Consider the following 72,089-nt stretch of genomic DNA (forward strand, 5'->3'; position numbering starts at 1 on the left):
TGAACAGTGTTTTCGTTCAGATTTATCTTTCCATGAATAGTAGCTAAATTTCGATTAGTTTTGAAATTGTAGCTATTTTTCAATTATCACTTGTAAATCTGGCTATTTTGAATTTTTGCCCTAGAATATCACTTAAAATGGATTGGAGGGAGTAGTGATTAATCATAGAGTTCTCGGAAAACTCCAAAAAATCAGCGCGCGTGAGCAATGTAACTTGAGTTGACATTTAAAAGGGCTGACTTCTACATATGTTTTAATTTCTTTTTAAATCAGAGCCCATGGTTTCAATTGCTAGGGCAGTAGCATATATTCATGAGATAATCGCAGCTAGTCAACTCTTTTAAAATGGAGGAACAATATAGACCAGATATGAGCAAAATCCAGGATATCATATTTAAATGGTTTAAAATTCATAATCTGACGTAACTATTGAAAAGAATCTGAAACATTTTTAAAGCTTCATGTTTACATGTAGATTTAATATTAGTGACAGATTATCATATTGAGTATTAGCACTAGCGAAATTCATATAGGGGATTAAAAAAAATATTCTAGAATATAACAGTTGAAATTTGAACATATGACCTAAAGCAATTTAAAACCCTCTCTACTCTTATACTTGATTTTTTTTCTATGTCGAGGATTTAACAATTCATATATAACCAAAAAAGATTATTTTTATTTTATTTGTATAGTATAATTTTCCGACGAGGAGAACATTATTTAGTTCAGCCACTGAGTTTTAGTTGAGACAGGCTCGAGGCCAGAGAATGAAGAACTTTTCTTAACAAGGAGAGTTTTATCCTCTTCATTATGAATTCGGATTAGTGAACTTTGTATAACCGGTTAGTTAAGCAAATTAAAAGTAGTATTAGGTCAATATTAGAGCTTTAAGAGAGATAAAAGAATAGTTTAAACAAGGAAAAATGGTCAAATATACTCCTTTTACTTTCAGATATTGTTACACATTTAACCTTCGTTATACTATTCGATCAAATTTATCCCTACCGTTATACTATCGGGCCAAATTTACCCCTACAATCAGCAAATTTTTTAAAATTACCCTTCAATCTGTCAGGTGACCCAAAATCTCCCAAATCATTTTAATTAAGTTATTGATTCTTCTTCTTGGTTCATTATTTTCGAAATAATTGGCATTTACTTGGTTTCTGAATTGAAAAAAAAAAAATAAGAGAAAAAAATATTAAACAATACAACAGTTAATAAACGAAGTACAATTATTTGAAAAATCTAAATTAGGTAGCTTGTCTAAATTCTAAAAGTATTTACAAGATCTCAATTTTAATGAATTCGTTGCACCAAATGTACGGGGACTTTGCAAGTATTAGTGATTGAAATTGAAGTTCCTCGGAAACTCTACATTGTCGAATTCAACTTTGCTTTAATTAAATGCATACACATAGTGCACTCTTAAGTTAGTCGATCGAACTCTATACTAATCAGAAAATGACAAAATATATTTGAATATGCATGTACATACATAATGATCAATTGCATATAATTCACAATAAATAGACCCACTGAATTCTAAGTGTGTATATGGTTGAAAAAAAATAAATAAATAAACCAATTCCAAATCTATTATTACAAGAAGAGAAGTGGATGCATTGGTAATTAAAAATATTCATGAATAATTTGTATAGTCTAGTAACTTTATCATTCACATCAATAGTAATTTCTGAAAATAGTGGAGTAAGAAGAACAACAAGTAATTTAAATAAAAGGAATTTGGGAGATTTTGGATTACTTAACACATCAAAGGGTAATTTTTAAATGTTTGCTGATGATAAGGGTAAATTTGGCCAAATAGTATAGCGATATGAGTAAATTTGACCGGACAGTATAACGAAAGTTAAATGTAAACAATATTCGAAAGTATGATGGGTATATTTGGCCTTAAAAAGCCTTAAAAACAAATAGTAATAAACGGCATGCAATATTATTTTCTAGATCAACAAGGACAGATCTGATGAGCTAGGAGTTTTCTTTTTCTCAAAAAAAATAAAAAAATAAAATTGAAGAGCTGATGCGAATTTAGGTCATGTACGTAAATGCAATGAATGAAGAATAGAAGACAAAACATTGCTTGCTTACTTGGACCAGCTTGGCTAGAGGCTATATTGACTTCAATAATATAATCTTGCATAGGAATTGACTTGAAGAGGAAAAATGAAAGAGGAGTTGCTGGATTTTCAGTTTTAATATATAGTTTGTCTATTTTATTAATATTCATATTTTATTAAATTGTGATGCCCAAATCTAGTAGTATTATATAATGATTTTATGCCTATGGTTGCCGATGAGTATAGGATAGAGTCATGGTTGCACTTTAGATCCCTCTGCTATGGATAAATTCTAGTTTTGATCCTTGTAATGCTTCACTAAATATATTACCGTCGTATAAATAAAAATGTTAACTTTTGGTCCCTTTCCCTTACATAGGATGATAGGAAACAGAACATATTAAATTAAGATAACTTTTAGAATAATAGTAATCCAATACTTCACATGAGCAATTAAATAGTTTTATAATTCGGAAAAAGGGTCAAATATATTCGTGTACTATCAAAAAGGTTTAAATATATCTCTCGTTATACTTTGAATTCAAATACACCTATTGTTATACTATTTGTTTAAATATACTTCTTTATGTTAAGTTTGTCTAAAGTGGACATCCAATCTTACGTGACAAGATGCTACATGGTTTGCCACTTCAGCGCCCCTAACACATTTTACCCCCTCCCCCCTCTATTTTTTTTCCACTAAAATTTTCTCCCCCTCCACCACTATTGCCACCATTGTCACTACCATGAAAAATATTGTATTTCAAATTTTAGTCATTTATATATCGATTAGGGGTGCTGAGGTGACATCCACCCCCATCAAATAACAGTGTCGCGTAGAATTGGATGTCCACCTTGGACAAACTTAACAGAAGATGAGTATATTTCAACCAATAATATTATGGTAGGAATATATTTGGACCCAAAGTATAACGAATGATATATTTAAATATTTTCGTATAGTACATGAATATATTTGGCCCTTAGTATTTTTTAGTCGACTAAAGTTGGCTCCAGCTAGTAAGTCGTGACGTTCTGATGCAAAACAAGGGCAGACGTGTTTTGAGAGAATTCATGCTTCAACCCTCGAATTTCTTCCCTAATTCTATTTTAACCACGTGGAGTTGAGAATTTTCTTTTACCTATAATTCAACAGTTATGACATATAATGGATTCAAATTTAAAATAACCACTATCAAAAGTTGTGGCAAGGTGCTAATTAGTATTTATTTCTTTAATCAGAATTTTCAGGTGTTAATAATGCTAGAACTAAAATTATTTTTGGTAAGGAGCATACTACCCTCAAACTCAATGTAAGATTTTTTGACGCGATTACGCATTAGTCGAGTCTCAAAGCGATACCGGACACTGAATGGTAAAAAGATTAAAATAAGTGGTATATATCCTTATTACACTGTCCTAGTCACGATTAACGATATCACTAAGACCCGTTTGTCCATAAAAATGTGTTTGTCCATAATTTTAAATTCTAAATAATATTTTTCGACTTAACTCTAAAGATTACTTTTTTTTCAAGAATTATAATTTTTATGTCGAAACGTATACTAATTAATTTCTTGTCAAAACCCTCTTACAATAAGGACATGGAGGGCACACGATTTGACAATCATTACGGCTAAATCGGTTGGGAAACAAGAACGCAATTGTTTATTCAATTATACACCATTTAATGACCTAAGAGCTTATTATTTGAAAATAAAAGTTAAAAACATATCATAGGTTGATCAATATATGGATGACATTTTAGATTCAATGTATACAAGTACTAATGAGCTGCTGTTATCTCTTTAAATAGTCTTATGAACAGTTAAATAAAGTCCATTGACAACCAACTCATTTTTCATGCTTAGCTGTGGTTAATTATGTCATGTATCAATCTGTATTAATGCCTTAAATATGTATTTATTGACTTACGAAAAATGATCACAATGAGGACCAGGTAAAAATAATCTTTCTATCGGTGACGAAGAAGTCAAAATGACAATATATTCTAATTTCTAGACTATAAGTTTTGATGGTTGATATAGTAATTTAATTGTGTGATGCTCTTGCTGCTAGACCTAGAGGCGGATGTAGAATTGTAATATTGGGTTCAACTAAACCCTGTACTTTTAACGTGGAGTAAAAATGTAAGCCTAAAAGTTTACTAAAATTATACTAACAAATAGTAGGTTTGAACTTATAATTTTAAAAATACAACGAATTCATGACAAATAACTTTTATGATTGAACTCATAGAACTTAAATCATGCCTCGGCCTCTTAACGAATTAGTATTTTTTATTAGATGACATATCTTAATTGATTAAGTAATGCGTTTGATGTAATCTAAGTACGTTATTCTGCCGTCGTACTATAAACTTGCAGGCAAGGCACTAGCACAGTTTAATGAATTTTGGATCATTTTTCAAGGAGAGTTTAATTACTTCTTTCTGACTTTTTCCAAACAACAAAAAAACAGCCTACTTAAAATTATTAGTTTTAAGAAATTTGGCCAAACACCTTAATTAACCAAATTTACAACATATAAGTACTTGTTTACCCTTAAAGTTAGATAACAATTAAACTTATAATGTGGTTCTAAGGACACGTGATTTCACTTAACACCAATTGATAAATATGAAGATTAATAGCAGAAATAAACTATAAAGTAAAGCAAACCAGTGTTAGAATGGAACTCAGCCCTCAAGTTTGGATACCCTCGAACTGGTTGATGTAAGAACAATCAAAATATAACAAACTGATGAATAATAGTATAAACGAAAAAGAGAATCATATAACTTTGATGTCTGTGAACAATGTCCCCTTACAAATGGTTAATACTCCCCTTTATATAGTAGAGGAAATCTACTTATGGTATAACTCTAGTTACATAAGGAAATTTCATGATTAGCTAATTAACCGTTCCTAATTTGATCCGTTCCGAGATTTTCGCCATGATCTTTGACCAGTCGCGGATATTTCGCCTTTCTATTATTATGTTATCTTCGATCTTACTCGATGCATGTCTTATTCGGTCTTATTAATCAGCATAGTTAATCATGGTTTAATTATAATGTAATGACAAACCATAGTTAGTGAGTTAGTCAAGCAGATTGTTTAGTTTGTTATAAATAGTGGCCACTTGTACAATTGTCTTTTTTTTTTCATTAAAAAGAAATGTATCGAGCATTTCTCTGATTCCCTCTCTTCTTCTAGATTCTTCCTCTTCTTCTTCTTAGCTTAGACCTTATTTCCATGGCAGCTAACATGGTATCAGAGCCACCGGTTGAAATTTAAGCAAATTGCGAGCAAATCGAGTCTTCTCTTTTACTTCAATTCTGCAATTGAGAGCTGAATTGAGCTAGAGTAACATGTGATTGAAGCTAGGATTTGTAAATCCCTTACTTTGAAACTGTTTTTCGGTCAACAATGGTGATTGAAGATGAACACGTTGGCGCGACCTCAATTACTAGCAATTTCACTACTAAAAATGCTATTTTTCCTACCATCGATCACAATCATCCTTTGTACCTGCAACCAACCGACACAGCAGGTAGCTCTCTGATTTCTCTTCAGCTTACTGGAACAGACAATTATGACTTGTGGAGTCGGGCAATGAGAATTGGCTTGCTAGGTAAAAACAAACTAGGTTTTGTCGATGGGAGATTTCCTAAGTCTAAATTTGAGCCCGAGCTTCATTATCTGTAGGAGAAAGTTAATGCTATAGTTCTCTCATGGATAATGAATGCTATGAGACTAGGATTGTTGAATAGTGTATTGTATGCGTCTAGTGCTCATAGAGTTTGGGAGGATTTGAAAGAGAGATTTGATAAAGTAAATGGCTCGAGCATACTCTATTTGCATAGAGAAGTTCATACACTGATCCAAGGAACTATGACTGTAACTGACTACTTCTTAAAGCATAGAGAGTTGTGGGATGAGTTTGATGCCCTCATGCCTTGTCCTGGTTGTCCTTATCCTGAATCCAAACAGTATGCTCAACACTTTGAGTATCAAAGACTTCTTCAATTTCTCACTGGGTTGAATGAGTCCTATTCTCAATCAAGGAGTCAGATTATGATGATGTATCCCCTGCCAAGTATAAACAAAGCCTACTCTTTATTAGTAGATCAGGAGAGTCAAAGGAATCTTACAAGCACAACACAAGTTGCTCAGGTCACTGAAGCCTTGGAAAGTACTGCCCTGTATAGCAGTAAGAGTGTGAACAATACTGGAAACTATAGGTCCAAAAGGAGTCAAGTTTAGTGTGAATATTGTCACTATAAGGGACATACAAAAGAAAATTGCTACAAATTGATTAGATATCCTACTGATTTCAAAGCCAAAAAAGGGGGATTAGTACACGACAGTATGCCAATTATGTAGGCAATGCATAAGTTTTAGGTGCAGAGAGATGAAATATGACTACCAACATGACTCCTACTGTCAATGGATCATCTAGTTCAGGTGGTACACAATAAATGAGTCAACCTACTCATTTCCAGCATATGCCACATCCAGCATCCATCTTTACTCCTGAGCAATATCAGCAAATTATTCAGCGACTTTCTAGAGGAAGTTCAGAAGGATCGGATTGTTACACCCCGTACTTCAGATGTCACTGTCATTATAGGATTATCTAATATAAGCTCAAAAAGGGCGAAATCCTTTTACACGGATAAGAAAGGTTTTCCGAAGTCTTAAGTAAGTTAAGATGAATATGAGACTTGTTAATCATGATTTAAATGATTTTAAAGTCATAATATGGCTATATATGATGTTTGGATAGAAAATATGAAATTTGGAAAAAAATGGATTTAAGTAGCGGAAAAACCGACTAAGGATTTGCCGTGTAATAAAGCTTTTTTGAGAAATAAATTTTGTATGCTATATGAGGTATTTTTGGGACATATTATATACCAAATTGAAGATCTTGAAATGTAGTTTCCAACTCTCTTAACTGTTCATTCATATGGCATTCGGATAAAAAGATATAAGTATCGAAAAATGGGCGAATGAGAGGGTGCCAAGGTAGCACCTCTTTGACTTTTCAAAAGTTGATATATATGTCTTAAGTCGTCTCTCTCTTCATTTTCACATATAACCTGACCATAGAACACTGTAGAACCTGTATTTAAGCTATCTAATAGTGTTTCAAAGAATATTATCATCCTGGGCACGGAATCAAGAAATGGTAACATTAAAACGATCCATACGACGTAAGTATCGCTATATCGCCTCTCTTTTTCTTTGCAATTTGAGTTTTGTAAGGTACCTCATAGTTAAGAAAATATGTACTTTCTGTATTTAAGTGTTTAAATATCAAGGAATGTTAATAAATTGGTTTCCTAATAGTTAGAACTCACGGGACGGTGATCGGAAGCCGTGAATTCGAGTTATTTGACTTGTAGTGGACTGTTTTGTGGGTTGTTTCGTGTTGCCTTTGGGCTGTATATTTTTCTACTGTTTAATGGAGTTTTGGAGGACAAATTGTGTGGAGAAACACCACATAATGACGGAATTGTGGGTTGGTCGTTCGTCGTTATATTTTTTAAAGTTGTTTGACACTACTTTGGTTGTCGTTTTATGTATGAAGTGATTATGGTGTGTGGGCTGTTTTGTGGTATATTGTGATGGAGATAAGGTTGAAAAATGATACTTACATGTTTTTATTGTTGTGTTCTTATTGTTATTGGTATATGGTATTGGAGGAGGTCCTAGTTATAAGGGAGATGTTGCCCAAATTTACGTAAACGGGCTACTAGTTTAAGTTGCGGACTTAGCCTTTACTCAGCATTGATTTTGAATCTCCTTATGATGTGGTAGATTGAATTGAGTTATTTGAAGAATTTCTTGGAATGTATTAAGGACTCAACAGAGTTAAGGTATGTTAAGGCTATCCCTTCTTTCTTTTTGGCATGATCTAAATGATACAAACGGAAAGAGCAAAATACGTAACTTTCATAAATGACTCTATTCATAGAAATACTAGGGGTGTCTATATTATTGATTCCCCATGTGTCTTATTATTCTATCATTTGTTCATGGATCTCATAAAAATACGTATTTGATAAAGTTTGTCCGAAAGGCATATTGATTTTATGATATTCGAGAAATCTTATTAACGTATTTCTTATGCATTTCATGCATTTATACATGTACATTGACCCATGGCCATAAGGCGTTATATACGCATATATTATATGTATATGGGATATGGGAAAATGTTATGGCATTATATACGCACCACCACCTGATCAGCTGGTATACGTTGATGATTTGCCTACAGTGGCCGAGATGATATGATGGGATGCCCTCAAAGGCTTGATGATGTTATGAACGCATATACCTAAGAATGGTATGATATTTATAAGCATATGAACGACATTGTAAATATTAATGATTCACATAGTTATTCAGACTTACATATTGAGTCGTTTACTCCATGTTTCTCTTATGTCTATTATTTACTAATTTTTATTCCTTACATACTCGGTACATTATTTGTACTGACGTCCCTTTGGCTGGGGACACTGCGTTTCATGCCCGCAGGTCCCGATAGACCGGTTAAGAGTTCTCCTAGTAGGTTATCAGCTCAGTAGAAGGTGTTTGTGCACTCCACTTGCTCCGGAGTTGCCAATTTGGGATAATGTGATTTGAATATGTATTGATTGGTATGGCGGGGCTCTATCCCAATCTTTATGATATTTATGTACTCTTAGAGGCTTGCAGATATATGTCATGTATACGGATACTGGTATGGACTTATAGGTTAGTACGTCATATGTATAAGTCGGTATATCAAGTTGGGTCACCCTATATTGAGTATTTCCTTATGTTTTATTCTACTTATCTCACGACATCCTCTCCGGCTCAATTACCTAAGATAGTATGATACGAAAGATATGTTACATTAGTACTCGGTTGAGTAAGGTACCGGGTGCCCGTCAGGGCCCATCGGTTTGGGTCGTGACACATATCTATCCAACAAAGTTGCTGCAACAGGTATTCTAAACCATGTGAATGTGTTTATGTCTCAATGTGTCAATAGTAAATGGATAGTTGACATTTGGGCTTCAAATCACATGACTTCAAGTTTAGAGCTGTTACACACTCATAGACCACTTCCATATATAGAAGCAAACAAAGTACATTTGCCTACTCGAAATGTTGAGTCAATGTCTCACACAGGTTGCACCTCTATACTAAGTAATCAGGAGATCTCTAATGTTCTGTATATTCCTGACTTTAAGTTCAACTTACTGTTAGTCTCAAAACTGACTAAGGAGCTAAAGTGTATGGTGGGATTCTTCTCTCACTTTTGCATTTTTCAGGACCTCTTCAGTGGTTAGGTGAAGGGGATTAGTAGAGAAGAACATGGACTATACATTCTGCAAGGAGGTATTCCAAAACAAGATCTATATCAGACAACAAATAAGTGTGCTAACACAATAAACTCTATGTCAGTTTCTTCATGTACTTCTGTTTCTAGTACTTTGTGGCATAGAAGGTTAGGACATGCACCTTTAGATATAATAAAGAGAGTAGAAGAGCTAAGGAAACTCACAACAGCTGATTCTCATCACTGCACTGTGTGTCCAGTAGCAAAGCAGATCAAGTTGCCCTTTCAGCTAAGCAGTACAACTACAAAATCAATGTTTGAATTAATTCACTATGATATATGGGGACCCTACAGAGTGCCCACACATGATGGTAAGAGATATTTTGTTACCCTAGCTGATGATCACACAAGGTATACTTGGATTTTTCTGTTACAGTCTAAGTCAGATGCTATTGTAAATCTAAGAGACTTTCTTAATCAAGTAAAAAATATATTCTCTGCTACTGTAAAGTTTCTAAGAACTGATAATGGAAGTGAATTTTTTAGCACTGAATTTAAGAGTCTGCTGTCTAATCTTGGTATTTTCCATTAAAGTATATGTGTCTATACACCCCAACAGAATAGGGTGGCAGAAAGAATACACAGAACCATCTTGGAAATAGCTAGATCACTCGGATTTCAAGTTGGTGTACCTTTGAGATTTTGGGGAGAATGTGTTGCTACTGCAGTATATCTACTCAATCGACAGCCATCTAAAGTTGTTGGATACAAATCACCATTTGAGATGTTATATTTGCACCCTCCTTCATTATCTCATCTCAAAGTATTTGGCCTATGCAACTTGTCCTCAAGTGCTGGATAAGTTCTCACCCAGAGCAGTACCTGCTGTATTTCTAGGATATTCTTCCACCAGAAGGGTTAGTTGTTGTATACTCTGCACTCAATAACATTTATTGTCAACAGGAATATTGTGTTTCAAGAGGACATTTTTCCCTTTACGTATACCTCATATACTGGAAGTCCTGTATTTCATATCCTAGATTTGCTCTCTTCTACTCTAAGCAGTATTACTCCCTCTTCTCCTGCACCACCAGCAAGATAGGTGACTATTGACACCAGTTCAAATCAGTTGCCTGCAGACTCCTCTCAGAGAGTTCCTCATTCTGCAACAAGCTCAAAAGAAGTTGTCTCTATGATCCCTTATGTTGTTGATCACTTGCCTGATGTTATTCAAAATCCACATGTGCTTTCCCAACAAGATGATGAGCCTCTTGCTGAAAACAGAAGGTCTTCTAGACCAAGCAAGCCACATATGTGGCTGCAAGACTATGTCATTAACTCCAAAGGCTCTAAGTGTACTTATCCTATATCTTCCTATGTGGACTATTCTTCTATTGGTCCATCATATAAGCAGATCCTTGCAGCTTATTCAGCTCTCTCAGAACCAACTTCCTTCAAAGAAGCTGCAGTTGATCCCAAGTGGATAGCAGCAATAAAGTTGGAGATTCCAGCACTTGAAGATAACTATACTTGGAGTATTGTTGACTTGCCACCTGGGAAGACTTCCATTGGTTGCAGGTGGGTTTACAAAATTAAGTACAAAGACTCTGATGAAGTAGAAAAGTTTAAAGCTAGGCTAGTGGCTAAAGGCTACAGCCAGAAAGAAAGATTGGATTATGGAGAAACTTTCTCTCCTATGGCCAAAATTATGACTGTTAGATCTGTTATTGCCTTAGCTGCTTCAACACAGTGGTTGATCTTTCAAATAGATGTCCACAATGCCTTTTTTAATAGAGATTTCACTGAGGAAGTCTATATGCAATTGCCTAAGGGGTTTGCCAGACAGGAGGAGAGACTAAGAGGAAAGTCTGCAAACTACACATAAGTCTCTTTATGGACTTAAGCATGCTCCAAGACAGTGGAATATGAAGTTGATAGTAGCCCTGCTCAACATGGGCTTTCAACAAAGTCACTATGATTACTCTTTGTTCACAAAGAAGGTTGGAGATGATATAACTATCATATTGGTCTATGTTGATGATCTTCTGATCACTGGGAACAATCAATAACTGTTATGCAGTACTAGATCATAACTTATGAAGAAGTTCAAAATGAAGGATCTATGAGAGTTCAAATTATTCCTAGTGATTGAGTTTGCAATGTCCAAAAGAGGAATTCTTATGTGCCAAAGAAAATATGCCTTAGAGTTAATTTCCGAGTCTGGTTTGAGTGGTGCAAAGCCAGTTAAAACACCACTAGAATTGAATCAGAAGCTAACTTCAGTAGAGTATGATAATTACTTCAAGAATGATAACATCCAGACAGATGAGAGTCTTGACAATCCTGGTATTTACCAAAGACTCATTGGAATGTTGTCGTATCTCACTATGACAAGACCTGATATTTGCAATTGTGGTTCAGGTTCTTAGTCAGTATATACATTGTCTTAAAAGGTCTTACATGGAAGCAACACTGAGAGTTGTAAAATACATAAAAGAGGCTCCTGGCTTGGGGTTGTTCTTGCCTGCAGGGCCTTCAAATCAACTAAGTGCCTTTTGTGATTTAGACTTGGGGATGTATACAAACTAGAAGGTCAGTCATAGGATACTTGGTAAAGTTTGGAAGTGCATTGATATCCTGGAAGTCGTGAATTTGGTGTTAAAATTGAGCTTCCTATAACTCTGGTGTGTGATAGGAGAGCTGCAATTCAAATTGTAGCAAATCCAATCTTCCATGAAAGGACAAAACACATCGATATAAATTGCCACTTTGTGAGGGAAAAGTTGAGTCAAGGTCTGCTGAAGACTGAGTATGTTAACACTGAAGATCAACTAACAGATATACTGACTAAAGGTTTGGGAAGAGCTCAACATGTGCATCTGCTGAACAAGCTGGGGTTGAAGAATCCGTATCAACCATCAGCTTGAGGGGGAGTGTTAATTAGCATAGTTAACCATGGTTTAATTATAATATAATGACAAATCATAGTTAGTGAGTTAGTCAAGCATATTATTTAATTTGTTTTAAATAGTGGCCATTTGTACAATTTTCTTTCTTTTTCATTAAGAAGAAATATATCGAGCCTTTATCTGATTTTCTCTCTTCTTCTAGATTCTTCCTCCTCCTCCTCTTCTTCTTCTTAGCTTAGACCTCATTTCCATGGCAGCTAATATGTCTCGATCGCTTCTGGCCTCAATCTCGACAGGTACCTCGAATTACGAACTTGGTACTTTGTCCTCGTACCTTGGTCTGATCCACTACGGGGCCAATCTTCGATGCAACTCCTTGATCCCGGTCAGATAGAAAAATTAGATGGGCTCGATTTTAACCGTGTACAGTACTTTTTCTCCAAGTTAAGCTTTACTTTTCATAATAAACTATGCACTTTTAATTGTGAAAATGATCGCATGTAGCTGCTTTCAGGGCTGCTAATTGGAATATAGTCATCTTTTGCAAAATTGTTGAAACTTAAAAATGCATTAAATTAGCTGAAAAATAGCCACACAAGTCGAAGATAAAACTGGAGATTTTAGCTTATGTCTGCGTATGTTTGCCTCTAGCGAGCAACCAATTATGGCAAAAACACACTTATAGCCGATTTGGCTAAGCTTTTAAAATCAACTTATTTTGAAAAGTATTTTTCTTTAAAAAAAAAATCTTTGTGATAAGCGGTTTGTGTTTGGTTAATTAATTTGAAAAGTACTTTTGAATAGTAATTAGTATTTGGTCAAATTTTTAAAAACTGTTTCTAAGTGTATTTTTCTTAAAAGTGCTTTGGGAGAAAAATACTTTTTTTTGTTTTTCAAAAACTGTTTCTGCTTCTAGTCAAAAGTACTTTTTTCCTTCTAAAAGCTTGTACAAACACCTCAATTTTTTTTAAAATAAAATACTTTTGACCAAAAAAAATATTTTTGGCCCAAAAGAAAGCTTGGCCAAACAAACTGAAGTATTAATCATGATCAATCACCAACAGATTATAAGCTTGACTTAGGGCATAGAGGAGAACATAGAAAGAAAAAAGATCAAATGCAAAAGAAGCGTAGAAGAAGAAGAAGTCGATAGCTGCTGTAGCTAAAATTGTAGTTACCTTTCAATTACTATTACTTAGCACATGTTCGTTATATTCCAATTACCCGCTCTAAAAGCGGATATTTGTAAAAATGGAAAAGGATCAAATATATCCGTGTATTATCAGAAAATGTTTAAATTTACCTCTTGTTATGTTTTGAGTCCAAATATACTTCTATGGCTATACTATTGGTTCAAATATAATCATTTTATGTTAAGTTTGTCTCAAGTGGACATTCAATCCAACGTGACACTAACATTTGATGAGGTGGATGCTATATGATTTGCCACCTTAGTGCCCCTAACCCATTTTACCGCTCCCTTCTATTTTTTTTACTGGCACTAAAATTTTCTTCCCCTCCACCACTATTGCCACCATTACCGCTACCATGAAAAATATTGTATTTTAAATTTATATATGGATTAGGGGTATTGAGGTGGCATGTCATCTGGCATCCACCTCATCAAATATCAGTGTCACGTAGGACTGGATATCCACCTTGGACAAATTTTACGGAAGAGGAGTATATTTGAACCAATAGTATTACGGCAGATGTATATTTTGACCCAAAATATAAAAAATATATATTTAAACCTTTTCTTATAATACAGGAGTATATTTGGCCTTTATGTTATAAAAATTATAGTTTTTGGTTTGGTAGGAGCTCTTTAATTTAATTCTGCCCCCGGCTAGCAATTAACTGCAAAGGATTAGTCCAACTGACTTCTGATATTTTAAGAAAATTTAAGCTTCTCTAGACAAGTCAAGGGGAAAAAGAGAAATAATTCTCAAAGTATAACCTCTTTATTTGAACGTCCCTTGTGCGTAGACAAAATGGGGCAGATCTTGAGACTGAAATATATATATAGATTGGTCCACAAGGGTTGAAAATTGAAATTGTACAAGGGTTGAAAATTGAAATTGTCTTAGTTGAGGGAACCACAAAGAAGGGAAAGAAAAAGACTACTCCCACCGTACATAATAAGTGATATTTTGGTATTTTTATTTTGGTTCAAAATAAATATCCTTTTACATGTTTAAGAAGGAATTAATTTTATTTTATTTTTCAAAATTTACCTTATTTATATATTCCAATGTGTAAAGATAATAATTAATTCAGAGTAATTTAGTAAATACATCTTTTTTTTTCGAAAAATTCTTATTTTCTTAAGGGGTGCCAAAAATTAAAAATTCAACGGGAGTAGTTCTTTTTTTACCAAAAATTAGCATCGTTGTTTGACCCATACCAAGTCAACACTTGTGTTTTTGCATGGAAATTATAGGAACTAACACTGTTTTTCCCACGTTGTTTTTCACCTATAAATATTTACATTGTTTCTCACTTAAAACTCACCAAATTAAAACCCTTCTCTCTAATTCCTTCTCCAACCATTTTAGTACACAAAATATAATGTGTCCAGCAATGAATATGACTGTTGAAGAAACTGAGAGTAGATATCAAAAAGGAGTTAGGCATTTATGTGAAAATGGGATTACCAGAATTCCAAGAAAATACATATTGCCAGTTTCAGATAGGCCAGTAATTGTGAAAAAAGAAGAAGAAATTGATGAAAATCTCAATTTGCCCATTATTGATTTTGCTCAGTTACAAGGCCGCAACAGATCCCAAGTTCTCAAATCACTTTCTAAAGCTTGTGAAGAGTATGGCTTTTTTCAGGTATAGGTTTTTGTAATTTTGAAATTTGTCCACTCCTCCTTTAATTTAACCATTTTCTTCCATTTCTTTTTAAATTTTTCTCATACCAATTACTAATAGGGGTTATTTTTTTTTGGCTTTTGCACTGTCTCATAACCATTATAATTTTTTAAGCAAACGTAGTTTGAGCTGAAAGTAAGGAGAGTTCACTTGCACTCACAAACCCTATCGTAGATCCGTCTCTCCGAAATAAATTCTAGCATAGATTGTTGCACTGAGCCGAGCTATCGAAAAACCTCTCTATCTTTACAAAATAAGGATAAAATCTGCGTGCACATAACTCTTTCCAAACCCCACTTGTGAGATTACGCTGAGTTTTTTTGTTTTGTTATTGTATTGTTGCACTCTTGTGTTGCCATCTATTGAGTCACCACGGAAGGGTATTTGGTATGGTAAAGATTCTTTACCCTTAGTGAGAGGCCTCAAGTTCAAACTCTAGGAATGAATTCCTAAGTCCTTTTTGACAGAAAATGCTAAATATAACTCCTAGAATTCGGAATAGTCAAACCAGTCCGATGCTTGAAAATAAAAAAAAATATCAATTGTCGAATTTTATCTCCTAATTAACAAAAAAATAAAGAGATCAAAAGAAAATGAGATAATTACTAACCCTTTCTTTTTGCTCATTTTGTTTTCTTGATGCGCAGTTGGTAAATCATGGTATACCTAGCAAAATAATTCAGCACATAATTGAAGTTGGTAAAAAGTTTTTTGAGCTCCCATTTGAAGAAAGAGCAAAATACATGTCTACCGATATGCAAGCACCAGTACGTCTTGGCACAAGCTTTAACCAAAACAAAGATGGAGTTTTCTGTTGGAGGGATTTTCTCAAACTCAGTTGCCATTCTTTGTCAAGTGATCTCCTCTCACTTTGGCCCTCTTCTCCTGTCGATCTCAGGTAACTAACTATTTAATATTTAAAAAAAACAAAGTCAACTTGTATAATAAGAGTAAGATCCCTCACTTGAATTATAATATGTCATAATTAACAAAATTCAATAGATAGCTTACGTAATCATCTTCAAAGTCAACTCAAATATTGTCTAATTATTGTTGTTTTAGAATTTTAAGTTCTATGCATCAAAAGTATAAAATATTTATCGTAGTATCAGACCACTTTAAAAGTAATTATGAGTAAATATACATAATAAGTATTAATTTATAGGATTTAACTTATATACGTTGAGAGCAGAGGCGGAGCCAGGATCTAAAGTTTAGTCAATTTAAGTTACTCAGTTCTAAATTAGTATATTCAATGATTTCTTAAAACAAATATAAAGTTTGGAGCAAAGCCATTGCGTTTGGGTGGACTCGTAACTCGTGTTCTAACTCTGCCCTGGCTAGTGTAAAGAATGTTTACACTAGTATTGCTATATATTTTTACCTATTGTAGCCGGTTACTAATGTTGTTTTTCATGGATGGTCACCTATAATTAAGTAGTACTATCTTTTAAATAACCTAATAGTATAATTTTTTAACATTAATTACCAGTATAAAGAAGTTAAAACTCTAATTTGTAATATGATAAAACTAGTAACTTACTTGCTATCACATGTTAATTTAAAGTGGGAAAAAAGTTTTATGCTATATAGCTTGAATCCTTTTTTTCCCCCTTCTTGGCTGACAAAAATAGTTAATACTATATGTTTTTAATTGATTAATAGGGAAGCAGCTGCAAATTATGCCAAACAAACAAAGTTCTTGTACCAGTTGCTAATAGGTGCAATTCTTGAAAGCTTGGGAATAGTGAAGGAAAATGAAGTAAATGATAGTTTGAAAGAGTTTGAGAATGGGAGCCAACTCTTAGTATTGAATTGCTACCCTTCTTGCCCAGAGCCAGATTTAACACTCGGAATGCCACCACATTCTGATTATGGCTTACTCACACTTCTCCTCCAAGATGAAGTGAAAGGTTTACAAATACAACATCAAGGAAAATGGTTAATAGTTGAGCCCATTCCCAACTCCTTTGTTGTCAATGTCGGGGATCATCTTGAGGTCAGTTTTCGTTCCATTTTATATGATACTAATACTATATTAGGATGTTGAACAACTTTTTTGTCAAAGTCGGGACTATCTTGAGGCCAGTTTTCGTTCCATTTTATACGACACAATTACTATTTTAGAGAATCGAACAACTTTTTGTTTAACCATAATTTTTTTCATTTAATTTTAAGTATTTTTATTATGTATATATAGTAGTTTTAAACTTGTTTTAGTCACGTAACTTTTAAAAAAAAGATGAAGAAGTTGATGCACGAATTGAAATACAAAATTAATAAGTTTGACTCTCGCATTTCGAACTCCCTCATTCTTTTTGAAACCTTGGAAGTATTCAACGTCAACATAGAAAAGTAAAAAAGAAAATTTATATTGAAAGAAAAGGGAATAAGAATAATGGGAAGGATAAATACTAGAGATTTTTTTTAAAAAGAATTATAAAATTTCCATGTTTCAAAGTATATTACTACATAAATACTTATTTGTAAAGAATTTCAAAACTATTAATGGTGAAATTCTATTCTACAAAATTTTAGCTTCATGATCTTTATTTATCCTAGAGTAAAAGAATATGATATGTTCGCAATTGAATATATTCAATGTTAAATTAATAATTGTAAACACACACACACACACACCCCCCAAAAAAAAAAAAAAAAAAGACACAAGCTACAAGCTTTATGCTCTGAATATATGTATAGTTCGTTTAAGTGAATTAAATAGAGATACTATATTATTTCTTTTTGGTTACAACTTACAAATTATGTGTTTTTCAAGAAATTATCACTATCTCATTTTTCCCCAATTAATTTGATGAACAGATATTCAGCAACGGGAGGTACAAAAGTGTGCTACATAGGGTACTTGTAAATTCTTCAAAATCAAGAATCTCAGTTGCTTCACTACACAGCCTGCCTTATAGCTGCAAGATTCAACCTTGTCCAAAGCTCATCAATGAATCCAACCCAAAACTTTACAAGGATACAGACTTTGCTACTTTTCTTGAATACCTTTCGTCTTGTGAACACAAGAGCAAAAGTTTCTTGGAATCCAGAAAATTGATTAATTAAATGGGAATCCATGTAGTAATTAATAAGTAAGACCACCAAAAGGTTGTGGTGGGAGGTTTAATTTCACGTTGAGTATCGAGAATGGAATCGTCTTTGGAAGGGAACACTTTACCCCTAAAATGAGACTGATGCGAATCAAGATTAGTTGGATCTCAAAATGGATATCGTCTAACGAATAAAAAATAATTATAAAAAAAAAATGTAATCTAGTAGGGGTACTCGTAGCTAGTTAATTATTATTACTTTTTTCCTTTGATTATTGAATGTTGATAATTTAAAGTAAAAAGTTTGTGTACTACAGGTAATTAAAATCGGAAGAAAAAATATTGAATCTCAAAGTAGAACTAAAAAATTGTTTTTCAACTTCTGTTGGGTCTTCTTCTACGCTTGTTGTTATGAACATGTATTTACGCTACTTTTAAAACATGGTTGGGATTGGATTATTATTCTACACAGTGTGGAAACAGGGACCAAAGTTCCAAATTTCCTTCATTTAGTACTTGACAATTGAAATGTGAAGCTAGTGAGTGTTATTACTTGACCTTTAATTAAGAAATATAAGTCTCGGTCAGATCATAAAGTCAAAACTTTGGGCTGAAATACAAGACTTGTGTCGGGTGAAATTCAAAAATAGCTAGATATACAAGTGGTAATTCAAAAATAGCCAAAGTTTCAAAAGTAATCGAAATTTAGCAACTTTTTATGTAAAGATAAATCTGAACGAAAATACTGTTCAAAATTCGGAAAATATTCCAGCATAATATACTTGAGTTCGAATTTTTTACATGTGACTTCCAGCATAATATACTGGAGTTTCAGTATAATATACTGGTCGAGCATAATATGATGTAAGTTCATACACATGTGCTCCAATCTCCAGTATATTATGCTGGAACTTTTCGTGTGCTGGAGTTCCAAGATAATATAGTGAAAGTTCATACACAGGTGCACCAATCTCCAGTATATTATGCTGGAACTTTCCGTTTTGAAGCAAAATAGTGGCTATTTTTCAATAACTTTGTAAATGTTGGCTATTTTTCAATTACCAGTCCGAAAACTGGCTAGCCGTGCTATTTTCACTTATGTGTTTGGTGCAATGGAATCCATGGAAAAATATTTCCTTAGAGAATATTTTTCATGAAAAGTACTTTTTTTTAGAAAAATAATTTTCTGTTTTTGATTAATAATGATATTATATATATATTGAAAACTAATAATGATATTAGCAAATCGGAGGATGTTTTAATGTATTATCTTTTAATATTAAGATTAATAATAACGTCTTAGTGTTCATTGGAGCAAGTAATATAAATTTAATTAATTCAAACTTAGTAATATTAACACTAAATTTAGCTAGTAAATGAGATTTCAAAAATTGGAACATGATTTGCTTAGAATCAAATGAGTAGAAATTTGACGGTAACTTATGGGTGAAAATTAAAGCAATTATATAATATGACATGATACGATTATGCAGGGGCAAATGCATGTTATACAAAACGGTTCATTCGAAACCAGTTCGTTAATTTTGTTTACTAACTATACAAATAAATCTCATATGATAAGATTGATTTGATTAATCGACAATTTAATAGTATTCAGTTTATGTGAACTTTTTTTTTTTTTTTGTCCGTTTCAAAAAGAATGACTCCTTATTAAATTTAGAAACAATTTAGTTTAAACTTTCAATTCTACTATCAATAAGAAACTTTTATAACCATACAAATATTCTGGACTCCCTATTAACTTGTCTAGGATCACAAATTTTAAAAAATTTCATTTTTTTTAACCCTATATCTATTCAAACATGTTCACATAAGTTGAAACGGGAGTATTGAATTCATACCAACTTATTTCTTTGTCGTAAAATGGCTGCTGTTGGAATTTGGAAAAGACCTTTCTTCTCTATTATTATGGGAGACCAGAGACTTGTTGTTAGAGAAATTCGGTAGACAGTACTAAAAGACAACTGTATTTCTTTCAATTCTTTTGTCAGTTGTCAATGAGTCAATACAAAGAATATCTAGACTTTGAATTATGGTCAGAATTAAACCAAAGTGGAAATATTCATAAATATACGCTTTAGCTCCCATTTGGCCATAAAATTTAGAAATATTTTTCAATTTTTATTTTTAAATATCTGTTTGTTTATAAATTTTAATTATTTTTTGACAGAGTTTGAAAACAAAGTCTTCAAATCCCCACAACATGAAACAATAGTTTTTGAAATTTTCTATTCACAAACTTCAAATTCTTTTAAAGTATAAAGCATGTCCAAATATAATTTTAATTTTCAAAAGCCATTATTCATCTCATTTTCAAAAACTTATTTTTTTCACGTTTTAACCAAATTTATGCCGAAACGCTAGCTTAAAGTTTTCAAACGGAAAAACTCCTTTTGTCTTGAAAAAGGTTCATGAAAAGGTTATAACTTACAAGAGAAAATAATGTGGCTTATAAGTCATTTTTCAAATTTTTGTATGACGGAAGTAATTTTTCAAGAAAATATTTTTCATAAAAAATTTATTTTCTCGTGTTCCTATACTTTTTAGGACAATATTCTCCATTAAAATACGCAAAACGACTTCTACCGACAACTTAGGCAAGAAAGTTATTTTTCTTACAACTATCTCATTTTTAATTTTATTAAATTAATCAAAAACCACTAAATTATAAGCTTTAATTTTAAAGGTTATTATATTTTGATGTTAAAAGAATTAGGTGTTCTATTAAGAAAGATTTCCCCTTGTCTTGAGAGTAATTGACCGGAAAAAAATAGGAAAAATGATATTGTATAGTCGCTCTCAAAATAATAGCTGGAATATATATATATATACACATTTTATATACTTTTGCATCTACTAGATGTAACTAGTTTTGGCCGCGGGCTAAAAGTGATTTTTGCCAAATAAAAATAGCAAAACAAATGTGAGAGAGGATAATGAAAGGACATTATGATCTTAGTTAAATTAATACGTTTAATCAAATTATTAGCTACTCGAATCCTTATCAATAATTAATTTGATTCTTGAAGTTTCTTTTCCTTCCTATGGATTTTTTGGATGGAAGGTTTAGGAGAAATAAGTCGAGTACAAAGGAAATTGCAAATTGCCCCCTGCATTATTATAACATGTCATAGCAAGGGTACAAATTGCAAAGAACCCCAATTGAATAGAATCCAATAAAAGGAAATTAAAATTAATTTTACGAAATATATAATATGCATTAAAAAGCAACGAGGAAAGGGCAGAATAAGTTAGATCAAAGTCACAATATAAACAAAAAATTCACATGCTTTCAACTAATAGCTGCACTACAAGGTGCCATCAATCCACATGTGCAGTAGAGCTTGTTTCTTTTACTTCTAATGATTTATTGAAAAATGTTTAACGTCAAATCGAGAGAGAGGATTAAACAATATGAATGCATTTGTCAGCTTTTTCTCCCCAAAAAACTTTAGAAAATAGTAGCATGTGCCTTTGATTGGATTTTGTTAATTTCTCTAGCTGTAGTTCTCGTCTTGGGGGGAGGAAGATTGTAACTTCTCTAAGCAAAAAGTTAACTTTTCTCATGATAAAGTATGGAACATTTTTACCAAAATTATTTCTTATCTTTATGGATCATTCTAACTTTGTCATCTAAATATAATCTCGACGACCTTAAAATAAATATTGTTTAATATAAAACTAGTTTTAAAATAAACAATTAAATAAAGCGTAGCCCGATGTACTAAGCATCCGTTACGCGTAAGATTCGGAGAAGAGTCACACTACAAAGATCTATACGCAGTCTTACCCTATATTGCAAGTGGTTTTAAAATAAACAATTAAATTTATATTTTAAGGCCACCAATAAATAGATTAATCAAAGCACGTACAATAAATCGAAGAATAGTAATGATAAACAGAGCGAAGATTGAGATAAGAAATCTTATTGATCGTCGGCCTTCGGCAAGGTTATATCGAATTGGATTACAATCCACGATGGACACCAAAAAAAAGATAATCTTGCCAAAGAATAAAATAAATACCCAATGGTTAGCCCAAAGTGTTGTATATAAATCAGATAGTCATTACAAGTGACACTACTAGAAATCCGGTCAAAATTGGTCGGGCAAACCAACTCGGTCGATCAAAAAATCGACTCAAAAATCAACCGAAGTCGGTCGGTATATTTCAAAATATTTTATTTTTTATTTATTTTTCACGAAATCGACCAATTTCGGTCGGTTTATTTTGGGAGCAAAAATCCGGGAAACTAATTTGGCATCCTGCGAAATTTATTTTTTAAGAAACCGACCAACTTTAGTCGGTTTTTCATGTAAAATAAATTAAAATTAATATTTAAAAAATCGACCGAAATCGGTCGGTATTTTAGTCGGTCATTTTAAAAAATCAACCAATTTCGGTCGGTAATTTTATATTTTTAATAAAATCGACCGAAATCGCTCGGTTATTTTCACGTGAAAATACAATTAAAGAGTACAAATAAAATAAAATAAAATAAAATAAAAGATAGTCTTAAACCAAAATATACCAATAGTCTAGTGGTAGAATAGTATCATGCCACAGTACACAAGGTGCATTTTTTAATTGCATAATTAAAAATACCGACCGACTTCAATCGGTTTTTTCAGCAAATTTTTCTTTTTTGGTCGCTTGTGACATTTTATTGACCGACCGATTGCGACTGAAATCGGTAGAAAATTGCGTTCGACTTTTATCGTTATTTATTACCGACCAGCTTAATTTCGATGAATTAAAATCGATCGGTGTTTCCAGACAATTTTAGGCAATTTTCTAATAGTGGGAATAAAGCAAGGTATTATTCGGGGATGTTCCAAGTTCTTGGCCTGCATGTCAGGAATGCGACTGGAAGTTAGTGATCGAAAGTTTTGGACAATTATGATGTTTATGATACTATTTAAATACATATAATTTTATAAAAGTTCACTGCTAGTATGCACCTTGAAGCAATTGGCTTTATTAGCTGATTGTTAAGAAATGAGAGCACAATAGGACAATATATTAACGGAGAGAAAATATATATGATGGAGAATGATTTTGTTATTTATTTTTTTGATTGTGTTTTTCATGGGGTCAAAAGTTCCCTATTTATAAAGGTACAAATACATTCAAAGGTTATAAGTTAATGTATTTCCTATTGAGTACATGAATACAAAGTACGTTAAATGGACAGACAAATGCATTCCTCTCACTTACATGCATTCATCTCATTTATAACACTCCCCCTTGGATGTCCATTTAAAAAAAAATATGCCTCGTTAAAACCTTACTAGAAAAACCCAGTGGGAAAAAGCTTAGTGAAGAAAAAAGAGTACACATATCTTATAATACGCATTGAGTGTTGACTCATTAAAAACCTTACCAGAAAAATCCAATTGGGACAAAACATTGGTTAAGGAAAAAAGAGTACAACGCGTATTATACTCCCGCTGATGAAAGCTTTATTTGATATCTCGGAGACGACACATTCCAATCTTATGTCTCAGCTTCTCAAATGTTGATGTTGGCAATGCCTTAGTGAATAAATCTGCTAGATTGTCACTTGAACGGATTTGTTGAACATATATCTCACCGTTTTGCTAAAGATCGTGTGTGAAAAAGAACTTTGGTGAAATGTGCTTTGTTCTGTCTCATTTGATATATCCTCCTTTAAGTTGAGCTATGCAAGCAGCATTGTCTTCATACAATATCGTTGGAATCTTTGTTTTTAAAGAAAGACCACACAATTGTTGAATATGTTGAGTCACTGATCTCAACCATACACATTCTCGACTAGCTTCATGAATAACTATTATCTCTACATGATTGGAAGATGTAGCAGCTAAAGTTTATTTTGTTGAACGCCATGAAATAGTTGTACCCCCACAAGTAAATAGATAGCCTGTTTGAGATCAGGATTTATGTGGGTCAGACAAATAACCTGCATTTGCATAACCAATCAACTGTGAATCGGATTCATAAGAATAAAATAATGTCATATCAATAGTCCCTCGGAGGTATCTAAATATATGCTTAACACCATTCCAGTGTCTTGTTGTTGGAAAGGAACTAAATCTTGCTAATAAACTTATTGCAAAAGTTATATATGGTCGAGTATTATTTGCAAGATACATTAGTTCCCCAATTGCACTAAGATATGGAGTTTAATCACCAAGAAGCTCTCCATCATTTTCATGAGGTCAAAATAGATCTTTATTTATATCAAGTGATCTCACAACCATCGGGGTACTCAATGGATGTGCTTTATTCATATAAAAACGCTTTAGGATCTTTTCGGTAAAAGTTGATTGATGGACAAAAATTTAATCTTTCATATGCTCAATTTGTAGACCAAGACAAAATTTTGTCTTTCTATCACGACTCAATCTCACCTAAAGTTCGTGATGGCGCCGGACACCGCTGTCACGCAAGCCAACAATACAAACTTCACTTAATTACACAATTAGTATTTTTAAAATTAAAATTTCTTTATTGAAACAACAAGGATATAACTTATAGAGTAATGATAAATATTTTTTAGCAACTAAATTTCTAAACAATTTGTAACCGTTCCCAAAACCCGGTGTCACAAGTGCATGAGAATTTACTAAGAAATTAAAAATAAAATACAACATCTGTCCAGAATACAAATTAGACAAGAAAATATAAATAACTCTGAAGGAGACTTTGTTGGCTGCAGATCGTAATATAGAATGCAGCTCACCTAAGTCCCCGCATTTTAACCACACCTTTGCGCCAACAAGGCTGCTAGACATATCTGTGCCTGCACAATAAAATGTGCAGCAAGTGTAGTATAAGTACGTAAACAACGTGTACCTAGTAAGTATCAAGCCTAATCTCGAAGTGGTAGAGATCAATGGCCAACTTTGACACTCACTATGAATCAATAATAAAAATTAAAATAAAACTAGAATATCTAAATCAACATGATTCACAGAATTTACGATAATTTATTTAACCAGCAGAAATAATTAAATTCCTTCAAATACAACAATTCTCAATATATTAATTAAATTCCTTCAATTCCAATAAATTTTCAATTTATCAATTAGTCTCATTTATAGGAATAACAATAATTCCTTAACAAGCAGGAATAATAATTCTTTAAATTTCAAAGATTTTCAATTTATCAATTAGCTTCGCAAGTTGCAATAAACTATTAAAGTATCTTATAATTATTATTATCAAACACCATTTCTGCCGAGGTCGTACGGTCCGATCCAGAATATTGTGTACACTGCCGAAGGACGAGCGGCATGATCCATAGATGCATCTATCCTACCGAGACGTTCGGCCCGATCCACAAGAAATGAGGACATTTTCTTATGTACCTCCGGAATAAGAATATTTATTGTAAAATTTATTCGAAAGGATAACAATTTATTTCAACAAATAATTAATCTAAATAAAAATTAAGCATATGAAAATTTTATCTTTTACTACATTTCATAACAATTCACAATATATATACATCAAATAATTTAATTAATAAAGAATACAATATACAAAAGTAATTCATGCTTTTAGTCCTAAACTACCCGGACTTTAGTATTAATAGTAGCTACACACGGACTCTCATCACCTCATGCGTACGTAGCCCCCGTAATTAGCAACAATTATTTAATTTAATCACCTATGTGGTAAATTTTTCCCTCACAAGATTAGACAAGAGACTTACCTCGTCTTGCTCCAATTTAATTCACTAGTAGGTCTTTTCCTCGATTATCCAACTTCGATTGGCTCGAATCTAACCAACAATAATTCGATACAATCACTAAAATTTATAGGAATCACTTCTATAAGAAAAATATTACATTTTCATTAAACATTTTGAAATTAATTAAAATATTGTCCGTGGGGCTCACGTCTCGGAATCCGGCGAAAGTTACGAAATCCAACAACTCATTCAATTACGAGTCCAATCATACCAATTTCACTCAAATCCGACTCTGAATCGATACCGAAATCTCAAAAATTCGTTTCTAGGAGATTTCTAAAATTTTCCCAAATTTCAATCTCAAAACACTAATTAAACGGTGAAAACAATGATATATTTGTGTTTATAGACCAAATTCAAGTTAGAATCACTTACCCCAATATCTTTTCCTTGAAAATCTATCAAAGATCGCATCTGCTCAAGCTCCAATTTGTTAAAAATGACGAATGGGACGAATACCCTCTTTTATAATTATGCCCAGACAGCCCTCGACCATGGCCTCGATCCTCGGCCTCGATCCTGGCCTCGATCCTGGCTTCGATCATGGCCTCGATCCTCGGCCTCGGTTGTGGCTTCGATCTTGAGTCTCGATCTTGGGTTTGATCTTGGCCCAGAATTTCCAGCAGAAAGGAAAAATTGCAGCAGCTGTTTTAAGTCCAACTTTTGATCCGTTAACCATCCGAAACTCACTCGAGACCCTCGGGACCTGAACCAAATATACCAACAAGTCCTAAAATATCATACGAACTTATTTGAAACCTCAAATCACATAAAACGATGCTAAAACTATGAATTATGCTCCAATTCAAGCTTAATGAAACTTAAAATTACCAACTTCTATATTCGATGTCGAAACCTATCAAATCAACTCCGATTGACCTCAAATTTTGCACACAAGTCATAAATGATATAACGGAGCTATAAAAATTTTCGAAACTGGATTCCGACTCTGGTATCAAAAAGTCAATTCCTCAGTCAAACTTCCAAACTTTAAATTCCTATTTTAGCCATTTCAAGCCTAATTTTACTATGGACTTCCAAATAAAATTCTGATCATGCTCCTAAGTCCAAAATCACCATACAGAGCTGTTGGAATTATCAAAATTCTATTCCGGGGTCGTTTGCATATAATGTTGGCCGAAGTCAAACTTGGCCTTTTAAGGCTAACTTAAGGAATCAAGTGTTCCGGTTTTAACCCGAACACTTCCAAAATCCGAACCAACCATCCCCGCAATTCATAAATCAATAAAAGCACATTCGAGAAATTTTATTTTAGGGAACGTGGTTCTAAAAGTTAAAATGACCGATTTGTTCATTACATTCTCTCCCACTTAAATATACGTTCGTCCTCGAACGTGCTAAGGATTGTTCCTGAGTTGTACAAAATCATTGTTTAGCACCTCGTGCACCTACCCGTGCTACCACACCCAGTCGAACACATTAGCTCGAGCTAATCTGAAGATTCTCCCCTTTATTTTTGGCAAATAAGCCTTAAAACCAAATTCTAACATCCAGAATTTTCCACCATGCTCGTTTTCAACTTATGAACACCATATCAATCACTACACGATGCACCAATACAGGATTACATACCTTGTTGAATTTAAACCATGCACCGCACCATTCACATGTCCATAATAACATACTCGATAACAATAGTCAAAATTCCACGAATCTGGTGTCCACAACACATCTCATGATACATATAAGTCATGTTCCAACTCTCGCAATGCTTTCACGATGGAAGAAATGTGTAGAAATTCATAACCAACTGTCGAGTCGGTAATTTACTGAGTTTCTCATTCTAACAAGGACCATTATCTAATTCTGAGCTAAATAGCGATGTTTATTCTTTAATATACCTTACATAATTCTAATTGCACTGATTTCAGGTCCAATAGTCTCGTCTCACCCAGTATAAACTACACAGGAAATAAGCCGCCTCAAACCCTGACCAAGGTCTCGTATGACGCCAACAATGCGCCAACATGCTACAAATTGGAATGTGATACATAAGGAAAAATGAACTCTGGAAAGAACTACTCAACCCGCGTAACTAATTAGACAACTGAAAATGTGTCATGAACCTTCCTCAGAAAATGGGACAAAACACACCAAATAGAATATAGGGGACTGTACTCAACATCACACTGTTGCGGCGTGCAACTCGATCCAAACAACATACCCGTGGTGGCGTGCCACCCGATCCTCACAAAATGAATCTATAAGGAAATACTTACCGAGCTAGAATGCTCAATACTACAAAACATCCGAATATCGGACACAAGCACGCTAAGTGCATAACACCATAACTGGAAGGACCGACAGCGCCATACGCTACAAAACTCAAGCACAACTAAGGTGCGACATATGATCTGAATCTCGAGAGCCATCTTGCTCACATAACACCATCTCTACGCGGAACCTCAATACATAAGAAATTTATCAAGCTGTTTAACAACTCACACTGCACAATATAGTATTACATGAAATAACCGATGACGAAACGACATCCAACGTCTGAATACTCCTCCATAGGGAGCGCTTATGCTGAAATGAACACGCCCGGCCTGATATAAAGCCTGTATTCATATTTAAATCCACTGATTCTGATCGCACCGTAATAGGCTAATAACCTTTCAAGGATCCATAATAACCCTTTTTCCCATAACACACAAGAACAACCATCATAACCAAAACAAACTTTCATAGTCCACAACCAAATGAACCGAGCGCCCTCCAGGCATAAATTCTCGAATTAGCGATATCGCCACAATCTTCATGCTTGGTTTTTAAATATTTAATCAATCAGGTGACTACTTGTCACACTTATACAATCTCCCCATGGAATATGCTCCCACGACCTTCCGCAGCAGATAAAAAGTATGCACATACATACCACCGACCATACTAATACTGTAAGGAGAATCAATAATCCACAAATCAATACACAAAGCTTCTTACACATAACACTGATCTCATGTGATATTGAAGACAATACCAGCTTGCTTTAAACCTCTAAATCCTTTTTTGCTCGTCCGAGCTTGTGACACTCTTGTCAAAATCGAACTACAACCTCGATCCCCAACTTCCATATTACCATGCCGTTCACTGTACCTAGCATGCCAATACTAGAGAGTACAAGAATTCTATCATAACTCTTGAACCACTAGCAGACCCAACACTTCATCATATAGCAACCTTTTGCTTAACTCAATTCAGGAGAACCATTGCAACACGCGACTGAATTCCCATATTCGCAGGAAATAAACTCCTCAAGCTAAACTACCATAACTCTCTCGGGATCCATCTACACATAACATGCCATAATACTTGAATTCCTCCAAATACAATCAATTACGGCGGCCGTCAAGCCTCGCACGTACCGCCAAAAATCACATGCATAACTCAATGCACTGAAGGAACTGATCATTGCCACCATCATGCCAATTCAACCATTGTTAGCTGACCCATCTTTTTCTCAATTTGTTTTCAACTTACCTTAGAAATTATAATAGTCCCATTCATTACATCACGAATTCAAATCCGCACTCATCCCGAGTGACCTTTTTTCATGAGACCACGTTGTTTCAAAACCCACGAATCATCCCATACTCTTCCTTGTGCGCACTTTTACATTTTCAACTGGTACACCCCTTCTGATACTTCTTTTATGAATCCGAAGTTATTTTCTTCCCCTGTGCATTACATCTACACGAAGAATAAACTCTAAGTCTTCCCAAAGCCTGAACATGAATCGATAAAGTCAAATATGGCACACTTTCCCCCAAATCCTTTGCTCAAATTACAACTGATGTTTTCTTTCCTTAGTTGAAATGACCCACCAATACACCAATAACCAGAAACCTCACAAATAGACAACCATGCAATCCAATTGTAGACGGTTGGGCTCTCCCACTTAGCTTGACGCTACAATTACATAAATTTTGGAATCCACCGAGATTCTTTCTTCATCGTTGACATGATTCTGCACACGTAACTCGTCTTTTTTTTTTTCGAAATCCTTCTATTAACCTTTAATAATCGCTCCGAACTACTAGCCACATTTACATATTAAATCTCTTACCGGGTGGCCAGTAGAATTATTCGCAGAAGCTTCGTCAACACCACGCGACCGCTAACCTGCTCACAGGATATAACCCGCCTGTGAAAATTACATGCCGACATATTCCAACGTCGCTGCATTGGGTGTAATTACTACGAAATCAGTAGATCATCCTGAGTCCGAGCTCATTCACCAGCTGCACCAGTTCGTTCACTCCTCATGGATGTCAACTAAAGGTGCGACAATATTTTCCAATCCAAAGTCATGTTGTATCCTTCTTCATATCAAGAAACTCCCTCCTGTCACACCCAATCTTCCTCAATATAGCAGCCAATATTCCAAATTAAGCCCGTAGACCTAGTCACTATCTACCATGAATCCCAAATCACTCTCAACTTTCCTCAAGACGTGTAGTTATCCTACCCCGTAATCCCATATGCTACATTGCCACTCTCCCACTTTGGTCAAACCCTGTCCTTTAAGCAATTACTCGACTTCTATTTCTCACACTCGGTCTTCTAGGAACTTAACCATCACAAGACACCTCCCACATGTCCTTCCTCATCCTTTGTTGCCCAATTGTTGCCTTAACTTAAAATCTGTCTCTGTAGCACTTGAACCAATAGGTCGTTACCAGCTTTAAACCTCTCAGAAGATCATCCTTATAGAGCCATCAACGCTAGGAACACCGATTCGATCTTGAATCACTGCACACCGCGATTGTTGACAACTGCTTCCCCGATACCAATTCCTAACACCCCACCGTGAAAGCGAGTTGAAGAAAACCATAACACCGGCGAACCTTAACGCATTTAACAAGGCGATAAAACCACATCACAATTAAGAACTCTACCACGCTCAAAAATATCAAGCTTCGTTACTCCATTAACTCCAAACCTGAACATTCATAGTCCGACTGCCTTTTCTCCACTGGACATAAAACCTGGAACCTCTGAATCATGTACTGAGAAAAACTTTTTTCGTTTATTGCCCTGACACCTAGACAGGCATTCTACAATTACATAAACACTGTGCGATAACAACGCACGAATCGTCATAACAATGAATGCCAAATCTCAAAACCTTAGGTAGTACTTATATTGAACTGAAACGACAGAGCGGCCTTCCGCAAGGCGACGACAATAGCCCAATTAATTACGCAAGGAAAAGCATCTTGCACTACATCTGTAGTACCATTAAAATTTCCTCGATCCCCAATTTATAACAAGCGCTTCCCGTCGCATAAGATTGAATAGGAAGGAAATGAAGGCATAAGCCTCAAAGGAATCGAATCGCATAATGAGGAATCAAAAAGAGAAGTATTTCTAACAGCCTTGTAGCCTCTCGAAGATAAGCACGGACGTCTACATACCGATCCAGAAGACTCTACTAGACTTGCTCATGACTCGCGAGACCTAAGTGAACCTAGTGCTCTGATACCATGTTATCACGACTCAATCTCACCTAAAGGTCGTGATGGCGCCGGACACCGTTGTCACGCAAGCCAACAATACAAACTTCACTTAATTACACAATTAGTATTTTTGAAATCAAAATTTCTTTAATGAAACAGCAAGGATATAACTCAAAGAGTAAATGATAAATATTTTTTAACAACTAAATTTCTAAACAATTCATAACTGTTCCCAAAACCCGATGTCACAAGCGCATGAAAATTTACTAAGGAATTAAAAATAAAATACAACATCTGTCCAGAATACAAATTAGACAGAAAAATATAAATAACTCTAAAGGAGACTCTGTTGGCTGCAGATCGTAATATAGAATGCAGCTCACCTAATTTTCTGCATATTTACCACACATTTGCACCCACAAGGCTGCTAGACATATCTGTGCATGTACAATAAAATGTGCAGCAAGTGTAATATGAGTACGTAAACAACGTGTACCCAGTAAGTATCAAGCCTAATCTCGAAGTGGTAGAGACGAGATGGCCGACTTTGACGCTCATCATGTGTCATTAATAAAAATTGAAATAAAATTAGAATATCTAAATCAACATGATTCACAGAATTTATAATAATTTATTTAACCAGCAAAAATAATTAAATTCCTTCAAATACAACAATTCTCAATATATTAAATAAATTCTTTTAATTCCAATAAATTTTTAATTTATCAATTATTCTCATTTACAGGAATAACAATAATTCCTTAACAAGCAGGAATAATAATTCTTTAAATTTTAAAGATTTTTAATTTATCAATTAGCTTCGCAAGCTGCAATAAACTATTAAAGTATTGTGTAATTATTATTATCAAGCACGATTTTTGTCGAGGTCGTACGACCCGATCCAGAATATTGTGTACATTGTCGAGGGACGAGCGGCATGATCCATAGATGTATCTATCCTGCCGAGGCGTTCGGCCCGATCCACAAGAAAGGAGGACATTTTCTTATGTACCTCCGAAATAAGAATATTTATTGTAAAATTTATTCGAGAGGATAACAATTTATTTCAATAATTAATTAATATAAACAAAAATTAAGCATATGAAAATTTCATCTTTTACTACATTTCATAACAATTCACAATATATATACATAAAATAATTTAATTAATAAAGAATACAATCTACAAAAGTAATTCATGCTTTGAGTCCTAAACTACCCAGACTTGAGCATTAATAGTAGCTACGCACGGACTCTCGTCACCTCGTGCGTACGTAGCCCCCGTAATTAGCAACAATTACTTAATTTAATCACCTATGGGGTAAATTTCCCCCTCACAAGATTAGACAAGAGACTTACCTCATCTTGCTCCAATTTAATCCACTAGTAGGCCTTTTCCTCGATTATCCAACTTCAATTGGCTCGAATCTAACCAACAATAATTCGATACAATCATTAAAATTTATAGGAATCACTTCTATAAAAAAAAAATACTATATTTTCATTAAAAATTCCGAAATTAATTAAAAAATCGTCTGTGGGGCCCACGTCTCGGAATACGGCGAAATTTACGAAATCCGACAACCCATTCAATTACAAGTTCAACCATACCAATTTCACTCAAATCCAACTCTGAATTGATACCGAAATCTCAAACAGATCGCCTAATTAAATCTCTAAAAAATTTCCAAATTTTAATCTCAAAACACTAATTAAATGGTGAAAGCAATGATATATTTGTGTTTATAGACCAAATCCAAGTTAGAATCAGTTATCCCAATGTCTTTTCCTTGAAAATCTATCAAATATCGCCTCTGCTCAAGCTCCAATTTGTTAAAAATGGCGAATGGGACGAATGCCCTCTTTTATAATTCTGCCCAGGCAACCCTCGATCATGGCCTCGATCCTCGGCCTCGATCTTGGCCTCGATCCCGACCTCGATCATGGCCTCGATCGTGGCTTCGATCATGGCCTCGATCCTCGGCCTCGATCGTGGCTTCGATCTTGGGTCTCGATCTTGGGCCTCGATCTTAGGTTCGATCTTGGGCTCGATTTTGGCCCAGAAGTTTCAGCATAAAGGAAAAATTATAGCACTTATTTTAAGTCCAACTTTTGATCCGTTAACCATCGGAAACTCACCCGAGATCCTCGGGACCTCAACCAAATATACCAACAAGTCCTAAAATATCATACGAACTTATTTGAAACCTCAAATCACATAAAACGACGCTAAAACCACGAATTATGCTCCAATTCAAGCTTAATGGAAGTTAAAATTCCAACTTCTACATTCGATGTCAAAACCTATCAAATTAACTTCGATTGACCTCAAATTTTGCACACAAGTCATAAATGACATAACCGAGCTATAAAAATTTTCGAAACTGGATTTCCACTCCGATCACAAAAAGTCAATTCCCCCGGTCAAACTTCCAAACTTTAAATTCCTATTTTAGCCATTTCAAGCCTAATTTCACTACGGACTTTCAAATAAAATGCCGATCACGCTCCTAAGTCCAAAATCACCATATGGAGCTGTTGGAATCATCAAAAATCTATTCTGGGGTCGTTTGCACATAATGTTAACCGAAGTCAAACTTGACTTTTTAAGGCTAACTTAAGGAACCAAATGTTCCGATTTCAACCCGAACACTTTCAAATTCAGAACCAACCATCCCCGCAAGTCATAAATCAATAAAAGAACATTCAGGTAGTTTTATTTTAGGGAATGTGATTCTAAAAGTTAAAATGACCGATTGGTTCATTACACTTTCCAAGATCTTTTATTTTAAACTCTTTCTTCAAACAGCCTATTGCTTTTGGAAGTTCCCCAGGAGTTCCAATGATAATTAGATCATCAACATACACAGCGATTATAATAAATTCAGATCCAGACCTTCTTATAAATACATAAGGACAAATTGGATCATTCGTATACCCTTCTTTCAGCAAATACTCACTCAGGCAATTATACCACATTCGCCCTGATTTTTCAATCCATATAAGAATTTTTGAAGCATTATTGAACAAGTTTCCCGAAAACTTTTATTAGTTTTAGAAACTTTTAGCCCTTTAGGGATTTTCATATAAATTTCGTTGTCTAATGTGTCATACAAATAGGTTGTGACAACATCCATTAGACGCATTTCAAGTTTTTCATGGACTGCCAAATTTATAAGATACCTGAAAGTGATCGCATCCACCACAGGAGAATATGTCTCTATATAATCAATGCTAGGTCTTTGCGAAAATCCTTGTGCCACAAGTCGTGCTTTATATCTAACGACTTCATTTTTATCATTTCATTTTCGCACAAAAACTCATTTGTATCCCACTGGCTTTATTCCTTCAGGTGTTCGGACTATACGTCCGAATACTTCATGTTTTTCAAGTGATGCTAATTCTACCTGGATAGCGTCTTTTCATTTTTGCCAATCATTTCTCTGTCTACATTCATTGACAGATCTTGGTTCAAGATCCTTATCTTGTTGCATTATTTCAACAGCAACATTATAAGCAAAAATGTTGTCGACAATAATATTATTTCGTTTCCATCTTTTTACCGTAGAGACATAACTTATTGAAAATTTTTTATTATTATTATTTTCAGGTACCTGGACCTCCTCTGAGGTCTTATCATTTGTTATGTCGCAGGGCTCATTTTGAGCAATTACTTCCATATTATGATCTCCTAGATCATTTGCTCCTTTTCGCTTTCGAGAATTTTTATCTTTGGAATCAATTGGTCTACCACGTTTCGAGTGTGACTTAGACTTATTTGTATTTATAGATTGTTCAACCGAGATATCAATTCGAATAAGAGTATTAGCAGCTGAAATGTGTTACTTAGTCACCCTAGATAGGTTATTGTTGTGGTTGTCGTAATAATACCTTTTTTCTTCTTCTTGGGACCAGTTGGAACGTAACCCATTATAAATAGAAGGTAAGTTGTTGATGAACAGTAAGCGCCAAAATAACCCCATCTAATTACCAACCAACTCCAACTCCAACTCCTAAATTGAATAACGATAATGACAGCAGCGAATATAGCTAAAACCCACTAGTGCGCTCTACTTTTATATTAGCACACAGAAGAGAATTCAGTTATCCACTCCACTCCACTTTCCACTTTCACCTTCTACACACACAACGTCCCTCCCCTCCATTAATATTCTGCTATATGATCTTCTATATTCCAACTCTAGCTATTACCATTGCATTATTACTAAGGATTTGAGATGATGATCAGAGATAAGATTTTCAAATTGCACCGCCACAGGTCTTCTTCTTCTTCGTTTTCTGAGAAATCAGGCCAACGACTCGATTTCTCCTTCTCCAATCTTCACGCTCGTCAGGTATGTGTTTTTGTGTGTGTGTGTGTATATTTTGAGTACCTCGAGGTATAATTTACAGCTTAATATATACGAATTACACTATGTGCAATTAGCACTTGAAACTGATTTTTTTTCTGCTGTCTTATGCTGTTCGATTGGTTTACTGTTTATATGCCTGCTCAAGTTCGGAATTTCTGCTATAATTTGTGATTTTTCTGAGCGTTGAACCAATAAATCAATGTGCGTGTGTTTGTGTGTGTTAATACATGTGTATTTGAGTATCTCGAGGTATAATTTACATTTTGAGTATCTCGAGGTATAATATACAGCTTAATTAGTACGAATTACACTATGTGTTAGCTCTTGATCCTGATGTATGATGCTGTTTAATTGGTTTACTATTTACATACCTGATTACAGTTTGGATTTTCTGTGATAATTTGTCGATTTTATTTTAGTTTGAAGCAAATAAATCAATGTTGTGTGATACATGTTGAATTGTGCTTTTTCGTGTTTGATTCTGGTGTAAGTTACTGTTACAGCTTAATATAGAGTTTGGCAGGGTGTGTATAAAGGAGCAGAAATGCATGTGCACTTTATTCTTATATTTTTCTGCAACAAGATGTGCTTTTATTTGGACATATCTGTTAGGTAGGCTGGAATTTATCTTCTTCTGTATTATTTTATTATAGGAGTATTTCTTATTGTTCCATGTCAGGGGAAGCTATTAGATAACAGTTAATTTGTTGGTTTATCGAAATAATAGTAGGAATTTCTAGAGAGGTGAAACAAAGACTTGTGATATACCAAATAGGGAAATTGTGCAAAGTTCTATGCTCCTCTGTCCCATTTTTATATGGCACATTTTCCTCTTTAGTCCGTCACAAAAGAATGACAAATTTTTATATTTAGAAACAATTTTAACTTTAAATTTTTCATTTTACCGTTAACGAGATAATATATAGCCACACAAATATCTATGGTTTGTTTTAGATCGCAAGTTTCCAAAGTCTTTATTTCTTTCTTAAACTGTGTAAACTCCATGTCCAGTCAACCACTGTCATATACGGTCATATATAGATGTCCATGTAGCTAATGATAAATGTACATGTGCACTTGCAATTTTGTTCACAAGTTTTGGTTCCTCTTCTGCTAATTTAAGTTGTAAAAGTAACTGTAGTCCTTAGAGTTCTTCGCATGCTAAAGTCATCTTTGGCATAGACTAAAACTGAAAGAAACCATATGTTCCAGCTATAGGACTGTTATTTACACATTCAACTTTAGTGGTGTAGGTACTATTGCAAAAGATAAGCATTATACAATTAGTCTACCCCTTGTCAATAGTCACTCAATGTTCCAATACGTAAGAAAAAAATTCACAAGATAATACCAGAGAAGCAACAAGAATTATTATAGTATTTTATTTTGAAAGTGGGGAGTAGCCAGAAGATACAGAAATAACTTCATTTGACCAGATAAAAGATGTCGGAGTACATCTGAGGCATTTTTTTCTCCTATATTACATGGAAAAAGGATAAGGTTTTCTTGAAAGTTGACAGGAGACAGAGAGAAAGAAACACCAGAAAACGTACTTTTGAAAACAACGGAAGTGCCAGTTGCTCCGGAATTGATATAACCAGTCTGTTACTCTGATATCACTAGTAGTAAATGGTTGAACTAGGAAGCACAGTGTAGTATAAACCATATGTACAATGGTACGAATAAATGGCACGTTGGAGGTATATGGAAGAATTAGTTCCTGAACTCAAAAGTGGAAAACAGAAAAAGAGAACATAATACCTTGAGGGATAGTTTGGTACAAGGGATAAGGATAATTATCCATGATAGAATTTGGCATTGTATTTATCTCATATTTGGTTATAGGTATTAGCTAATCTCGGGATAAGTTTTACACTAAAATGGCGGGGGATAGCTAATCCCATGGGATACCTACCCACCCCATGGATATCCTGGTTTATCCCACCATTGTACCAAACGTCCCCTAATAGCATACAAGGAAATAAATATAAACAGTGCAATAGTGCATAAAGATTTCAGGGATAGAAAGTTTGACAATGTGGAAATAGAATAACTAATAGAGGAACCTTCAAAGAATTTAGGTCAAATTAGTCCCATAAACATGCCCTGCCACTTTATATGCCTCTTTCCATGAAACTTGGTGCTACTTATCTCCAATGTGGTTCAATTTCATTGATTTGTCCACACTCTTTATGAATCTAAGAGCTAAACTGTCTTGTCTCATATATTCACTTACTGACCGATATAGACTCTATTTTCCTCTTTTTTCACTTCGTACCTCATTAAATGTTTCAAAAGATCCAATCACTGGTCCTTTAAATTGTTATTTTTTAACATGGAATGGTTTAACATGGGAATGTCTTCTCTGCTTGCAGTATTTGTGACTGAACAGATACTCTTAAGATAATGGCAAGCTACAAAATCCTTTTCTCAAACTGTTTTTACCTGTGGAATGCTTTGTTTTTGAGTTTATATTTCTGTTGCTTGATAAGTGGATTTCAGAGATTAATCATCTAATATTGATGCCTTAATGGCCTCACTATATCATCTTGGCTGAATATTTCACATCTAATTTCAAATTTATCAAAGTTTCTATGGTTTGGTATCTCAGGTACCTAAAGGATGGGACAAACTTTCCATCTCTCTTGTCTCCGTGGAAACAGGGAAAACAGTAAGCAAATCAGGGAAAGCCTCAGTACGAAATGGCAATTGCCAATGGACAGAGACATGGTCGCAGTCTATATGGATTACCCCAGATGATATCTCAAGCCAACAAGAGCAATTCCCTTTTAAGTTTATTGTAACAATGGTCTGACATCTTCCTACATTTCTATCTATTGATATTATTGGTTCAATAAGCTTTAAGCATTTGCTACACTTGACTCTCAGTTTTCATGCTTATAATTTTACCACCTTTCTGTTTCAGGGATCTGCGAGATCTAGCATCCTCGGAGAGGCTGCTGTAAATCCTTCTCACTACAAGGATGCAAAAGCTAATACTCCCGTTTCCTTACCTTTGAAAAAATGTAACTATGCCACAGTTCTACAGGTGAGACCTCTTCTGATGCTTTCAAGTTTGATATTAGCACTTTAAATTGCAAACCATTATCTAGTATATCCTATGATTACCATTTCTTTCCTGCATCCCAGTTCAACATGTTCAGGCATTACTCTTTGTAGACCCATCCTATCGTATTTACCAATATTCCATGCTTCTTTTGCAATAAACCGGTTCATCTTCCTCTACTCAAGTACAAAGGGAAAAAAATTCTTTCCTGTTTTCTTACTGGACAAAAGCAAGCACAAAACAACCTGTTTTTCTTTTAACAAATGAATCAGTCACTACTTTTATCTGTGAGCTTAGCTCAGGAACTGTGTTTATCTACTAGCTTCTCAGATCTTAGTAATCCCCTAGAAAGCTTTTCATTTCATTTGTGCTTAATAATTCTCAAGTAAATAAACTGTAGGTTTGCTTCTCAGTAATACAATGTAATTTGTTTTCTGTTCAATAGTATACTTGTAATTATACAAGCTATATACTGAAAGGATATTAGTTTTATCATTTACTTTGCTCATAAAATTTGAGAGCCCCATCTACTACTTTGCATGCTTATGCGATATTTTACATACTTTGAATGTGAAGTTGAATATGTTATTATTACAAATTACTTAACTTAATAAACGTGATGATCAAAGAAACAATATTGGACAAATTTACTTAACATAATAAATATGTTTCCAGCTTTAACTTCCTCATCTGAACTGCACCAAATTACTCATAATTTGGAGCATCCTAATGTTCATCCCATCCTGAATACTCAAGTCCTTGTCAAAGATTTTCAGTCAATTCCCTTACGTGCTTGGCCTATATTTAATTCAACATGTTAGCTCAAGTACACCTGAGTACATACACTTTCAGCTTTTGGTCTTACCTGCCATTGATTCAGTTTCTTATGTTTCTGCAGCTGGAGATCAAGTGTCTGACAGCACTCAGGTTTGTCCCTAGAAGATAGCAACTTCTAGCTGAGTTTTCCAGATTTCTATTTCTTTTTCGTTATCCATACTTAAAAGAATCAGTTTGGAACTTGTAGGGGGAATGAATTTAAAGACATGCCCATCTACATAGAAGAAGAGAACGTGGAATACAATAACATGGAGATCAAATCAGAGGTATCTAACTATCTAGTCATAAAGATTTATGCATTTGTCAATATCCGTTAGGATATTATATGAGAAAATCTCTTTTTTCAACTAATTTCCAAATATTTGATTATTCACACAATTAAAATTTAACTAGTCTCGTACTTAATATTTGGATAACTACTACTTTTTTATTCACACATTCAGTGCAATTAATAATAGAAAATTAGGCAGTGAGTGGAATTGACCAATAGAATTATAGATTAATACGTCCTGTCTTCGTTTTCAGTGTTAGCCAGGTCTGAGTTTTCATGCAATGCTTTCAGTCGGTAATCTATCTAGAATTGACCAGGCAAAAAGTGTACCATAACCTCTCAGGAAACTTATGCCAGTTACTCAATTACATTTAAAGAGCTAAAAAGTGGCTGCAGTATTGCCTGGAATCTAAATCTTGAATTGAACGCAGCCTTAGTAGCTTAGACATGGACACAGACAGGGATACAGTTACTGCAAATCAAAATTTATGGGACACAACAATAAGTGCTAGTTAGAAATCATAGATATATATCAAACTACTTGAATAATTGAACCCACCGGATGCATATATAGACACAAATATAACAAAGCAAAGTATATTTCTCATTATTATTTTACCCATGTCTTCTCTTGGGGGTCTTGTATTACAAGTATCTATGGTGCATTTATTTGGTTGCTTTATCATCTCCAGCTTCCTATAGAATTTAAGCAATATTATGTTTTCCCAACAGGAAACTGGTTTCCGAGCTCTGAGTTCATCTCATAGCTTTGGCTCTACTGAGGATTCATTGGGCAGAGAAAGTTTTTCCTCCCTAAGTGACTCAAACAGGCCTGTTAATCACATAATTGGCAGACAAGAATCGATTGATTCCAGGAGTAGTGCATCCTGCAGTTCTTACTCTTTTTGTGAGTCGCCCAAATCATACAACTCTCCCTATAATTTAATGAATTCGGGATCAGGAAAGAATGCTCAAAATCAAAAAGATGATTTCAAACAGTTCTCACATGATAACACTGCATCAGTGCAACTTGCTGCTTCCTCTAGAAACTCCTTACAAGCCAAGGATATTACCAGTAAAGAACTAATTGCAGAGGCCTTGATGTGGGAACAAAATGCTCAAAGTTTAAAGACCGACTTGGAAATGTCAAGGAAGGAGTTTTTTGACCAGACACAGCAGATAGCAAACCTTAAGATGGAGCTTTGCTCATTGGGCACCGAACATGGTGGATTGGTGCAAGAAATAAAACACCTGGAGGTCCTTTTACAAGAATCCATGGAAAAGGAAAAAGCAACTGAGAGTTTAATGCTTCAAGTCAAAGATATGGAAAGTTTCCAAAAGATTGTAAAAGAGGAGCTAAGGATTCAGAAAGAATCAAATGACAGTATGGCTTTACAGCTAAGTAAAACTCAAGAATCAAATATTCAATTAGTCGCCATTCTGCAGGAGATGGAAGAAACTGTTGAAAATCAGAAGCTGGAGATTGAGAACCTACGTATAGTAAACCAGAAGAACCCAGAGGACAAGCTTCAACAGTTGCAGGAATCACAGATAAATCTGGAAAACACCACTCTCCATCTGGAAAAAATTATCAGGGAGAAATCTCATGAGATTGAACTCGAGCAAGGTCAAAGAACTCAGGCTTTTTTAGATTGCGAAGAAAAATGGAGCAGTAGGTCAAGAGAACAAGAAGAGGAAATTGCTTATTTGAAGGCAGAGTTATCCAGACTTTTAAGTGCAGAGGGTTCCGAGACGAATAAGGCCAAACCTGCAACTGACTGTGATCTAATGAAGGAAAATGAGACTCTCAAGGAAAAACTTCAGGAACTTGAGAGAGACTGCAAGGAGCTGACAGAAGAAAATCTGGAACTTCTGTACAAACTGAAACCAAAGGGAGCTTCCTCTATCAGTGGTCCCATTTTAAGTTCATCGTCTGTCGAGGGTCAGCTAAGTGAACGATCACCTGGTGGTTCCGAATTTGAAGTAAGTAACGGTGAGCTCCTTTCTTCACCATTTCAAGATGATATGGGGAAGAAGAAAATAATTGCTGAGACAGCTGCCTCCGAAAGTAAGCAGAAAACCTGTGATCAGGAAGAGAACTTAGCTCAAATGGAGTTGCACAAACAAGTTAAGGACAATACTTTGAGGCTTAATGCTGAAATCAACTCATGTTGCTTTGAAGTACAAGAACAAGATCAGAGAACTGAAATTGCTCCAATCCCATCAGAATGTCATCAGGAAGAAAGTTGTCATGGTGGTTTCACTCATGAAAATGTATCCGCAATGTTCCAGAGTTCTGAGTCAGGACGTATTGAAGATGTCTATGCCTTGCTCAATACATTATGTAAGTATCTAGAATGTTTCTCGTGCAACAGGAATACAAGATAAACTGTCCTTTCTTCACTATCAACACTGAGTTTAAAGATGCTATTTGTAATTTAGATCTTTGTGAATGTACAGGTCATACCACTAAGGACGAGCAAGCTGATATGGTGTTGAAAAAACTGCTCCAGTTATTGGGGTGCAGATCGGCCATATGTCTTGATGGTAGTAAACATATCGAGGATGAACCCAAAATAACAGTAAAGGATGCATGTGAAGTCCAAGATGGAGAAAAGGATGACCTTCCAGAGGAAAAAACTCCTTGTTCTTGCTGTCAAAGGCTTGAGGATTCAAATAAGGTGCTAGACGGCAAGGTTCAAAATTTAAGCAGTGATAATTTAGCAAAGAACTCGGAGATACTGGAGCTGAAAACAGACTGTCTGAAAAAGGATGCAGAGATCGAAGCTCTAAGGCACCAGGAGATTGATTTGAGAACTGAAATCTCTGATCTCCAGATGAACAAATGTCAGATGGAGGAAGGAATGGAAAGCGTGCAACAAGAATTTAGTGCCACCTCTAAATCTTTACAAACTTCCACAAATGGTTTGATGTTTCTTGATCAATGTATTTGTGGAGATGTCTCTAAGATGACATTCAAAATGAAATCATTAGAGCTAGAGAGTGATAAATATGAGTTAGAACTTAGTTTGGATGAATTAGAAAAAGAAAATGTAGATCTGTCAGAACGAGTATCAGGGTTGGAAGCTCAACTAAGGCATTTGACTGATGCAATGGAATTGAATCGTTTGGAACTGCAGCATTCAGGTAATCGTGTTGTGAACCTTCAGGACAAGGTCAGAGAATTAGAACATGAAAAGGATTCACAAAAGCTCGATATGAAAGAAAAGTTGCTGGAGATGCAACACCGATGGTTGGATGCTCAAGAAGAGTGCGAGTATCTGAAGAAAGTAAATCCAAAACTCCAAGCGACAACAGAAAGTCTTATGGAAGAGTGTCGTTTGCTTCAAAACTTGAACGCAGAACTAAGGCAACAAAAGTTAAAATTGCATACGAGCCATAATGTTTTGGAAGCAGAACTGAGGAAATCTCAGTATTCTTTCTCCACCTGTTTGAAAAGGATAGAGTCTTTAGAAGCTAACTTTTCATCAGTGCTGGAAGAAATTGAATCAAAAGAGAAGATCCTTAAGTTCAAACTTGATGATCTCCACCTACAGACTAAAGAGCATAGAGAGAAACTTCTTGTAGAAGAGTGCACAGTGCATGAAATATCGGAGAATACTGTCGAAGTTGAAAAGTTGCAAGAACAGGTACAATCCCTCACAGCGCAGATGTCAGATCTTATGAGTGATCTTGGTACTTCCAAAGCCAAGGAGGGAACTTTGGCAGCTAACTGTGAGAAGCTACTGAGGTCAACAGAACATCTTGCATCCAATGAAGCAAAGCTTAAATGCACCATTAATGAGCTTGAGTCAAAACTACTGTCTTCTGAATGTCAAATGCTGCAAATGACTGAAGAGAATTTCAGTCTAAAGATACAACTGCAAACATTACCATTACTTCAGGAGGAAGTATTGAATCTTAAAGGAGCACTATCTAGGATGAAGTTTGAAAGCGAGAGATTACAAGTTACACTGCAGTTGAAATATGAAGATTGTGAAGAGTTGAAGGCAGAGAAGGCGTCATTACTTCAGGAGATCTCTTACATGCAGAAGGCAGTGGCTGAAGCGGAAGAATGCAAATACAAGAAAATTTCACTAGAGGAGAAAGTTCTAAGGTTGGATGGAGACTTAACTGCAAAAGAAGTAATGTGTGCCAAGGTTTCCGAGCTGAAAAATGAGCTTTGCCAGCTTAGAAGAGTAAATAGCCAGTTTCTGAGGAAAATAAAATCCCTTCAATTCGAGAAAGAGGACTGCTTGAAGCAAGTTAAATCCGTCGAGGAAAAATTGATGAGAAAACGATTAGACAACCAAAGAGAGGATGATGTTCCTACTCTAGAGAAGTTGAAGCTTTCAAAGGTTAACCTAGCCACTTCTCTTATTCATAATTTGAAGTCAATACAGTAGGCAATGAATCTGATATTTGTTTTGTTTTCTCAAAAAACAGGCAGCGGAGGAGGACTTCAGCAAGCAGTGCAAAATAATTACACAATCTCCTCAATCAGAGAAATACTTGAGAGTTCAGAAGATTCAAGGCAACTCTCAACAAGTACGTGCTACTAGAACTATCCTCATTCCTTTGTGTGCCAAAGTGTAAATAGTTATTAATTACTTTCTTTTCTGGAAAATGTAGTTAATTAATTTCTTCTCTTTATTAACCTCATGTTATTCCCCCATATTTATTTAGGATGGCAACAAACAAAGCAACTACAAGAGAGATCTTCAAGAGACGGTCGCCAAAAGTGTATCTGCAATCCAATTTCCGGGGGATACAGTAGTTCAGATTTTAGAGAGCAATTGTATCCATGAATCCCATCTAATTTGGTGAGCCTATATAAAAATCTTTTGGTTTGTGTCCTAAGCTTTGTTTGTGTTTCTCCTGATGTTTATTTGTGAATTCTGGAACACCTTTCTGTGTTATCATATCTTCAGGACAACCAAGAGTATATATGATCAAATTTACAAGTTACAATTTAAGATTGAAATCTTAATATTCGAAATGTTTGCATCTTCAGTTTGTCATCCAAAGGAATAGATGGGGATATGCAAAAAATATCTCAGCTTGAAGCTGAGCTGCAAGAAATTCGTGATCGGTACCTGCACATGAGCTTAAAATATGCGGAAGTGGAAGATCAACGCGAGCAACTTGTGATGACTTTGAAATCCATACATGATCAGAAGACAGGTAGAGGATCTTACCTTTCCTCTTTCTGGTCAGCTGGTGCTGATATGACTCTTTTCTCCAGTACATGATGTTCATACACAACTGATTGAATCAAGAATGGGGGTAGAAATAAATTGTCGCCAAAGTATTGGGGGTCATTTTCATTGAACGGACCCCGAGTATACCATAATTTAAAAAACGTGATAATCACCAAAAGATTAGCAGTTGTATAGGTAGTTTATGATCACTTTGGTGAAGGAGTTAAGAGTGTCTTGTAGCAGAGTGCCAAAAATTTCATTTCTGTTGTATGTACATGATCAGTCATAGGTAATTATTCGGATGCATCCTGCAAATTAGGCAATAGGCAATATGATTCATGCTTTGCTTTGGACATTGTTCAAGTCCATTTATGATCCTATTCCAAGAGTAAGTATATTTTTTCTTATGAATATTTCTTCTTTATTTTGTATTCTACTTTTCTCAACTTGACAAACAATTCTAGTCTACTTCCCAAAACGATTACTGAATAGGACGATGAGGGGGAAAAAATTGGGGTAAGAGATCCACCGAAGTGGGAAGCCTTAACTGGATGTGTGGTAACAGGTAAAGCCCGAAGACGATTCCCGGCCCTGTCGGGGGAGATGCCAACCATCTCTCCTTTCTACGAACACAGCCTGTATTTACTTAGCCTCAACATATATAGCAACTAAATCGTCTTTAATTTTTCGGTGTGGGAATCTGCAAAGTTCAATTACTCCACATCAAAAGACTATTATACCCCCATAGATTAGTTTTTCTTTTTTATGTTTTGTCGTTTTCGTTCTCTTTTTAGAGTGGATTTCTATTTGTTTGGATATTGTTTTATTCTTGCAGAACAAAGAAGAAAGAGAAATAGTTGGAAAAGCAGTGCCATTTGTAAGATTTATGTGAGTTTCTTCAATCTTTCGTGACGTTACAAAGCAATACTTCAATTTTACTTTCACGCAAGAAATTCTTAAGTTTAGATCTTTTAGGAAAAGAGTTTGTGTTTTCCATAGAAACATTGGGGCCTACAAATTATCAGGGATGAGACTACCCAACTTCACACTTCTCTTTTAACTAGCTTTGGTTTCCCACGCACTAACAGAAAATCCATTTGTTACTTATCATTTTCATTTCTAGCATACAATATTTGTAAAATATGCAAAAGTCCACAGATTATTTTATACATAAGATGTGACATAAATGTGTGTATTAGCAATATGTAGATAAAGATATCCGAAGTACACTCTTCTAGTAAAACGTCTCACTTATAGTAAGGCATCTTACTTAAAAAATAAGAACAAACGTTTTTATTCAATAAAAATGAAATTCATGATTGCATTATATAGGAGTATTAAAAGTTATAATATTTATTCTAGAAGTTATACGTTTAACTCTAATTATTATTTATTAGAGCTAATAACTCGGTTTTGGTGTCACGCATGTTGGTTTTCCAAAAATTACACAACATAAGGGCACAAATTCAGTTATATTTGCGCAAAAACAAAAATGAACTTACTATTGTACCCCTCATTGGGTAAGATTTATACCCAATCATAGTTCTTCAAAATTACAAAGTGATGTAATTGTCGAGTATATTAATAGAACTAAATTTCTTTATCCAATTAACAAAAAATAGTTTCAAATTCATGCATTATATTTTAGGGTCTCAATACATAGGCCAAGAAAAACACATGCAATTGAACAACATAGTAACTCTTAATGGCTATATTACAAATTACAGTCAATATCTCGCAATCCTTGAATACTTATCTCAGGTCAATTGATTTTGTGGCTCTTTACAAACTTATTTTTAATTTATACCCTACCTCTTTTTTCACTTTTTACGTAAGAAATCTGTCTTTTACACATAAGATATCTAAAAAGGTTATTTTTTAATTTTAAAATTATAAAGGGGCATGATATACAAATAGCACAAATGAGTAATTTAAGGGATAAATTCAAAAATAGCCAGATTTACAAGTGGTCATTCAAAAATAGCCACACTTTCAAAGTAATCGAAATTTAGCCACTTTTCATATAAAGATAAATCTAAACGAAAATACTGTTCAAAATCCAGAAAATACTTCAGTATATTATACTGGAGTTCCACCATATGTATACTGGAACTCCAGCATAATATAATCGGCAAAGGGCCAAATATACCCCTCTACTTTCGAAAATGGTCTAAGAATACCCCTTGTTATACTATTGAGTTATCTATACCCCTGCAGTCATACTTTGGGTTCAAATATACCCTCATTTAAACGGAGGAACACGTATCATCGTCTTGTTGGTCAGTTTTAAATATCTCCTAATTAATTAAAGAGACCCATTACCCATACCCGAAAAATAATTTTTTAAAGCAATTTTTTTTTGTAAAAACTGAAATTATTTTAACTAAAAACTGAAAAAAATGAAAAATATTTTCTAAAACAATGTTTTTGTTAAAAACTGGAAAAAAAAGTGAAAATCAATTTTCTAAAACAATTGTTTTTATAAACCTTGGAAAAAACTAAATTATTTTTACTAAAAACTAAAAAAAATGAAAACATTTTTTTTTTAGTTCTTACAAAAGACCAGCTTTAAAAAAAACAGAAAAATATTTTCTAAAATAATATTTTTGTAAAAACTGGAAAAAAAAAACTAAAAAGCAATTTTCTAAAGCAATGTTTTTGTAAAAACTGAAAAAATAAATATTTACTTTTTTTCAGTTTTTAGTTAAAAATATTTTAATTTTTTCCAGTTTTTAATTGCTTTAAAAAATTGCTTTTCAATTTTTTTCAGTTTTTACAAAAATATTGTTTTAGAAAATATTTTTCAGTTTTTTTAAAGCAGTTTTTTTGTAAAAACTGGAAAAAAAAATATTTTCGTTTTTTTTAATTTTTAGTAAAAATTTATTTTTAGTTTTTTCCAGTTTTTACAAAAAAAAAACCGGGTATGCGTAATGGTTCTTTTTAATTAATTAGGAGATATTTAGAATTGACCAACAGGACGATGACACGTGTCACTCCGTTTAAATGAGGGGTATATTTGAACCAAAAGTATGACTATAGGGGTATAGATAACCCAATAGTATAACGAGGGGTATTCTTAGACCATTTTCGAAAGTAGATGAGTATATTTGACCCTTTGCTGTAATATAATGGAGTTCCAGCATAAGTATACTAGAACTCCAGCATAATATAATAAAGTTCCAGCCAGCATAATATAATAGAGTTCCAGCCAGCATAATATAATAGAGTTCCAGCAAAGTATACTGATCCAGTATAATATGCTGGAAGTTCATACACAGGTGCTCGAATCTCCAGTATATTATGCTGGAACTTTCCGCGTATTGGAGTTCCAACATAATATGCTGAAAGTTCATACACAGGTGCACCGAACCCCGGTATATTATGCCGGACCGATCTCTGTTGCAGCAAAATAGTGGCTATTTTTCAATGACTTGGCAAACGCTGGTTATTTTTGAATGAGCAGTCCGAAAACTGGCTAACCCGTGCTATTTTTACATAATTTAACTCTGCGTATAATAAAATTGTGTGCCATGAAATGACACAAATGGGTAATTTAAACCAAAAATGAAACAAATATGAGTACTCTTTTCTTCTAGAAAAAGATGGAAAATAAAAAGAATCAAAAAAATTGCAAAAGAATGAACATTTTTATTTACGAATGAATGATGCAAAAAAAGTGCCTTCCGTTTTTCCAATTACACATTGCGTAGCATTTCATATATATAATCAGAAGAACATAGGCAAAAGTAATAAACACTCTACAGATAAGAATCTGAGAAGCTTGGTAGAGGGAGCATACAACTCCTCTTACACCTTACCTACTTCTGTCTTTACCCTCCTATCGCTTCGTTTTTTACAGTATCGAGTAGGCTCGGATCACCTCAACGATGGGTGCACGGCACAACGGACACTTCCCTCCACTTCTCACCAATTCATTTGCACATTTTGAACAAGTGCACATGTGCCCACATCTGCCAATGCAGGAAACAAACGATCAATTCTTTAAAAGATAAGGCTAGTTACCTGCAACAACAGGTTAAGATACACTAATAGTGATGGTATAAGTCAAATCCCAAAACAAAACACTCAATCCTGCATATTCTGGACATTTGTTTGCAAGATTCATTAGATTCCGCAATATGAGTTTTACCTGTACAACAGGGAATCGATGTGACTATCACAACAAACACAGCAAGTACCCTTTTTCACGTGGCCCCACTTAGAACCATCAATTGAAGTCTCCGCAACCCCTGGTTTACAATCAAACCCAGTTAGAAGAAATAATAGTGTGACACAGTTAAAAAGATCGGTGTTTGGAGAGGTTTAACATTCTTAAGAGCAGCATTAACATTTCAAACACTATAGGTGATGAACAAACCTATAGTGTGAGGCGCAGTAAAAACGGGTGGTTCGGAGAGTTTCAACATTCACAGGAGCAGCATTAACATTTCATAAAACTACAGGTGACGAACAAACCTTGTTCACCAGCTGATCGATTCAAAGCAGCTGAAACTTCCTGCCTGACAGAGCGTTGAAGCTCCAGTTGCATATCCATGCAAGATTCTAACATTCTTTGCATGTGGTTCATGCCTTGCTGCAGTCTTGCCATGTCTGCTCTAAGTTCATTTATCATTTCCCACTCCTGCTCCAGAACAGCACAAATTAAGCTCACAATAAAGTAACATATGACTCTTGTATTTACATAAAAGATGTAGAGTTGTGCCATTAAACACATTAAAATTTGAAACAATTACCAATTGCCTGGCTTAAACAGAATATAAGTGAGAAAGGTAACAGTGACTTAAACAGAATATAACTGTTCTTATTCACGACAAACACCAACCAAGATGCATTCTCTGTTTTAATACTGGTCAAGACTACCAGAATTCTGAAAAGAAAAATAGGAAATCAAGAGAATTGGAGTACAAAAGATATTGGAACATTTTTCTTCACAATCACCAGTTGCTAAAGAGTACGCCCAGCCTAAGTTTAAGTTTCTTCATATATTAGAATTGATAACTTGAAACCATTATCAATTGCTTGGCTTAATCAGAATATCATCTATTTATCTCATTGGCAACAAACGCCAAACTTAAACAGGATATCCTTTTTAATACTGGTACGTAGAGATTGCTGAATTCTGAAAAATTAGTAAAATGAAGAGAACAGAAAAGATAGTATAAAAGATGTTGGCACATTTTGCTTCACAATCACCCGTTGGTAAAAAGAGTATACCCAGAGTACTTTTTCCTTTTCCGTATGTATTAAAAGCAAAGTCTTATTACTAAATCAGATATCAAAATCAATATTATCATATATATCGGAGTCGATGCCGAAAAGGAAGCAAGATAAACCCCCGAAAGAGCAATAGATTCTCTTTTTGCTTTTCTGATAGGCAGGATGAAGCAGTTGACTTACAAGTTCAGAACGATGCACAGTGTGACGTGGCCAACTGGGGTGATGCAAATCCTGATGCCAAAGTGGCTGTGGTGGTGGCACAGGAGGAGAGGGTAGCACAAGTGAAGGCCTGCCAACTCCATCCTGCTGATCATCATTTTGCTCATCATTCTGCTGGTCCTGGCCCCTTTCCGATGAAGCAGGAATGGGCAAGTTCCGATGCAGATCCCAATCAATAGGAGAGCGGCCTCGCCTTTCCACATATGACTGAATTAATTGGTCTAAACTTTCACGGAAGCCACTGCGAAGAAGGTTGGAAACACTCCTCCTACCAGACAAAGACTTCCAATAAACAACAGACCAAAAGTATGCCTAGGTAAGCATGGAGAGGGAAAACACAATCAAGAATCAAATTTTACCTGCTAAGAAGCTCTCTGAGTTCCATGCTATACACATTATCGTCATCAGGTGGATGGAATCTACTAATTCTCCTTAATGGGACAGGACGCCTCATTCTAGGAGGATCGGAAGGTCCTTCCGACCAAGTCTCTGCAGCTTCTCGTGAGGCATCCTCACGCCAAACCTCCTGGTTTTCTGGAAAACGATGTTCTACACTCCCGACAAATGCTGCTGTTTCAAGGGACCTAGCAGTTGATGGATTTTCTTGCCAATTCCTGCTTACATTCTCTGTAGTCTCATGAGTCCATCCATTAGAATCATTAGATGCTAAATTACCCTGTGTTCCTTCCTCAGCTTCAACAACAGCTTCCACTCGATCCCTTCCTTGGTGAGGAGACGGTTGTTGTCTCGTACTCTGACCAGAATTCTCACTGCGATCAGGCAACTGATGAGCGTTGCTCTCCAGCTCCCCAGATTGCACTTGTTCACCACTTTCATTCTGGACTTCCTGTGAAGGATTTGCATGAGTCTGATTATTTCTAGAATCACTGTTCCTACTGTTAGATGAATATACAGAATTGCTGCTTACTTGACCACGTAAATTGTTTCCTAATCTGGAGCGAAATCCTTCCCTGGTTGAGATAAAAAGATCACCAACTCATGAATTATAAAATGACAAATATTATCAATTTTCAACTGAGAAAAGAGCTGAAAATCAAGATCTGTTGCATGAATGGGTTGAGAAAGAAGCAAGAAACATTCCCTCTCAGTATCTAGAAACTGAATATCATCAATTGCCACAGAAAATAACTCATGCAAAGATGTAACTAAGCATGAAACAAATGCTCGTAAGTGGAAAAGAACAATCAGAATCCATCAAAAGCTTATTTCAGAGAGGATAATTTTCTCTAAGCCTGAACAAGGCAACTACACAAGCATCACTCCATGCACAAACAACAACACCAATACCAGTAATAGTAATGGTTATAATAACTAAACATCGGTATAATCAGGATAATATTCAGTCTTACGCGCATGCTAAGACCCATAAAACGTTTGAGTTCCTTTTGGTGGGAATCTAGTGGAAGGCTTCTTCTACTTTTTCTTTTATTTTATTCCATTTTTTCAGAAACTACTTCTAATATTATTATCTTTATTTTAGAGCACCTTTGAAGAGAACTCCCAAAGTGATGCTTAACAGAAACAATTTTCTTTTATATCCTTTGCTTACCAATTTTTGACAAACACAATGGAAGTAAAGGATCCCTAATATGCGATACCAACTAGTTGTCAGTTTAAACTTAGCCTGAGTTCACCTCAGTTGCAGATCTACTAAAATAACAATTCTCATGCCTGTAGATTCATTTCTCAGGGCAGAAAATTGGCGATCAGCTTCACTTGTCCATCATTAGCACAGGTATCGAGAAGCCTCAGATGATTAGAAGTTTTAAGTATAGCCTGAAAACATTGCATTTTTGAGATCCAACAGTAATTGCCAGCTTCCACATTCATTTTCAGCGAATCAAAGTTTTCACTATCATAATGGTAAAGGGAATTTGGTATATCAGAAGATTTTCTCACAACTTAGAGAGGAGATGCTTACGAGCAGATTTTTTTCACAACTAAGAGAGAGATAATTAGGAGAAGACTTTATCATAACTAAGAGATTAATGTTATTATTTGAGTTAGAAGAGACACAGCACAGTAGCCAAGGAAGAGATTGATTTGACTATTGTTGTTTGGCCATGGCAATCAATCAACTGCACAACGGCATTAAATACACCTACTACAGTATTAGTCAAACCAACAATGCATGAAAATGAAGTCCAATTAATTAGCAGAACCGTTTCAAGAAGACAAATAGATCTAAATATTCAAAACTAACTAGGCTGCAACACAAGGCTGACTGCATCACATACCTCAGCCCAGAGACAGTGTTACGTTGCCTTAGCTGAACTAGTTCACTTGCTGCTAGCGAAGGTGGTCTCTCTTCCACAGGAGGCCTTTCATGCAAGAATCTTCCTCTGAGTAGCGACTGTAGAAAGATATAAAATGTAAAAAGATAAAACTTAGGGCCAAAGCACGACCTCACAAAACGTACACGGAGCATTTAATCATGATTTCTATTGAGAATGCCACACAAAAAAAACAGAATGAAGAAAGGTCTGGTGAAAGAATAAAAGGCATAAAATCAGCAACCAACCTGAATCCGATTGCGATGGGCAAAATCAGACACTGCACGATGCTCTAGTAAACCCTGAAGTTCCCTCTGCCTTTCCCTTTCAATCCTCACAAGCAAATCAAGGAGAGCCTGCCTCCCACGCAGCCTCAACATATCCCTACGAATGTGCTCTGGTTGGGCATCCTCATGGTCAACAACAGACCCTTCACGAACACGATCTACTTGAGAACTAAGCCCAGTAGACTGTTCTTCCCTTTGGCCACCACGAGCTCCTCTTTGTTGACTAGTCATTTGAACCCATTCCCGCACAATTCTCACCCTTTCACGTTCTGTCTCACCCAGCCATTCCCCTCTTGGACCACCGTTTCTCTGAGAGACATTAGATGAATGGTCACTGATCCCACTCTCCATCCATCCACGAACAATTTGCCTCACCCTCTCCCTCTCAACTTCACCTAGATCAGGAGACTGTTCACGGCTGGAGTTATCACGGTCCCTATGATCATTCTGCGGTCCAATCGGGTCATGAGACCAAGTACCATACTCATTCTCACTCTCACTAGCATCCACCAAACTACCTTGGTTATCACTTTCCCGGCTTTCTGACATATTCGCAGTAGAAACATTGGTATTAGAATCCATGCTCCTTCGTTGTGTCAACCTTTCCCGCACCCTCTCACGGGCACGATTCAACACATGATCATCCTCCAATTCCCGCCACATCTGCAAAATAGTAGAAGCCCTCGTGCTTACTCTCTCAGAATCACCCTGACGCCTTGAGGTCGGAGATTGTGATTCCCTCAAGAAAGACGAATCAAGCATCGAAACAGTGTGCAAACCAGCAAGTGCCATCAACTCAGACTCACGATTCCTCCTCTCAATGGTAGTAATCATCTCTTGAGCCTGTCTTGCTGCCCATCTGCTCAAAATCCTCGAGTGGCGCCTCCTGGCAGCAGAAGACTCTGCCAGGTCATCGCCTTCAAGGTCGGACCTCCTCCTCCTCCTTACAAGCTGATCAGACTCTTCATCCTCATCCTCAGTATTACGCACCGAACTACACGAAGCATAAGACATACACTCGTCCAAGTGTCCACACATCAACTCCTCCAATCCCCTCTCAAACTCGGAGCGCACATCATCCCCTGTGCTTTCTGACTTCTGCTGCATTTGCTGCTGAATATCCTCCATCTTCAAAACCCACTTTATCCCAACTCTAACACCCTAAAAATACATTTCACCACACAAAATGTTCCAATATGGCAAAAAACAACCTAATGCATAACATCACACCATTGTACCCCACAAACCTGACCCTAAAAAACCTAATTCCATAACAAATCTCATCAAATTCATAAAATTGCACTGCCTTTTCAACACTACCAAATCAATCGTTCTATACATATCACAAACCTGATCAAATTACACATGTCAGCACCACAAAATTCAGAAAAGCAAAAAAAACATGTTCATCAATACAAAAAATTAATATCAATTATACGAAACGTATAACCAAAATAATCAAAAATATGCATTAAGATCTAGGAAAATTCACCGAGTGCAGCAGTGACAATAAATTGTGGATAATTTGTAGGTCATAAAATTGAGGATTAACCTCACAAAAAAAATCAAAAATATAAATTACCTTTGAATCGTGGTTCCTTAATCCGCCAAAAGTGTGGGAATCAAAACCCTAACCTGTAAATTGTTATCATATAAGTTATGTGAAAATTATAAAGACAAAAAAACGAAAAGCGAAAATAGGAAAAATCGATTGGAAACGAAGAGAGAGAGAATAGGGAAAGAGAAGCTGAGAATTTATTAAGAACGCAATGAGAGAGAGAGAAGAAGAGTAAGGAGTTTTTCGTTTTTTCGTAAATGTTGGAGTATTTAATTATTAAACAAAAAAAAATCATTCCATTTTATGTGACCTCCTTAAATCGAGAAATAAATTTTAAAAAAATTATAATTAAAATCAAGCCATAAGCACTTGTGTAAAATATAAATTATCTTATTAGTGATAATATTTTAAAAAGTTATAATTAAATTATCTCTGAAGGTAAGAAGATATTATTTTTTGTGATAGGTTATTATATTTTTTTCTCAATGACAGATTAAGTATATATAATCATAATCATAATCATATAAATTAAAAGAGATAAAATATTTTTTTCCTTTTTTTTATTTCTTTACTTTAATTTTTGAAGGTAAGATTTTTGGTTGAACACCCGCGAGTTTTGTGTATGGTGACACGTCATCCATTTTGTTTTCTATTTTTGTTTTTGCCTAATTATCCTTTTTGTTTTCTTTATTTTTAATTGGCCAAATAGGTGTACGACCCTTAAACTTGGCTCCAGTTTTTATTTTGACATTTTAACTTAGCGCATTTCCTATTGAACAATTTAATATTATATAAAGTGATCTATTGAACACTTTACTCATAACCAGTAAAAACAATAAGGTGCGTGTAATTCACACATGAATGACTTAGCAAAAATGACAAATAAGAGGGAGACACGTGGCATTTGGGCCCAAATAGTCAAAAAGAAGTTTTGAAAACAAAAAAGATTTATTTTATACGTAAATTTCCCCAACAATTTCATCGTCTTCTCTACATTTCCCCACTGGTTCTATTGCCTCATACCAATAGCCGCCATGGACACTATCTTCTCCGGTTAAACCGAGAAGCAAAATGATCATATTGTTAATCTCATATTCCTAAAACTTCAATCTAAAAGAAACTTTCAAGCGTTCAAACATGGCGTTTGAAGAATCCGAGATCCAATCTATTGAACGAATCTCAAGAGGAAGAAGACAGCAACTACGGTAAAATTTCTCCAAAAAAGAAGCCGCAAAGCTCGAGCCAAAAATGCCACTGTCAAGAGGCGACTGCAGCTACCACCACCACTATTATATCTGTTGTCTCGGGCTTCACGGTGCAGTTCATTTGACTGTCTCAGGCCATCTGCTCATAATTTAACTAATGAATTTTACGGTGCAGTTTATTTTTTTCATTAAAACTACTAAAATGGGCATTTAATCCGTAGCCTTCGCTGCAGAATTTCACAATTTTTTCGTAGCGTGAAGAAGTTTTCTGGTCGGTGTGAGGAAATGATGATGGGGATGGTGGCTCGGAGAGGAGGAGGAAGAAGAATGCAAAACTATGCTTTTCTTAAATAGAATAAAAGGAAAAAAATATGATTTTGGTATTACTTCACGCGTCTAAAGAGAGGTGAGGCACTCTTTTTGCCACATCATCAGACGTGTTCAATAGGCATAATTTATATGACGTTGAAGTGTTTAATAGGTACAAACTTTAGTTAATGTGTTAAAATGGAAACCGGAGCCAAATTTGAGGGGTTGTCTAGGTATTTGGACTTTTTAATTTAGTTTTCTTTTAGTGGTCATTTTCTCTAACTATTTAAATGGAAAGACTACCAGTATAGTCAATGACTCAATGGTACTTTGCGTATAGTACTAATTAAAAACTATAGAAAAGAATGAAGATGGAATTAATTTAACTTTCTTGCGATAATATTAAGCATTATCTACTTAAACTTTCATAGCGTTTGGTTATTTCACAACTAAAGCTTTCTAAAAATGTTCAACTACCAAACAATACTCTTTGATATAAACGTAAAAATGAACACTTAAATTTAGTTGATGAATTAGCCTTTATTTCTTCTTCTTTTTCTCAATGAAGTGAAGATTGTATAGCCATAAGTTTTTAACCAAATACGTCTCGTATAATTGGAGGTAAATTTATTTTCCATAACAATTATAATCAAGGTTTTCTTGTTTAATTTTATTTTTGAGGGAACGCTTATTTTTTAATAATCCTTCTGCACCCAATTAATATGTAAAATCCTTAATCTTCATCAACGTGTTATACTTGGACACTCTTTCGAGCAATAAAATGAGTCTTTAGCTCGTCAAACATAAAAATCTTTTTAAAAAAAAATATGTGGTAGTTGTCTCACATTGTCATATGTTAAGAAAGTAAAATATAATCCTACGTAATATAGCTCAAATAGATACGTCAAACCTTTTTTACCAATTTACACGTACTTTGTGTTCTACTATTACTTATTATATATTCGATATAGAGATTTATTACCTTAACTCGCTAATAGATATTGCTTATACGAAAATCAAAGGACTAATAACTCTCTAAAAAGAAAAGCAAAACTGAAGATTCTTGATTTTTTTTTTTGGGGGGGGAGGGGGAGGGTGGTGGAGTTTGTGAGGGAAATCAGGGCCTTGTCTTACTCAAGAGGTAATTGGAGAGTGCAATTTGGGTGCAGTGCATATGGGTTGATATGCCCTTTTCAAAAAGCTCATTTGATGTTGAAATCTGTACTCTCTTAATTTCTAAAAACTCCCAAAAAGAAATTAAACAAAATGTGCACTTTTTTTTCTTTCTCAACTTTGGAGCCAACGTGTAGATTTTCCAGAATATACCTTACTTCTCTCATGTTTTTATGTTAGATCCAATTCAGAAAAAGAAATTAAAAAGTTTGTACTATAATGTTACTATATATTGAACATTTATAATCTTATATTCCTTCTTTTTGCTCTTACAAAATTCCCTCCTCCACTAGTCCATGTATTATTTCCTTCTTTTTTTAATTAATCAGTCAACAAAAGTACTATAGAAAACATGACAATCACTATTAAAGGCAAAAGTTTTTCCCTTTAGGAATATGAATAAACTTTATTAAAATATATATCTGAGAAGAACTAATTAAAAAGTTAGTGCGATCAAATCTTTAAAAAAAAGACTAGTTAGTTCGGGAAAAAAACATATCTGATTTTGCACATTTTCTCTTGGACATTTAAAAGCAAATGAATGCATATATTTATTCTCCCTTTCCTTCTTTTTTTATATATGTAATATTTATTAAATTATTAGTAATAATATTAAAATTTAAATTCATAACTGTTAGTAAAATATAATATATTCAACGATAAAAATATAAAGTTAAATTCATCACGTTTAAATTTTTGTTCGCATCATTATTTCATAACTTCTTTTGGAGCGGGGAGAGATCTGACTACTTTAGATGTCTATTTCGTGACATAGTCTATTTTTTATTTTTTGTTAAAAAAATAACAATCTTTTTAAATAACCTTATCTTTTTTTGGTTAAATTGACCTAATGTTTATGAAGAGCTTTATAGACCTTATAATAATCTATTTAATGAGGAACTCCTGAAGAATGTTAGTCTCTGGATTTTGTGCCCCTAAAGAAAAGAAGAAAGATACAGAAATATGATTTTGTTTATTAAAAATGTCGGAAATTGCGGTGACAAGCCACAACTATTAATTATATATATTTCTGAAATGGTCCATAAACACAGTATATATTAATTCATAGGTTAATAAGATCAATTATGATTTCGAAACAAAATTAAAACGTGTCAATTGTTGTTGCTTTGCTTTTTCTTTGGATTTTCTTAAGTAGCAACTGTAAGTACGCATTAATTAAGCGCCTCCGATTTCACTCTCTTTTCCCGCGTACTTACAGTTGCTACTTAAGAAAATCCAAAGAAAAAGCAAAGCAACAACAATTGACACGTTTTAATTTTGTTTCGAAATCATAATTGATCTTATTAACCTATGAATTAATATATACTGTGTTTATGGACCATTTCAGAAATATATATAATTAATAGTTGTGGCTTGTCACCGCAATTTCCGACATTTTTAATAAACAAAATCATATTTCTGTATCTTTCTTCTTTTCTTTAGGGGCACAAAATCCAGAGACTAACATTCTTCAGGAGTTCCTCATTAAATAGATTATTATCTATTTTTTATTTTTTGTTAAAAAAATAACAATCTTTTTAAATAACCTTATCTTTTTTTGGTTAAATTGACCTAATGTTTATGAAGAGCTTTATAGACCTTATAATAATCTATTTAATGAGGAACTCCTGAAGAATGTTAGTCTCTGGATTTTGTGCCCCTAAAGAAAAGAAGAAAGATACAGAAATATGATTTTGTTTATTAAAAATGTCGGAAATTGCGGTGACAAGCCACAACTATTAATTATATATATTTCTGAAATGGTCCATAAACACAGTATATATTAATTCATAGGTTAATAAGATCAATTATGATTTCGAAACAAAATTAAAACGTGTCAATTGTTGTTGCTTTGCTTTTTCTTTGGATTTTCTTAAGTAGCAACTGTAAGTACGCATTAATTAAGCGCCTCCGATTTCACTCTCTTTTCCCATTAATCGCAGCTTTCAAGAAAGGAAAATCAATTATCATGACCTTTCACTGACACCCATTTCTTTCCTGTACTCAACCGTCAAAATCTCTTCTTTTTAATCCTCTGAACCATCTTCTCTTGTTTTTATTGTTCTTATCGCTCAGAAACCCTTCTTCAAAAATTCTCTAATGACTAAACACTTCAAGAATCTCTCTGACTCCACAAGAAAAAGTACTCATTCTAAGGGAAAACCCTCTTTTAAGTCTCCAGAACAAGTAGACCTAGGGTCTGACCACTCGGAAGGGCTTGCCTCTTCTCAGGCAAAACCATCTAACCACTCTCACCGAATTGGAGAAAAAGCTCTTGGCAAAAGACCCATGGAAGACCCCCTTGAATCTTTTACCCCCAAGAAATCCAACGTAGACCTCTCCAGTTCTCTAGATGCCTATCTCAATTTCTCGGATACCCCAAATAGAGATTTCTTTGTTGCTCTCAAAGACAAGCCTGTTGCTCACGGCAGAGTAATCAATCTTGATGACATGGAGGCCCTTAATTGTAAGAAAAATAGTTTGTTTGTTTCTTAAGGATGGTCTAAATTCCTCTCTGTACCCCCTCCCAAAGTTTATGAACCTTTAGTGAAGATATTCTATGCCAATCTTCGTTCTAGCAAGCCTGATAAGTTAGAATTCCTAGTTCTAGGAAAACGCATTGTCCTTGATTATGCCATGTTTGACTCAATTTTTCAGTGTAAGTGTTGTGGCTTTCCCATGCTTTTCAAAAATGCATGGCCTGATGATTTTAAAATTTCTTTTGATCAAGCAAAATATTATATAGCTGAGTGTCCATCTGATTTCATCCTAACCAGTTAGGTCCTAGTGATGTTAGTTTCAAAACCCGAGTTTTGCCCTACATTGTTGCAACTACTCTTCTTCCTCGCACTGACTCATTCTTCACCTTCTCTCAATAAGACACATTTCTTGTCTACTGTCTAGTGACCAAACTTAAGGTTAAATTGTCCTCATGGGTCATAAACTTCATGATTAAAAGTATTGATGACCCCACTAGTCTACCCTATGGTATGGTTATCACACAACTCTTGGAAGCCCACAACATCTCTATCTCATAATACCCCTTTGTTTATGTTTCAAAATCCTACAACTCTAGAGCCTTTGCCAGTATGGGGTATGTGTGTGTTAAGGGTTTGTGGGTAAAGAAACAAGAGGGTGAAGTCAAGAATATTCAGCCTGCTTCAAAGATCAAAGCCTCTGTTTCCCATTATAGTGTAAGTGATCCTAATCTTATAGAAAAATTAACTGCTATTGACAACAAGCTGATTATCATCAAGGACCTTCTTGTTGCAACTCAATGAATTGTTGAGGACATCCATGCCATCTCCAAAGATACTGGGTCTGATGTTTCAAAGATAAGGGTCAAAATTCTCAAACTTGCAGAAAACGCAGTCGAATTTTTCAAGGAAGTACATGACATGACTGATGGGGCGACAGTTTCAGCTGATGCCAGCTTTGAGCATCTAAATGAGGCGATTTGCAACACTCTCACTTATTTCTTAAGTCGTTAGTTGTGGATGTTTCAGACAATTTTTTTTTTGATGTTTTGGACTGGATAACCAGTCGCTGGATATTTTCTTTACTTTTGCTAAACTCTTCATGCCTATAATCTGTAAATATTTGCCTATAATTTGCTTGTTTCTGCTTATTTTAAACTATATATATGCATATCTCCTCTTTTATGATGCCAAAAAAGGAGAGAACAGATAGTTATACATTGCACAACAAATAGTAGCACCTGTTGAGGGGGAGTCGACTGAAGCATAGGAAGCATATGCAGTATGCAGCACTTGTTGAGGGAGAGTCAACTGAAGCATATGCAGCGGCACCTTTTGAGGGGGAGTTGACTATCACTATATGGAAATCAACTTACAGGTCGACTACAGCAGAGCAAGCCAACAAGGAAGTAAACTGTTATTTATATATTATTATTTTTGTCATCATCAAAAAAAGGAAGATTGTTAAATATGAGTTTCAATGATGAAAAAAATAATATATCACGTTTGGTGCAGGATCACAAGGGATAAAACAAAGGAACCAAGATTCCCTATTATACAAGTATGGACTCAGGAAACAATCCATCAACGGGAGCTCTAGAAGTAAATGAAAGGAAAATTATCAATGATTAAAGATGAAAAAGGAAGAAGCAACGGAAAATCGAAATAAGAATCAATCAATGATTTGATAGATGATTGACTGAAGCTATTATAGGAAGGCCCCGAAATCAAAGGAAAACAAAATTTCAAAGCTTTACACTGGAGATCGTTAAAGCTCGAAATCAGGGGATCCATCATCAATCACTCAAGTAACGGGAAGATCTGCCAAACGGAAGAAAAGCTTGTCAAGGCCACAAGTCAAGGAAGATCAACGGAAACTTGAACTTATTCTTGGAAAGAATCAATTTACGATTCGTTTCAAGGATCAACTCCCTTGGGTTTGTATTCTCTCAAGATTCACGTCAATCAAGCGTCAAGAAGGCCTCACGAAGTATATATACATCCGTTCCAGGCTTGAAGCAGACATACTTTGAACGAACCATTATCACTCTTTTTATTCTACCCCAAACAAGCATTGTATTTCTTTTTAGATCTAATGTGCAATTAGTGAGAGAAGAAAAAGCGATAGACACTAGTGAGGCATTGTATCAAGAAGGGAAAAGTGACATAAAGACTAAGTTGTTGGTGTAAAGCTACATCAACCATCTTTAATCGAGAAACTTCAAATGCTAAAAAAGATCACCCTTGCAACCTGTCACGACCCAATCTAATCCCAGTCGTGATGACGCCTATCGTGGAACTAGGCAAGCCGACTCATTTCCAAAACAAACTGATATTTTCATTTCAAATATAATTTCAATGCTATTTAACATTAAAACCTTCGTAAAGGAGTTCAAATCAAAACAAAAGTGCGGAAAAAAAAACCCCGACATTGGGGTATCACTAGTCATGAGCAGCTATTACCATTTGTCTAACAATATCAAGACTAACATAGTCTGGAAAATTACTAAATACAACTAAAGGAAGATAAGAGGGAGAAGATCAGGGGCTGCGATCGCCAAGCAGCTACCTTGCTATCCCCGAAAAAATTTGCAACCAGAATAATCAACAACCGCTACCGTGCCCAGCTACACCTGGATCTGCACACAAGGTGCAGGGAGTAACGTGAGTAGGCCATCTCAGTAAGTAACAACAATAAATAAAGACTGAGCAGTAGTGACGAGCAATAAAGCATAAAAAGTTCATATCATGAAATTTCAATAAAATACCACATGCTCTTAAAATCAGGATTTGAATCAAAACATCTCGTTTAAACCCAGTTCCACTAAAATCATTTAAAGATATTTTTCAACAGTTTTCAAACAGAGGCTAAATGCAAAGGTGAGAAACAAATGATGAAATCATAAACAGCCCCTCGGGCAAAATATCACTCATATACAGCCTCTCGGGCAAACCTCGCAGTCATCATGCCTCTCGGTCATACCTCACAGTCACTCATGCCACTCGGGCATACCTCACAATCACACATGCCACTCGGGCATACCTCACAATCACTCATACCTCCCAATCACTCAGCACTCGGCACTCGCACTCAGTAGGTACCTACACTCACCGGGGGTGTGTACAAATTCCGAAGGGGCTCCTTCAGCCCAAGCGCTATATCAAGCCAAATCATGGCATAAATCACTCAGGCCCTCGGCCTATATCAAACATGTTGCGGCGTGCAGCCCGATCCCATAAATATCCTCACAAATCATGCCCTAGGCCTCACTCAGTCATAAACCTCTCAAGACACTCGAGCTCTCGGTAAAAATAAGGTACTCAGCCCAAAACAATATTTATATGCATCAAAATAGAGTAATAAAACTGAGTTATGCAGTAAACGGGTATAACCATGACTGAGTATAGATGTTCAATCGAAAACAGTGAGAGGATTGTAAGAAAAGGCCCCTAAGGGTCCAAACAGCACTGGCACAAGGCCCAAACACATGGCATTCAGCCCAATTTACAGAAACTCTTTCTAAAACATATAAGTATCATATAGTTTCAACAAAATATGCAACTTTACAGTTGCTACAGGACGGACCAAGTCACAATCCCCAACAGTCCACGCCCACACGCCCGTCACCTAGCATGTGCGTCACTTCAAAATAGTAAAATGATACGAAATCTGGGTTTCATACCCTCAGGATTAGATTTAAAATCGTTACTTACCTCAAACCGGTCAAATCTCTACCTCGCAATGCCTTTGCCTCTCGAATCGACCTCCAAATGCTCTGAATCTATTCACAATCAGTACAATACCATCAATATACTCTAATGGAATGTATTTCACAAGAAAAACTATCAAATTAGCCCAAAATCCGAAATTGGCTCAACCTGGCCCCGGGGCCCATGTCTCAAAATCCGATAAAATTTACAAAACTAGGAAGCCCATCCACTCACAAGTCCATACATACAAAATTTATCAAAATCCGATATCGTTTGGTCCCTCAAATTCTTAAATTAAACTCTCCAAAATCCCAAGCCCTGACCCCTAATTTTCACTAATTACATGATTAAACAATGAAAAATTACCATACATACGCGTATTAGGGCTCGAGAAACTTACCTCACAAATAGCCCTTGAATCACCATTCAAAAATCACTCCAAAAGCTCCAAAAACCGACATGAAAATGGTGGAAATAAACCAAATTCGCGAAGGGTTCTCTTTTATGGTTTCTGCCCACACTTTTCGCATCTGCGGACAAATTTCATGTTTCTGCGCCGCCGCACCTGCGAAAAATCCATCGCAGGTGCGGAACTCACTTAGGAGCCCAGGTTCCGCATCTACGACCCAAAATCCCGTGCCAGTGAAGGCACACCTGCGCATTTCCTCCGCTTCTGCGAAGCCTGCCTAGCGTCCCCTTTTCTGCATCTGCGCCCCAGGTTTCGCAACTCCGAGCTCGCAGATGCGACCTCCAACTCACACCTACGCATCCTGCCAAGCCCGGAACTGCCCGCTCCTACGTACTTCCCATGCGCACCAGCGGCCTCGCACCTGCAAATCTTCCTCCCGCAGGTGCAGAAATAGCAGAAACAGCAACTTCAGGTGCATTTTTCAACTTCGACAAATCCATTAACCACCCGGAATCACCCCGAGGCCCTAGGGACCTCAACCAAAAATACCAACAAGTCATATGTCAATATACAAACTTAGTCGAACCTTCGAATCACTCAAAACAACATCCAAACACCGGTTTACCTCAAATTTTGCACACACGTCAAAAATGAAAGTACGAACCTACTCCAACTTCCAAAATTCTATTCTGACCCTGATATCAAATTTTCCACTGCCGACCGAAATCGCTAAATTTAAAACTTCGCCAATTCAAGCCTAATTTTACCACGGACATCCAAATCATATTCTGGACGCACTCCTAAGTCAAAAAATCACCTAAAGGGCTAACAGAACCATCATAATTCAAACCGAGATCGTTTACACATAGGTCAACATCCGGTTGACTTTTCCAACTTAAGGTTCTAAATAAGAGAGTAAGTGTCTCATTCCACTCCGAAACCACTCCGGACACGAACCAACCAACCTGATACAACATAATACAACTAAATAACACATAAAGATGCAGAAATGGGGGAAATAGGGCTATAACTCCCGAAACGACCGACCGGGTCGTTACATCCTCCCCCTCTTAAACAACCCTTCATCCTCGAACGGGTCTAGAAACATACCTGGAGTCTCGAATAGGCATGGATGTTTTCTCCGCATCTCCCTCTCGGTCTCCCAGGTGGCCTCCTCCACAGGCTGACCTCTCCACTGCACCTACACTGAAGCTATATCCTTTGACCTCAACCTTCGAACCTGCCGATCCAAAATAGCCACCGGCTCCACATCATAAGTCATATCACCCTCTAACTGAACCATGCTGAAATCCAAAACATGGGACGGATCTCCAATATACTTCTGGAGCATGGAAACATGAAACAGTGGGTGCACACTTGACAAGCTGTTTGGCAAGGCAAGCTTATAAGCCACCTCCCCTATCCTCTGAAGCACCTCAAAAGGCCTAATGAACCGGGGGCTCAACTTGCCCCTCTTCCCAAACCTCATAACACCCTTCATGGGTGATACCTTCAGCAAAACCTTCTCCCCCACCATGAAATATACATCACGGACCTTCCTATTTGCATAACTTTTTTGCCTAGACTACGCCGTGCGAAGCCGCTCCTGATTCAATTTCACCTTATCTAATGCATCCTGGACCAAGTCTGTACCTAAGATCTATATCTCCTACCATATAAAGCCTCGTGCGGAGCCATTTGAATACTCGATTGATAACTATTGTTATATGTAAACTCTGCGAGTGGCAGAAACTGGTCCCATGAACCCCAAAGTCAATGACGCAAGCGCGCAACATGTCCTCCAATGTAGTGCGCTCGGACTGCCCGTCCATCTGAGGGTGAAAAGTTGTGCTCAACTCAACCTAAGTACCCAACTCTTGCTGCACTGCCCTCCAAAACTGCGATGTAAACTGAGTGCCCCTATCTGAAATGATGGAAATTGTGACACCATGAGGAGAACAATCTCTCGGATGTAAATCTCAGCTAACCGTTCTAAAGTGTAAGTAGTACCAACTGGAATGAAGTGCGCGGACTTGGTCAGCCGATCTACAATCACCCAAATAGCATCGAACTTCCTCAAAGTCCGTGGGAGCCCAACTACGAAGTCCATGGTGATCCGCTCCCACTTCCACTATGGGATTTCTAATCTCTGAAGTAAACCACCTGGTCTCTAATGTTCATACTTAACTTGCTAACAGTTGATACACCGAGCCACAAACCCAACTATATCCTTCTTCATTTGCCTCCACCAATAGTGCTGCCTCAAATCCTGGTACATCTTTGCGGCACCCGGATGGATGGAATACCGCGAGCTGTGGGCCTCCTCAAGAATCAACTCTCGAAGCCCATCTACATTAGGAACACATATCCGGACCAGCATCCTTAACATTTCGTCATCACCAATAGTCACATAAAAAGAGAAGACCTGGAGACCACATAAGCCAACACCCAACTCGGCTCCAAAATATCCAATCTCACAAGCTGGTCCGCTAAGGACTGAACATCCAATTCCAAAGGTCTCTATGCTACCGAAAGATATGCTAAACTCCCCAAACTCTTCGCATGGCGACTCAAACCATCGGCCACCACATTGGCCTTCCCTAGATGGTACAAAATAGTGATCTCATTGTCCTTAAAAAGCTCTAACCATCTCCGTTGATGCAAATTAAGATCCTTCTGCTTGAACAGATATTGCAAACTCCGGTGATCAGTATAAATCTCACAATAAACCCCCTACAAATAATGACACCAAATCTTCAAGGCGTGAACAATGGATGCCAACTCAAGATCATGGACAAGATAGTTCTTCTCATGGGTCTTCAACTGGAGAGAGGCGTAGGCAATACACGGTCTTAGAACCGGACAAGATAGTTCTTCTCAAAACACAACGAATGCCTATCCTCGAGGCATCACAATACACGGTCTTAGAACCGGATGATGATGGCAGAACTAACACTGGAGTTGTGGTCAAAGCAGTCTTGAACTTCTGAAAGCTCTCCTCACATTCATCCGACCACCAGAATGGAGCACCCTTTTGGGTCAATTTGGTCAAGGGCGATGCAATAGATGAAAATCCGTCCACAAAGCGACGTTAATAACCCGCCAAGCCAAGGAAGCTCCTGATCTCTGTGTCTAAGGACGGTCTAGGCCAACTCTGCGCCGCCTCTATCTTCTTCGGATCCACCTGAATACCCTCACTAGACACCACGTGTCCCAAGAATGCTACTGAACTGAGCTAAAACTCACACTTGGAGAACTTTGCATAAATTGTCTACTCTCTCAATCTCTATAATACAATCCTCAAATGTTAAGCATGCTCATCCTCGCTACGAGAGTACACCAGGATGTCATCAATGAATACAACAACGAATGAGTCCAAATAGGGTTGGAATATAGTGTTCATCAAATGCATGAACGTTGCTGGGGCATTGGTCAGCCCAAAAGACATTACTAAGAACTCATAATGGCCATATCGGGTCCTGAAAGCTGTCTTAAGAATATCTGAATCCCAAATTTTCAGTTGGTGATAACCGAACCTCAAATCAATCTTGCAGAACATCCTCGCTCCCCGAAGGTGGTCAAATAAATCATCAATACAAGTCAAAGGATACTTGTTCTTGACTGTGACTTTGTTCAACTGCTTGTAATCAATACACATCCTCACGGAACCATCCTTCTTCTTCATAAATAGAACCGGTGCACCCCAAGGTGACACACTAGGCCGAATAAACCCTTATCAAGGAGTTCCTGAAGTTGTTCTTTCAATTCCTTCAACTCCTTCGGTGCCATACGATATGGTGGAATAGAAATGGGCTGAGTACCCTGCACAAAATCGATACCGAAGTCAATATCCAAGTCAGGCGGCATGCCCGACATGTCTTCAAGAAACACATTCGGAAAATCACGTACCACCGGAACAGAATCAATGACAGGAGTCTCTGCACTAACATCCCTCACAAAAGCCAAATAAGATAGGTAACCCTTCTCAACCATGCGCTGAGCCTTCAAATATGAAATCACCCTACTTGGTACATAATCTACAGAACCGCTCCACCCAACCCTCAAAATTCCCAGCATAGCCAACGTCACTGTCTTAGCGTGACAATCTAGAACAGCATGACATGGAGATAACCAATCCATACCTAATATCACATCAAAGTCAATCATACTGAGCAGCAAAAGGTCCACTTGGGTCTCCAGACCCCCAATAGTTACCACACATGACCGATATATGCGGTGCACAACAATAGTATTGCCCACAGGAGTAGATACATAAACAGATAAAAAAAAAGACTCACGAGGCATATCCAGAAAATGGGCGAAATACGAGGAAACATATGAATACATGGAACCAGGGTCGAATAATACTGAGGCATCTCTGTGACAAACTAAGACAATACCTGTAATCACAACATCTAAAGCAATAGCATCTTGTCTGGCAGAGAGGGCATAGAAATGGGCCTGGCCACCCCCTGATCTACCTCTCCCTCTAGGGCGACCCCTAACTGACTGACCTTCACCCCGAACTAGCTGGGCGGGTGGTGAAGTAACTGGTGCTGAAGTCGAAGGTTGACTCCTCTACTAAGATAGACCTTCATGGCGACGAGGACACTGCCTCCATATATGCCCAAACTCCCCACACTCAAAATAACTCCCTGGTGCTAGTGGCAGGAACTGAAGGGAACCCTAAGCACCAGGATAACTAGTAGAAGAACCTCACATAGAGGAGCCCTGAACTGGTGGAGCACGGAATGAACTCTGAGCTGTAAGGGCACTAAGTGATGAGTGGCCCTGATGAGAACTGTGAGAACCATGGCTAGATGATGCACCACGGTGAAATGGCCGAGCTGACTGAGCCTGTCTGAAATGACGACCTCTACCGTGCTGAAACTGACCCCCAAAAGGAGCACCGCTGAATCCACCCTGACCACGAGACCTCTAGGCCCCCCTCTCAACCCTCTCCTGACCGCGAACCATATCAATCTGTCGAGCAATATCGACAACCTCATCAAAGGTAGCACCATACACCCTCTCTCTGGTCATAAGCAACAGTAGCTAAAAAGTGAGACCATCAATAAACCTCATGATCATCTCCCTGTCTGTGGGAACCAACCATATCGCATGACGGGCTAACTCAGAGAATCCCATCTCATACTGTGTCACATACATATCACCCTAGTGAAGCCGCTAAAACTGCCTGCGCAACTCCTCTCTGCGGGATCGAGGCACGAACTTCTCCAAAAAGACCACAGAGAATTGTTGCCAAGTAAGGGGTGTTGCGCCAATAGGACTACGCCTCTCATAAGTCTCCCACTATCTGAGTGCATCCCCGGAGAACTGAAAAGTAGTGAATGAGACCTTACAAGTCTCCAGAATACCAACAGTACGGAGTATCCTCTGACACATGTTCAAGAAGTCCTGAGCATCCTCTCTCTCTGTGCCACAGAAAGGTGGTGGTTGGAGTCTTCCAAACCTCTCCAACCTACACTGATCATCCTCAGGCATAGCAGGAACCACATAATCTTGTGCATCTGCAACCGGCTGGGCTGGTGGTGCTTCCGGTGTGTGAAGTCCCTGAACAACCTGCTCGGGTGTGCGAGCGACGAGAGTCTGAGTGCCTATCCCGGCCTGAGAAGTGGATGCGGCCGTCGAGATAGAGACCGCCTGAGCAAGGCCGGTACACGCTGTCAGAATCTGAGTTAGGGCCTCCTGAAGGCCTGAAATCACAATAGGCACAAGTGGTGCCTAAGTTGGTGCATCAACAACTGGAACCTGGTCCTGACCTGGGACAACTGGTGGATATGCAGGTACTGCCTCAGCTGTTGTACGGGCTGCACCTTTGCCCCTACCACGGACTCTACCGCGGTCTCGGCCTCTCGCGGCCCTGGCTGGTCGTACTGGTGGTTGGCTCTCCTGCCCAGTAGTACGAGTCCTCACCATCTGTGAGAAAATGAAATAACAGAGTTTAGTTGTTAGAATCAACAGATTCGCACGACAAGAATGCAAGAATGTGGAATTTTCCTAAAGGTTCTGCAGCCTCTTGAAGATAAGTACATACATCTCTGTACCGATCCGCAAGACTCTACTAAACCCCCTTATGACTCGTGAGACCTATGTAACCTAGGCTCTGATAGCAATCTTTCACGACCCAAACTAACCCCTGTCATGATGGCGCCTATCGTGGAACTAGGCAAGCCGACTCATTTCCAAAACAAACCAATATTTTCATTTCAAAGATAATTTCAATATTATTTAACATAAAAACCTTCGTAAGGGAATTCAAATCAAAACAAAAAGTACGGAAAAGAAAAGCTTGACATCGGTGTGTCACTAGTCATGAGCACCTACTACCATTTGTCTAACAATATCAAGACTAACATAGTCTGAAAAATAGCTAAATACAACTAAATGAAGATAGGAGGGAGAAGATCAGGGGTTGCGATCGCCAAGCAGCTACTTTTCTATCCCCGAGAAAATCTGTAACCAGAATAATCAACAACCGCTACTGTGCCCTGCTGCACCTGAATCTGCACACAAGGTGCAGGGAGTGACGTGAGTACGCCAACTCAGTAAGTAACAACAATAAATAATGACTGAGCAGTAGTGACGAGCAATAAAGCATAAAAAGTTCATATCATGAAATCTCAATAAAATACCACATGCATTTAAAATCAGGATTTGAATCACAACATCTCGTTTAAACCCAGTTCGAGTAAAATCATTTAAAGATATTTTTCAACAGTTTTCAAACAGAGGCTAAATGCAAAGGTGAGAAACAAATGATGAAATCATAAACAACCCCTCGGGAAAAACATCACTCATATACAGCCCCTCGGGCAAACCTCACAGTCACTCATGCCTCTCGGGCATACCTCACAGTCACTCATGCCACTCGGGAATACCTCACAATCACTCATGCCATTCGGGCATACCTCATAATCACTCATGCCTCCCAGTCACTCGGCACTCGCACTCAGTAGGTACCTGCGCTCACTAGGAGTGTGCAGACTCCGGGGGGCTCCATCAGCCCAAGCGCTATATCAAGCCAAATCATGGCATAAATCACTCAAGCCTCGGCCTATATCAAAGATGTTACGGCGTGCAGCCCGATCCCATAAATATCCTCACAAATCAGGCCTTCGGCCTCACTCAGTCATAAACCTTTCAATCCACTCGTGCTCTCAGTAAAAACAAGGTACTCAGCCCAAAACAATTTTTATATGTATCAAAACAGAGTAATAAAACTGAGTTATGCAGTAAATGGGTATAACCATGACTGAGTATAGATTTTCAATCGAAAAAAGTGAAAGGATAGTAAGAAAAGGTCTCTAAGGGTCCAAACAGCACCGGCACAAGGCCCAAAATATGGCATTCAACCCAACTTACATAATATCTTTCTAAAACATATAAGTATCATATAGTTTCAACAAAATATGCAAATTTACAGTTGCTACGGGACGGACCAAGTCAGAATCCCCAACAATCCACGCCCACACGCTTGTCACCTAGCATGTACGTCACTTCAAAATAGTAAAATGATACGAAATTCGGGGTTTCATACCCTCAGGATTAGATTTATAATTGTTACTTACCTCAAACCGGTCAAATCTCTACCTCGCAATGCTCTTGCCTCTCAACTCGGCCTCTAAATGCTCTGAATCTATTCACAATCAGTACAATACCATCAATATACACTAATGGAATGAATTCCCCAAGAAAAACTATTAAATTAGACCAAAACCCGAAATTGGCTCAACCCGGCCCCCGTGCCCACGTCTCAAAATTCGATAAAATTTATAAAACTAGGAAGCCCATCCACTAAAAATCCGATATCATTTGGTCCCTCAAATCTTTAAATTAAACTCTCCAAAATCCCAAGCCAAAACCCCTAATTTTCACTAATTATATGATTAAACAACGGAAAATCACCATACATACGAGTATTAGGGCT

At 36.1% G+C, this 72,089-nt stretch overlaps 4 protein-coding genes, 1 long non-coding RNA gene and 1 other non-coding gene across 7 annotated transcripts; 3 read left to right on the forward strand and 3 right to left on the reverse strand.

The window, feature by feature from the left end:
- Nucleotides 1-5,515: 5,515 nt before the first annotated feature.
- LOC104115329 (uncharacterized) lies at nucleotides 5,516-6,352 on the forward strand. The gene is made up of 2 exons (XM_009625925.1): nucleotides 5,516-5,698; nucleotides 5,795-6,352. Exons 1-2 carry the CDS (start codon nucleotides 5,516-5,518, stop codon nucleotides 6,350-6,352), a joined length of 741 nt encoding a protein of 246 aa, XP_009624220.1.
- An 8,556-nt stretch (nucleotides 6,353-14,908) lies between these two features.
- LOC104115326 (probable 2-oxoglutarate-dependent dioxygenase SLC1) lies at nucleotides 14,909-18,735 on the forward strand. Its single transcript, XM_009625923.3, has 4 exons — nucleotides 14,909-15,175; nucleotides 15,862-16,112; nucleotides 16,880-17,213; nucleotides 18,038-18,735. The coding sequence occupies exons 1-4, from the start codon at nucleotides 14,909-14,911 to the stop codon at nucleotides 18,284-18,286; spliced, it is 1,101 nt and encodes a 366-aa protein (XP_009624218.1). The 3' UTR covers nucleotides 18,287-18,735.
- A 16,847-nt stretch (nucleotides 18,736-35,582) lies between these two features.
- On the forward strand, nucleotides 35,583-45,669 carry LOC104115325 (WEB family protein At4g27595, chloroplastic-like). Its single transcript, XM_009625922.4, has 10 exons — nucleotides 35,583-35,864; nucleotides 38,494-38,691; nucleotides 38,809-38,931; nucleotides 39,848-39,876; nucleotides 39,974-40,052; nucleotides 40,790-42,401; nucleotides 42,518-44,415; nucleotides 44,504-44,605; nucleotides 44,744-44,880; nucleotides 45,072-45,669. The coding sequence occupies exons 1-10, from the start codon at nucleotides 35,748-35,750 to the stop codon at nucleotides 45,307-45,309; spliced, it is 4,533 nt and encodes a 1,510-aa protein (XP_009624217.1). The 5' UTR covers nucleotides 35,583-35,747; the 3' UTR covers nucleotides 45,310-45,669.
- On the reverse strand, nucleotides 45,509-46,407 carry LOC117281221 (uncharacterized). Its single transcript, XR_004511838.2, has 2 exons — nucleotides 45,807-46,407; nucleotides 45,509-45,723 (listed from the first exon to the last, which is right to left on the reverse strand). It is a non-coding gene; the product is annotated as an uncharacterized lncRNA (long non-coding RNA).
- Nucleotides 45,764-45,891, reverse strand: LOC117281222 (U6atac minor spliceosomal RNA). Its single transcript, XR_004511839.1, has one exon. It is a non-coding gene; the product is annotated as a U6atac minor spliceosomal RNA (small nuclear RNA).
- Nucleotides 46,408-48,886: 2,479 nt separating the features above from the next.
- LOC104115324 (uncharacterized) lies at nucleotides 48,887-54,550 on the reverse strand. 2 transcript variants are annotated; one of them, XM_009625921.4, is made up of 8 exons: nucleotides 53,258-54,550; nucleotides 52,974-53,089; nucleotides 51,644-51,686; nucleotides 51,075-51,562; nucleotides 50,677-50,983; nucleotides 49,735-49,900; nucleotides 49,409-49,508; nucleotides 48,887-49,229 (listed from the first exon to the last, which is right to left on the reverse strand). In XM_009625921.4, the coding sequence occupies exons 1-8, from the start codon at nucleotides 54,422-54,424 to the stop codon at nucleotides 49,112-49,114; spliced, it is 2,505 nt and encodes an 834-aa protein (XP_009624216.1). In that variant the 5' UTR covers nucleotides 54,425-54,550; the 3' UTR covers nucleotides 48,887-49,111. The 2 variants fall into 2 exon arrangements, with proteins under 2 accessions (XP_009624216.1, XP_033516953.1); XM_033661062.2 differs by having other exon boundaries at nucleotides 51,075-51,686.
- Nucleotides 54,551-72,089: the final 17,539 nt, after the last annotated feature.

Source organism: Nicotiana tomentosiformis, chromosome 5 (genome assembly GCF_000390325.3).
Source record: "Nicotiana tomentosiformis chromosome 5, ASM39032v3, whole genome shotgun sequence".
Taxonomy (NCBI): Eukaryota; Viridiplantae; Streptophyta; class Magnoliopsida; order Solanales; family Solanaceae; genus Nicotiana; species Nicotiana tomentosiformis.

What these genes read in the sequence shown, in the direction of transcription:
- LOC104115329 (XM_009625925.1), top strand. Translation starts at nt 5,516, where the DNA reads ATGGTGATTGAAGATGAACACGTTGGCGCGACCTCAATTACTAGCAAT. An exon ending in ATTATGACTTGTGGAGTCGG is followed by an intron (nt 5,699 to 5,794) that starts GCAATGAGAATT and finishes CATTATCTGTAG; the next exon opens with GAGAAAGTTAATGCTATAGT.
- LOC104115326 (XM_009625923.3), top strand. Translation starts at nt 14,909, where the DNA reads ATGTGTCCAGCAATGAATATGACTGTTGAAGAAACTGAGAGTAGATAT. An exon ending in AAGAGTATGGCTTTTTTCAG is followed by an intron (nt 15,176 to 15,861) that starts GTATAGGTTTTT and finishes CTTGATGCGCAG; the next exon opens with TTGGTAAATCATGGTATACC. An exon ending in TCTTCTCCTGTCGATCTCAG is followed by an intron (nt 16,113 to 16,879) that starts GTAACTAACTAT and finishes ATTGATTAATAG; the next exon opens with GGAAGCAGCTGCAAATTATG.
- LOC104115325 (XM_009625922.4), top strand. Translation starts at nt 35,748, where the DNA reads ATGATGATCAGAGATAAGATTTTCAAATTGCACCGCCACAGGTCTTCT. An exon ending in CCAATCTTCACGCTCGTCAG is followed by an intron (nt 35,865 to 38,493) that starts GTATGTGTTTTT and finishes TTGGTATCTCAG; the next exon opens with GTACCTAAAGGATGGGACAA. An exon ending in ACATGGAGATCAAATCAGAG is followed by an intron (nt 40,053 to 40,789) that starts GTATCTAACTAT and finishes TTTTCCCAACAG; the next exon opens with GAAACTGGTTTCCGAGCTCT.
- LOC104115324 (XM_033661062.2), bottom strand. Translation starts at nt 54,424, where the DNA reads ATGGAGGATATTCAGCAGCAAATGCAGCAGAAGTCAGAAAGCACAGGG. An exon ending in TCGATCAGCTGGTGAACAAG is followed by an intron (nt 49,509 to 49,734) that starts GTTTGTTCGTCA and finishes ATTGTAAACCAG; the next exon opens with GGGTTGCGGAGACTTCAATT. An exon ending in ATCGATTCCCTGTTGTACAG is followed by an intron (nt 49,230 to 49,408) that starts GTAAAACTCATA and finishes CTGCATTGGCAG; the next exon opens with ATGTGGGCACATGTGCACTT.